Here is a 60,948-nt window from a genome sequence, read left to right on the forward strand (position 1 = left end):
ATCGGTGTTGTTGGTCAACCAAATCAGACACCCAATCTAACGTAAAGTCATGATTTCTTGAATTCCGACCAGCCAAATTCAAAATAAAAGCCGATATCCACTGACTGTCTCTTTAAAGAAAACACACTTGCTTGCCTTGTTTGTGCGAGATGAATCATTTTCAGTGTGTTGAACTGACTCCGACTCTTTCAGTTTTCAGTGTCTGGAATCAGGAAATAGACTCTGTTTGAGATTGACTCCCAGCAAATGCAGAAATGCGACTCGTTGACTTGACACTTATTATTATTATTATTATTATTATTATTATTATTATTATTATTATGTAAACACACACACAGTGGGGTCCAAAAGTCATTGAAAATGTGGGGTTTTTCTTCCATTGAGAATTAGAACTAAAACACAAGGTTTTAGTTTTTTTTTTAAATATTAAAAAAGAAAGTAAGTAAATGATCAATATCTTGGATATTTAATATTCAAGATTCTGCACTATTTCTAGGTCCCTATTTGAATGTGAGCAAATGCCTGATGTTGACCGTGCTAGGTCAGATTTTCCTCATGCCTAATCTCTTCTATTGAAGCATGTGTTCAGATGACACGACGGATTTGATCTAAAACGGATCATAAGATTTTGCACAAACTTGTGGAGTCATTCATGTAAATGTTTCAAAGATTCTACTTTTCACTCAAGTTGGTGTCAATAATATAATTTGTCATGAAAATAGTTGTATTAAATTAGAAAAGAATGCAAAATGGAAGCATTTTCACTGGTGCGCTCAGACTTTTGGACTACACTGTATATTAAAATGTATGTTAAGAAAATTAAAGAACAAAAGTGGGCCAAAAAGTAGTGTAACTACTTACAAGCTAAAAGCTAATCTGACCGATGATTTGTTGTTAAGACAGTTAAAAGGCTAATATTTTGCTATATTTGCCTGTTTTTGTTTTTTTGTTTTTTTTTGTTCTTTTTTTTTTAAACCAGGAGTGTACATCGTCCAGAGGGCTGCGTGTGTGATTATTGTATACCAGTTGCACTTGGTGGAATCTGATCTAAGCTGCTGTCATTGTGGGTAATGGTTTTGTGTTATTTTTGACTTTATCCTCCTCTCAGGTTGCAGAGAGAGCCGAGAACCTGGGCTCTGCGCTGCTGCACAAAGGTCACTCCAAAACCACGGACCAGTACATCGGCATCTTTGCTCAGAACAGAGCTGAGGTGAGACGCAACTCTGGGCATCTACCTGGGCTTTGCTCTTGTTACAATATGCAAAATATTGGTGGATGAAGTTAACAATCTAAATTTTCTTTGTGATAGTTTTTTTTTTTTTTTTTTTCTTCTCCTCTCCTTCAGTCTACTTTTTGGATTTGCCATTTCCACAATACTTTTTTTAATTTTTTAATTTTTTATTTCACACTTTTTTTATTTTTTATTTTTTATTTATTTTTTTTAGTTCTTTTCTTGTTATGATATGAGTGGGTGATGCGCACAAAAATATCATGGCACTTGTAAAAATCTTTTCACAATATACTGTATATTATAATATTTAGATTTTGATAACAGAGTGCCAGCGAAAACAGATAGTAGATTCAATTATATTACTATAGTTTCTATATTTATTAGTATAATATTTACTATCTATAGTTTATTAGTTTCTGTGTTTTATATTATAGATTCTATAGTTTATTAGTTTCCATAGTTTATATTATAGATTCTATAGTTTATTAGTTTCTGTAATTTATATTATAGATTCTCTAGTTTATTAGGTTCTATAGTTTATATTATAGATTATATAGTTTTAGGTTCTATAGTTTATATTATAGATTCTATAGTTTTAGTTTCTATAGTTTATATTATAGATTCTATAGTTTATATTAGTTTCTATAGTTTATATTATAGTTTCTATAGTTTATATTATAGATTCTGTAGTTTATTAGTTTCTATGGTTTAGTTTCTATGGTTTAGTTTCTGTAGTTTATATTATAGATTCTATAGTTTATATTAGTTTCTATAGTTTATAGTATAGATTCAGAAACTTGTATTGTAAGAAACAAATTATTTTAATACTGATATATATTTCTAAACCTTATGTTAAGATGATAAACTAATATCATCCAAATAAAACCGGGAATTGTAAAAACTGTCTATGCATGTCTAGTATATCACAGACTGGTAAGGAATAATAATAATAATAATAATAATAATAATAATAATGCTGTATATTTCTCCATAGTGGACCATCTCGGAGCTGGCTTGCTACACATACTCTCTGGTATCAGTGCCTCTGTATGACACTCTGGGGACTGAGGCCATCGATTACATCATCAACAAGAGTGGGTCCTTTTCTCATTCTCAGTTTAACTGCAGTATACATTTTGCACAAATGTTTGTTTCAAATTGATTTTTTTTTTAAAATCAGATGTCAACATCACTGCAAATCACTTTGTAATCATATTTGAAATTTGTGCGTTTGAGAAACCATCCCATTTTTAAAGGAATGCTTCTATGCGTGTTTCAGCCGGCATCTCCACGGTGGTGTGTGACCTCCCGGCGAAAGTTCATCTGCTGCTAGACTGCGTGGCTGGCAAACAACACTCACTGAAAACCCTGATCCTGATGGAGGAGTTTGACTCGGAGCTGGTGGCTCAAGCACAGAAATGCGGCATAGACATAATTAGCCTGAAAGATGCAGAGGCGAGTTGCTGATCTTGTAGTTTATGGAGTTGACATGCATTGTTAACAGTCTTTAGGTGTTCCTTGAAGATTTTGAGGGAATTTGCAGAGTGAAGGAAGCTGGGTAATCTATTTTATTTGACCGTAAATGCCAAAAAACATAACCCAGCCTTAATGCCTGTGCTCTGTAGCATGATAATCTCACAAGCTACATCTTTTGCGTTGATTGATAGACAGTCTGCTACATTCAGTCAATAAATGTGGACAAGACCTGCTTAGTTTATTAGAAAGCGCCCATTTCATTGAAAAAAAGACGGACCATGTTACTTTTTTCGGTAAATATGCAATGACCTTTTTATTAACCTGTCACTAACTTTTTCAAACAAAGCTCTTGAATTTTTTGTTTGTTTGTTTGTTTTAAATCCAGTGATTGTGTCTTGCTCTTAAACCTGTGTTGCAGTTCTCAAAAGTCCAGTGCACATAAGTGCTTATACACACAAGTTCACAAGCCAGTCAGATTGAAACCTTTTAAGATTCTGCAGCTGGTGGCCAGAAAAGTGTACAAAAGATGCCGATTAAAGTAGTGTATTGTTTTTACACCAAATCCAACTGATGCATTGCAACCGAAGCAGAATCTGAAACATTTCTACTGGAATATCAGTCACCACTAGTACAGTCATAGTGTTATATGTACATGTGCATTATGAGGTCAGTGTTTGTGAATGCATGTGTTTTGATACGAGTGTGTAGCTTCTGGAGAAAGCTGCACCGTTCTTCCTCTCTCTAATTTTGCACTCATGCATGTGATCGCATAAGTGGCTCTTAGTAGAGCTGTGGCTTTCTGTCTCTTCAGAGCCTCTGTTTGCATTTTATCTTAACCCCGGTTGAAGTCTGTCACTTTTGCTGGTTTCCTTCCTTTCTCACATACAGATATACACATCAAATTCCTCACATCTCTTAGTTACTATAAATGTTAATGACTGCTTGTCTTGTTTTTCCAGGCTCTTGGAAAAGCCCATCGGCAGCAGCCTGTAGTGAGTCTCATCATCTGCTCGTTTTTTTTTCTGATACCCATTGTTTTCTGCTTTTCAAATGCACATGGCCTGATGGCTAATTATTTCCTTTTTGCCCCCGCTTTACAGCCTCCTAAGTCTGATGAGCTGGCTGTTATTTGCTTTACTAGTGGAACCACAGGTATGTGCACATAGATCTGTGTTTGCTTTCCAGGGAGGTGTGTGTTTTATAGATTTGCTAATATTTGAGTCTGTGTACACATTTGGCTCATTTTACTCAGCTCTGAGGATGTTCTCTCTCGCTCTCTCACTCTCTCTCAGGAAACCCAAAAGGGGCAATGCTCACCCACAGAAACATCCTGTCCAACATTTCTGCGTTTACCATGATAACGGCGGTAAATGCAGTCACAAGACGTAGCCTCACACTCCTTACATATGGATTTCACATTCTTATAGCACACAGTTAATACATTTCCATTTATTATTTTGTTCGTCTTTTTCTTAAAAAAAAAAAATGTTATAGTAAGAACAGTGTGTGCCACAACTTGGTTGTAATTTAAATCACAGGTTTATGTAAATAAAAGGATAATAATATATTCAGAACAGAGGGCTTCTCAGTGACTAGCTGGTTTTTCGTCTTAAGAGAGGGGGGGGAAAAAAAAGAGGCTGATGAGGGAACCTATGAGGGCCAGACGTATGTGGACACCTGACCATCACATCCATATGTGGTTCTTCCCCAAACTGTAGCCACAAAGTTGGACGCACACAATTGTCTAGACTGTATTTCTATGCTTAGTGTTACAGTTTCCCTTCACTGGAACTAAAAGGCCTAAACCTGTTCCGGCATGACAAAGCCATGTGAAAGGTTTGCCAAAGTTGGAGTGGAAGAAATCGAGTGTCCTGCACAGAGACCTGACCTCAACCCCACTGAACACCTTTGGAATGAACTAGAACACAGACTGCACTCCAGACCTGTTCAACCAACACCAGGGCCTGATTTCACTAATGCTCTTGTAGATTAATGAGCACAAATCCCCACAGCCACGTGCCAAAACCCAGTGGAAAGACTTCCCGGAAGAGTGGAGGTTATTATAAGAGCAAAGGGGGAATACATCTGGAATGAGATGTTCAACAAGCACGGAGTGGTGTGATGATCAGGTGTCCACAAACTTTTGGACACATTTTACTATTCGAGCACACCCTTTTGTGTTTTAAACTACCATCACCAAACTAAGTATAACAGATTCATGCAGACACTGATTATTCTCTACAAATTTCTATGTTTAAATCTATTTTTAAGCACATGACCTTAAACTCTAATGCGAAATAATTTCTGCAGTTTGATTTTAATGAAAAAAACAAAACAAAAAAAACACTGTGCCTGGACAATATAATTGCCCTTTGGGTTTTTTTTTGTTTGTGTGTTAAGAGTACAAACTCACTTTAAAAAGCTATAATGAATGATTGTGTGTTTGTTGTGCAACAATGCATGGCCAAGGTTTTATCCTCCATTATCATGTCTCATACTGTTTTCTCTCTTTTATTCATTTCTTTCAGATCAGCTGTCCTTTGAGTCCCAGCGACTCGCACATCTCTTACCTGCCTCTTGCACACATGTTTGAGCGAGTAGTCCAGGTATGGACTACAACACTTCTGTGAATGTGTAGCCCTTGTAATAACATTTTTGGTAACTTGTCTCGATGTGCTGTAATCATTTGCATGGTTTTCTTGTGTGTTTTGTGTCTCTTAGGGCGTGATGCTGGTTCACGGCGGTCGCATCGGCTATTTCAGGGGAGATATCCGCTGTCTCATGAATGACCTAATGGCCCTGCAGCCCTCTGTCTTTCCGGTTGTGCCACGTCTGCTCAACCGAATGCTCGATAAGGTTAGCGAGAAATGAGTATCGTAAATGCTTTATGTATGAGGATCTCGCAGCAGTATGCCTAACCACACCTCGTAATAATGTATCCATTATTACTAACGATAAACCTTTTATAAGGTGTGCATCATGCTTACCTAATATGGGTCAATTAATAGTGTTTGACTATTTACAGTACCCTCCAAAACTATTGGAACAGCAAGGCCAATTCATGTGTTTTTGCTGTAGGCTGAAGACATTTGGGTTTGAGATCAAAAGATGAATATGAGAAGAGCGTTTAGAATTTCAGCTTTTATTTCCTGGTGTTTATATGTATCAAAGAAGACTGGGACATGTGACCGTCAGAATGTGCTTGATACCCAGGGGTGTCCTGTTAGGTTGATTTGTTTAAACAATAAATAGCTCTTAACATCTACTTTTGGTTTAAGCCTTCAGTTTCACCTTTGAGTACTGCATTTGTTGTTAAAAAGGATAAACCAACATGAAGACCAGAGAGCTGTCTATGGGAGAAAAGCAAACCATTTTGAAGCTGAGAAAAGAGGGAAAATCAATCAGAGGCATTGCTTAAACATTGGGCATAGCCAGTACAGCAATTTGAAATGTCCTGAAAAAGAAAAGGACCACTGGTGTACTGAGCACCAGACATTGAATGGGTCGGCCAAGGAAAGCAATATTCCAATGAATTGGCCTTGCTGTTCCAGTAGTTTCAGAGGGGATTGTATACCACAGTGGTGTTGAATTCTCAAATCAAATTGTTCAGAAGGTGTTGCAACATACGTGGTAACAGGAACTAACTTGTTTCACAGACATTCCACAAGATTAAATGTGTAACTACAAATAGACTGAAAGTATGATGTGTTTGTTTATTTAATAAAAAATGTTAATAAAAAATTAATAAAAAACTGTAATTGTTCGCAAATTGCTGCGGTATTAAAGGAATAAAACACATCTGAATGTGTCGTTATAGGAAAAGTAAAAAACTTAGTCTTAGTAAAAGTAACTCTGCTTTACATCAGGCCTCATCACACCACCTCACCATGATCATTTTCTTATAATAGCACACACCCTGTTGTGATTTATTCCTCGCATCAGAGTATATAGGAATGATTACATTATGTGTGTTTCAGATCTTTGCGCAGGCCAACTCTCCTCTGAAGAAGTGGATCTTAGGATATGCCTTCCGGAGGAAAGAGGCTGAGATGATGAGTGGCATTATGAGGAGAAACAGTCTGTGGGACAAAATCATTTTTAAGAAAGTCCAGGTATTAACTTCTGCCTCACTCAATTTGGGGAGATCTCGCCCCGTGTTTCAGTACTGCTTTTTAGTATTACTCTTCTTAACCTTTCACTATTTAGGATGTACTGAGTCCAGCTCTGGATCTGCTGCCACGAATTGGATCCCGATTTAGCTTGCTGCAGTTTCATTTTGAATATAATGAGTCTTTATTGGTCACATATACATTACTGCACAGTGAAATTCTTTTCTCTTCGCATATCCCAGCATCTTAGGAAGTGCACAGTGTACAGCCATGATCCAGTGCCCCAGAGCAGAGAGGGTTAAGGGCCTTGCTCAAGGGCCCAACAGTGGCAGCTTGGCAGTGCTGGGGCTTGAACCCCTGACCTTCTGATCAGTAACCCAGAGCCTTAGCCACCACTGCCCCACCACTGCCCCACCACTGCCCCACCACTGCCCCACCACTGCCCCACCACTGCCCCACCACTGCCCCACCACTGCCCCACCACTGCCCCACCACTGCCCCACCACTGCCCCACCACTGCCCCACCACTGCCCCACCACTGCCCCACCACTGCCCCACCACTGCCCCTCATATAAAATGACCAAGCTGCATAGTGAGATGTAGTACACTATAAACATGGCTCTGGCTGCATACAGTACACCTTCCATGCATTTTTGGTGTCCTGGAAATATTCCTGTTCACAAGCCATGCACTGCACACTGTATTTAGATGGAGTTTAGTATGCGTAGTGTGTCAGAGGTGTGGTGATGCTGAAGGTTGCTATTTCTGCTGCCCCCTGCAGGACAGTCTTGGAGGCAGAGTGCGCTTGATGCTGACTGGTGCTGCTCCTGTCTCTGCTCCTGTGCTGACTTACCTGCGTGCAGCTGTGGGATGCCAGGTCTGAAAAATGAACATGCACGCACAGATATGCCTATTAATTACTATAATTGAAACAGTTTCATACATGGTCACACCATTTAAATACCCTTTAAGCAATTCTGAAGTCTTATTTTCATCCCTGCTTTATGTGAAGATGAATTTCAGTTCATTAAAAATCTTATTAGAACAATGAATATTACTACTTCAGTGGATAATCTCGCCTGAGCAATGTAGATTTGTTCATAAGAACTGCTGCTAAAATCATAAAGATTACGTCCTGTGCACATCCCAGGACTCTTATTAACAGTGCGTTCATACTGACAGGGTCGGGAGGGTTACTTTAAAAATGTATTCCCTTACAGTTACAAATGACTTCATCAGTAACGTAATCCAAGTATCACAATATGAAAGTAATATAATCTGTTTATTTTTGGATTGTTTCAACGTCACATATGTAAATAAAGTCAAGAGAAAAGCAATATGATCGAAAATTCAATGTTTGGATTTGTTTTAAATAAATAAATAAAAGGTCACTGTCCCTGATGCAGGTGACATAACATCACAAAAGCATTTCAGAGAACAGTTTCATTTCTGCCAAATCGCACCAGGAGGTTGCGCATGTGAGCACGACTGGCAAGAGAGAACCAGAACTATAATCAAGCAGCTGTCTATATGATGTCAAAAGATTAATTTATTATGAAAATTTATTATGTAATCCTTATACTATTCTCATTTTTTTTTAACTAAATGCGCCGGTAATCTGATTACTTTGTTTTTTGAGGTCACTGTTACGGATTGCGGTTGCCAGTTTTTTGTATCCTGAATTACGTAACGCCGTTACATGTATTCCGTTACACCCCAAGCCTGCATCCTGAACATCACTTTCAAACCACTTGGTACTATTTGAATATGTAGTGTACATGTGCAGTACAGTAATGAGTTATACTCTGACTATCCAGTGTCGTTGCCACGGTCACCTCACTGGAGTGCTCATTAGGGATCTATATCAACGTCTGGATTTCTATAAAGCTGCTTTGTGATGGTTGTTAAAAGCATTATAGTAATTAAACTGAGTTTGAACTGAACGTTAGACCTCAGCTGCGCAAAATATGTAACGATGAAAGAGTTTGTCTTTCTTTAACAAATTAATTTCGGTGTCCAGCTTGCAACTTTGAGTTTAACCCTGTTTTCCTCTCCGTTCAGTTTTATGAAGGCTACGGCCAGACCGAGTGCACAGCTGGCTGCACAGTCACGTTATCGGGAGACTGGTCGGCAGGTAAGACACGCTTCCACACTATAAATTATGCCTTCGGATTTCTTCTATATCTGGCTCACGTTACTTCTGTTTTATTGACTCATAGGTCATGTTGGACCTCCTCTGCCTTGTAACATTGTGAAACTGGTGGATGTTGCCGAGATGAATTATCTGGCTGTGAATGGAGAAGGAGAGGTGTGTGATTGGGTGCTGCTTCTTATACAGATTGTTTTTTTGTTTCCACAATTGAGCATTGTGTGTGGGTGCTAGGTGTGCGTGAAGGGGCCCAATGTGTTTATGGGATATCTGAAAGACCCAGAGAAGACCAAGGAGGCCATCGACCAGGACGGCTGGCTCCACACAGGAGACATCGGCAGGTGGCTACCGGTGGGTTTTAAAAGCTTTAGTTGTGCTGTCGGTTTTATCTCTGTACCAATGCTATTGAGGAGCAGCAGCTAAACACAGAGTCAGAATAATCTAGAACAGGAACCCAACAGTGACTACGTTTACATGGACAGCAGTAATCTAATTATTGATCTTATTCTGAGTAAGACAATATTCTGATTAAGGTGTTTACATGAGTCGCTTTTAGAATACTCCTTTCATGTACCCGTTTTACGTGTTCTAGAACATAGTTCAATTAACAGCACACGTCATTACGTCGCCACGCCACGCCGTCCGACGTTCCCTCCAGAATTTCACGTATCGACATATAGTCTGTCTTCGTTATGGGACCATATACAGTTTTGGGTGTTTTTATTAAATTTTTAACAAACGATTCAAGTGCAGTTAATTATTTGTCATGCTGTACGTGCAAATAGACGACTGCTTGAAGCTGTGGGCTGCGTCCCAAACCGCGCACTTACCGTCTACATTGTAGCCGAGATGCATGTATTTCTCCTACTACAGGCCTATAGAAGGTTAGTACGCGGTTTGGGACGCAGCCGTGCTCTCTTTTTTGACGTAAAACGGTTGAGCACTGCCGTGTGTGTACGTGTCCTGTCGCAAAATGCGGTGAAAACTCCCACACGACGTTAATGGTGTGATTAAGGTGTAATACACGTCAGTAATGCGACTAAAACAGGAATATGTGTTAATTCGATTTGTGTTTACTTCGAGTATGACCTTAATCGGATTAAGGTAATTAAAAGTTGCTGTTTACGTGGTAGTTTCTTAATCAGAGTATCGTCTTAATCGGGGTAATAGTGGATTATTGTTCACGTAAACGTACTGATTGTCCTGACTAATCTTATAACAGACTTGTGGTAATAAAGTAATTCAAATGTTTATGATGATTGAAAAAATCGGGTAACTCCAGTTAACTGCAAGAAAGGGTTGGGTTTTTCCAACCATTTTAAGAATTAATGAGTAAGCAGTTACATTCAAGGGACACAATTCAGTGCAAACTGCATAAACCAGTTCTGGTGAACTTCCGGCCATGTGCATTTTTCAGAAACCTTTTGAGGAGCTAAAGAGTTTTTGTTGCATTTACACCACACTGGAGGAGGAACCATACTGTTTTTTGTAAAATAGCAATTAATTTCGGACATTGTGGATTTTCCTCTGTATCTAAAACACACCTGCATGACGCAATAATCCTGTATGATGTAGCTGACTTTACTCTCTTATTTCCAATTTTTGTGTGTCCCATTATCTTCTGACAGAATGGCACTCTGAAAATTGTGGACCGTAAGAAGCACATCTTTAAGCTGGCCCAAGGAGAGTACATTGCCCCGGAGAAGATCGAGAACATTTACATCCGGAGCGAACCTGTGGCTCAGGCTTTTGTCCATGGAGACAGCCTACAGGTGAGACAGGACGTCTTTCTTCTCCGTTTGCGTCTCTGCGAGCACTATGGCCGTGCAGCAACTTCAGAGATAATATAACCTGCATCTTGATATGTGAAATAAGACGGTTTTAGATGTATCGCATTATATATAATGCGATACATGAAATAGTCCCAGTACTTCTTATCTGGTGGTGAGAGAATGAGCGAGAAACACACAAGGTGCAAGTTGAAACTAACTTGATAAAATTTTAAGTACCTATATAAAATTGAGTGTTTTTCAATTGTACCTCTTCTTCAGGCCTGCCTAGTGGCAATCATTGTGCCTGACCCTGACTTCCTGCTTGGCTGGGCCAATAAAAGAGGATTTCACGGCTCGTATGAGGAACTCTGCAGCAGCAAGGTAATGAGATGTGACAAGCCATATAGATTTCCTAGGATACTACTTTCAGCTAGAAATAAAGAAATACTCCAGGTTTTGTTTGTTTATTTATTTAATCTTATTTAAGTGTGGATCCGTGGACACTTTTTGAACTAATATTGCCTACGATTCCTTGCACAAGGGAGGAGGAGTTTTGTGATTGTAAACCTGCCGATGTGTTCTCAGTAATTAAGTGTAAGAACTTAAATGTTGCACTAACCAAAGTTTTTATATTAATTATAGTAGTTATATAGTGACTGTGTGTAACTAGGCAACAGTGTTGTCTTATGTTACATGATGTGGTAGTATGTCTCAATAGAGTAGTTGCATATCCTTTTGCTACACACTCAAACGTATGTACTTTTTCTTCACAAACTTACTTACAGGAAGTGAAAAATGCCATATTGGAGGATATTGTTAAATTGGGCAAAGAAAGTGGACTGAAGTCTTTCGAACAGGTGAGTTTTATTGTAACCAAATATAGATAAGGGTTTAAATCATACTTCATGTGATGTCACTGCTTGTTAAGGATTAGGACCGATGACATGGTAGGTATTTCTGATATCTGATTACATCATCCTATCTATAGGTGAAGGATATCACTCTGCACACAGAGATGTTCTCGGTCCAGAACGGCCTCCTGACTCCAACACTTAAAGCCAAGCGTGCTGAACTCAGGAACCATTTCAGGCAACAGATCGATCAGCTCTACTCCAAGATCCACGTGTGAAAACGATACCAAAACGGATGTGTAGGAATGCCGACATATAATGCTAACTGTCCCCTCCTTATCCCCCCCCCCCCTTTCCCGCCAATAGTTTTACTTATACAGTAATTAGCTACATAGTGACCTTTGGGTGAAGTGTGACTTTAAAAAAGTTATCTTCCACACGGAACTGTGCCTTATCCACACAAAACATCTGCTGCCTTTCATATATGCATCGAAATGAAGAGCAAATCTCACTTTTTAGCCTTCAGGACTTTAAAACTCAGGGCTGACATTTCAGACGCCCTCTATATGCTGTAATAGATCCAGAGCGGGAAGATTTTAATACATGCTGATGGCAGTTTAAATAAGAAACCTGGCGTGACCTGGGGGTGGGCGGGTGACGGCGGGGGATAGCTTTACCTGTTTCAAAATAGTTGCCAAAGAAGCTGTTTGAGTGCTAGACTGTGCCAGTACAAAGGCTTACCTCCTGGCCTATAGAGGTTCAGTCTGATTTCAGAGACCGATTTCTGCTTAGCTGAGACGAATAACAGAATACAGGATAAATAGGTTTTTGGGCTCTGATAGAAAACCCTAAAGATGGACCTACCTGACTTTTATTTTATTTTTTTAGGTAGTGCAACTCACATATTCGAGAAACCCAGTCACGATGGCATCTTATAGCTACACATTAAATAGAACCAAGGTCCGTAATATATAATTGCGAAAGCATACAATTTAGGATTACTTTAGGCTTTAGCATCGCCTGTACCAACCTAAAATAAATACTTTTTATTCAGCACTTTGCTTAGTACACTTTGGCAGTGTGACTCTTAATTTGTATGTACATTTTTATTACGCTATTGTGTAATCTAGTACGATGAATGTTGAGAAAAGTAGACATTTCACATATTTAACTTCTTAAAAGAATACTCGTGTATTTCTCGCTTTTTATTTTATTTTATTTTATTTTTTTAACCAAACTATCTGTATCTACTGCACCTGTAGCACATATGCGATCATCACAGATGAGAACTTCGACAGATTTCCCAGTACAGCTAAGAATATAACAGAAAACCTCTTTAATGATTTGTAATGGAAGTCTAAGGGCAGTTGTTGAATTCCATCAATAAATGTATAACATGTGCCACTACGTAACGTGATTTACTCTGAAAAGTAGTACTTTCTCTGCAAGGACAATGTTTATGGATATAGAGCTTAATTTAGAGACTGATTAATTCAACTCAAATTCATGAACATGTTCAACTGCCCTTAGAATTTAAATTACATGAGAGGTTTGAGTAAACTTTACGTTTGTTCTTTTCTCAGTACAGGTGAAATTCAAATGGAAATTCTTGCCACTACATATGCTGTAGACAGAGATTAGGTTGAAAAGCCCTTGAGTATTCCTTTAATTCAAGCAGAAACAGGATCGTTCCAGACTGCAAAGGAGGAGGTACTCTGCACTTGACAGCATAGTGTTCCGTTCGTTCACTCAGGCCGGCTGCTGAGGTGATGAAGCCATTAAGCTTTCTTCTATATATTTGCAGTATGCATCTACATAGCCATGTGATCATGCAATATTTATATAAAGTGTGTCGTGATATGTTCTTTGCTGCTTGATTTCAAGAAGCATGCATTCCCTAGGCCATAGCAAAACATCCCTAATATATTCCCATCAATGTTGACTATTTATATGGTTTTATTTGTATTATTATTATTATTATTATTATTATTATTATTAACAACAACGTGTTGATATTGAAATTTTTTTTTTTTTTTTTTTTTTTGGTGTTTTATATGTGCCTGATATGAAATTAATCAAATTGCATTGAAATCTATTTCTAGGTTTCCTTGTAGTTTTAAACTTGTTTGCCTGGTTTGATTGATTTATTGGAATGTATGTAGTGATAAAGCTATTGTACCTGACCTGTACAGTAATGCCTTCCAACAACTTTATCTGTAAATCAGACATCAAAAATCCTTTGTGCTCATGTTCCTGGACTATAAAGAGTTTTGTTAAAAGCCTGAGCTTGTTAATTGAGCAACAATTGTGTGGGAATTGTGTGTGGGAATACATTTCACAATGTCCACATGAGCATGAATATTGCTTTGTCATGTATATTACTGCAAGCCATTAATGATGTGTGTATGTTTAGTTGTGTGAAATATGGACACCGTTGCATTTTGAATGTGAATAACTGTGGTAAAGTCTCACTGACTGACGGTAAAATTAAACAAAGCTAATCAAAAAAGAAGAGGTTTGATTTGTGAATCAATCTACATAGTTAATAGTAAATTGTCCTTGTGACAGTGACATATACAGTACTGTAAATCCTGAAGAGATGTAAGCGCCATGTAGAACAGTAGTATTAACACAGGGCGGCTGTGGCTCAGGTGGTAGAGCGGGTTGTCCACTAATCGTAGGGTTGGTGGTTCGATTTCCGGCCCACATGACTCCACATGCTGAAGTGTCCTTCAGCAAGACGCTGAATCCCAAGTTGCTCCCGATGGCAAGTTAGCACCTTGCATGGCAGCTCTGCTCCCATTGGTCTCTGAGTGTGTGTGAATGGGTGAATGAGAGACAGCGCTTTGGAACCACTAAAGTTAAAATGTGCTTCATAAATGGTAAACGGTCTGTACTTAAGACAGGATTGTATGGCCGTCTACTCCCTTAATAGAGTAATTCCCTAATTAACAGTTAATTTCACTGGAAAATCTGAGATAGTTTTGAACATGGTAAGCATTACTGCAACATAACTTCTGCCTAAGAGCCTATAACATTCCAGTATGCAAATGCCAGTCATGCAAACTGCTGCTTTTCCTTCTGTTATTCTGTACTCCAGTGTATCTGATTGTTAAACTGGATTTCTTTAAGTTGATCCTTATCACCATTTTCCCTGAGGAAGGCTGCAGTTTACCTAGTTAAAGGACTCAGGGATTGTACTTTGTTTTATTGTGCTTTGGTATCATGGTGGTGTAGTCACATCACAGCTTCAAGGTCCCTGGATCAATCCAGAGTCAGGTTATTGGAGTTTCACATGTTCTCCCTGTCTTTGATTCTGGGTTGTTTGGGTTCCTCCTACCTCCTGAAAACAGCAGGGGGATTGGCTACGATAAATTGCCCAAGGTGTTGATGTGTATTTACATTGTGCCCTGTAATGGACTGGTGTCCTATCCGGGGTATATTACCGCCTTGTTTCAAGTCTATATTCCTGTGATAGGTTCCGGCTGCACCCCTGACTTGATCAGGTAAGGATGAATGAATGAGTCTAAATTTATTGATTAAGGTTGAAAGCGTAGCTGTTATTATGGTCTTTTTCTGCTGCTTTTTGTGCAATCATGTTATGCAATATGGCCCATATTTAGTAATTAAAACAAAGTATGGTCTTTATAACAAGCCTTTTTATCAAAGGCTTCTTCATCTAATCGGAAAGTTAAGTTCTTTGATGAAAGTCCTGGATGCTCTGTTCACATAACCGCCTAGTGTTTCTGATCATGGCGATGTCTTTAGGCTCAAATACATGCAACTGACAAATGGGAAGAATCCATACATATGAATATATCTCTACTGTCTACTAGTTATACATTACTTAATGTGTTTCTCCTTGGGTGCAATACATAGCTGGTAGTAGAGGGTCTGGTTAAACTAACTGCTGATTGGTTGGCTGATACCACACACTCCACTGTGCATTGCCTCCTAACATTACACTATTTTCCACGATGTTTGTACTGGAGTTTTAAGTAGCTACTTAGCTAAGCATGGAATTTTACTGATAGAACATCAAGTTTATCTGTACATTTTATGTTTTTGTCCTCACTATATATTTTACAACACCTCATCACTATGGAAACTAATCACTGCCTCAAAACAGGAAATGAGGAAGGATATTAGACAACACTGTGCTCTTATAAGGGTCTTAGATGTCTTCATTTCATTATTACTCTTCCAACATATTAAACACAGACTGTGTTGGGCAATTAAATTGTTATGGATCTGATATTTCAGCCTGTATTGACTCAATGTGACTATACCTGTACGAACCTGGCAACATTGAAACAGTCTGAATATCATGTGATCTTTCATGGAGGGAACAGACAAATATTCACTCATCTTCAGTAACCACTTTTACCCTGGTCAAGGGTCTGGAGCCGTGGGAGTATTGGGTGTGAGGCGTGAAAACACCCTGGATGGGACGCCAATCCATTTCAGGGCAATTGTTCACACACAGAAGCATTTTAGCCTACCCAGCCCATGAATTTAGAGGAGGTGGAAACTGGAGAACCCAAAGGAACCCAATGCAAACACAGGGAGAACATGCCCGACTCCACACAGACAGTAATCCAAGCTCAAGGTTGAACCCAGGACCCTGGAAATGTGAGGCAACACTCTGCAGGCTCAAATTTTGCCTATTACCTGAAGACACTTAACATAGAAACAGATACTCACATATTCAATAGGAGAAAGAAAAATAAGACACCAGCCGTGAGTGAGAAGAAGCAAGGGTCCAGGTTTTATTGTTCCGTTCCACCACACGAGATCCACACTGTTGAGATTCTCAAAAGTGATCTCACATCTGGAGCTGAAGCTCCCTTATTTATACAGTTTTCTAAACCCAAACACCAATATGTTTAGAAAAAGCTTTCCCATAATACTATTACGTACACAACTCAACATTTTGAGATACCTTGTACTCACGGGGTCCGCTGTTCCCATAGACCGTTATCTTGCGGCTCTAGCCGTTCCCATCGTCAGTTATCTGCCGCCCTAGCACGGCTCAAATATATTATAAACGGCCCGTCTTGATTCTCTCTTAAAAATTAAGGCCTTCGTCTGTGTCACCCCTGACTTGTTTCTCGTGAGAAGAGGACTCTCCACACGCATTATGTAAGTTTCTTTCATATTTGTTCTGTATTTCTGTTTTATAATGCTTTTTCTTTCATATTTGTTCTACATTTCTATTTTATAATGCTTGCAAGTATTTTACCCCCTTCACTGTACTCTATACCTCATAATATCCTTATAATATCCTTATAATCCTTATACTCCTTTTATTATCCTTATAATATTCTTCATTCCTTTTGTGTGTGTGTGGGTGTCTGCACAAGTCTCTGTGTGTGTGTGTATGTGTGTGTGTCTGAATGCCTGACCTTGTCTGTGTGTGTGTATCTCTCTGCCTGCACTCCCCAGCTCCTAGATTTCTCTGTGAATAATAAATCATAATGTTAATCTTAAAGTGTGAGTCCAACTCATCAATATCACCACCCAATACAGTTCATTCTCTTCTATGTGTCCTAGGTGCCCGTCATTTTCCTTATCTCCTTTACTGGTGGGGCTGGCTTTGGATCTGAACACTCGCCATCAGCTCGCGCATCTCACTGCTAACATCACTATGCTACTCGATGTTCTTCGCACCCCCTCTGGAAATGCGGGGTTTCACCCCCACCTCTCAGATACAGAATCCTCCCCGCGAATGTGTGTATTGACGCCTTTACACAGACAGATCCTCTGCCTGACCCTTCCTCCAGCTACCAGACTGATGATGATGTGGCCTTCTCCGACCTGGGCTCTGATTACTCTCCCCCCTTCTCACCTGCCAGTCCTGAATACTCTCCCCCATACACCTCAGCTGGCTATCCCACATCCCCTGAACTCACCCCATTTTATCACCCGTTTTCTCCCTACCGCTCTCCCCCGCTCTCGGATTACCTACCCACCAGCCCAGTGAATTCTCAATAAAGTCAGCCCTATAAATTCCCAATAAAGTTACTTACTACTTATCCTTGGTCTCCCTCGTTTATTTCTTCTGTTTTTCATATACAACAACTCTGTCTCTCTCTCTCTCTCTCTTTCTCTCTCTACCTATCTATCTATCTACCTATCTATCTAGAAGGTGAATGTGAGCCTTCTAGGCCAGGACAAGAAGAGCAGACACTGGGAGGCCGATGTTGTGCAAAAAATGGTGTTATTTATTCAAAGTTAGGAGTGTGAGTGCAAATGAGAGGAGTGAGAGTGGGGAACTTGCTGTCGTGCTAGTGAGGGTCACGACGAGGGGGCTGGAGCTGCCACAAGGTGGGACCCAGGTGGCATAGAGGAGGCCATGGAGGGTCAGGAGAGGTGTAGCACACCTGGGGAGTTTCTTTTCCGCTGTCCTCATCATCTTCGGCGTCTGCGTCTGAAACAGGAGAGAGAGTGAGAAACAGGTTAGTAAACGTGTGTATGTAGCTCCGACTACATACACACATGCCCAGAGTGCAAACCTTCTTGAGAGGCCATCTGCGTCCCCCTGCTGGATCCTCAACCGTTGTTGGACTGGGAACGAAGTCCTGTATTGCAAGGAACCACCTGGTCATCCTGGCGTTCATGTCTTTAGCCCTGGCCATCCATGGCAGGAGGGCATGGTCAATGACCAGGGTGAAATGTTACCTCGCCAGGTAGCAGTGCAGTCCCTCGATGGCCCACTTGATGGTGAAGGCTTCTCGCTCCACAGCGGCATATGTAAGTTCGGCCAGGGTTTGCTTCCTGCTGTCGTACAGGACCGGGTGCTCTTCACCGTCGAATGTTTGAGACAGGACACCCCCTAGTCCTGTCTTGGATGCTTCCATATGTATGGTGAAGGATAGCGAGAAGTCAGAGTTCCAGAGGACAGAGAAGCAGGTGAGGGCCTGCTTGAGGGTCTGGAATGCCTGCTCTGCTTCCTCGGTCCATTGCACACAGTCCAGTTGACCCTTCTTGATGAGATCTAAGAGGAGGGAAGCTAAAGTGGAGAAGTTAGGGACAAAGTGATGATAGTATCCTACCAATCCCAAATAGACTGTTTCTTGGATATGGGCTGGGGGTAGACCAACCAATAGCCCTTTGTTAGGTCCATGGTGCTGATGAACCAGGCTCTCCCCAGACACTCGATCAGATCATGGCCCCGGTGAAGGGGGTAGCTGTCAAACTCCGATACCTGGTTGAGCCTCCGGAAGTCATTGAACAACTGGGCTCTGCCATCAGGCTTCAAAACCATCACAATGGGACTGGACCAAGGACTGGTTGACTCTTCGATGATTCTGTCCCCCAAAATCCGGCTAACTTCCTCCTCAGTATCCTAACAGTGAGCCTCTGGGACACAGTAGGGCTGCTGTCTGACCACCACACCCTGCGGCATCTCGATGTCGTTCTGGACCAGATGGGTCAGGCCAGTGTAGGCTGAAAAGACGTCAGTGAATTGGTCCATCAACTCTGTCAGCTGTTCTCGCTGCGTGGGTGTGAGGTCCTCTCCTCAGTGGAACAAGGTACACTCGTTGGGTTCTGAAAGGACAGCAGAAAAAGCAGACCGCACAGGTACAGGCTGGATCAATTTTTTTTTTTTTTTTGCAGGTTTGCATAGTATAATTGGGTGTCTGTGTGCTTACTGGGCTGCTGCAGGCAGTAGTTCACTGGGCCTACCCTCTCAAGAATGGTGTAATGCTCCTGCCAGCAGGCCAGGAATTTGTAGGAGGCCTTCGGTAGCAGCAGAAGCACCTGGTCGCCAGGTTGGAATTCCTGGGGCTGGGCTGGTTGATTGTAGGCCCACCATTGCTCTCTTTGGGACATCTCCATGTGCTCCTGGATGATGGAGGTGATGGTTGATATGCTCCTGCATTTCATGCACGTAGTCGACCAGGGACCGGAATGGAGAGGGATGATCCTCCCATGCTTAATGGGCAACATCTAGTAGTCCTTGGGGTCACTCCCCAGAGAGAAGTTCAACGGGGATGAACCTGCTTGGGGAATCTCCCAGACGGTATAGCAGACGTACAGATGTGGTCATTAAAAATGTGCATCAAAGTAAATGGGATCCTACGATTTAATGCGGGAATCATGTGCATGCTGTGGGCACAGGAAATACAAGAGGGGTAGTCATGTTTCATTTGAATAAGTAAATGGTAAAATGGCGCACTTATATAGCACTTTTATCCAAAGCGGACACTTCGGCATGTGGAGTCACGCGGGCCGGGAATCGAACCGCCAACCCTTCGATTAGTGGACAATCCGCTCTACCACCTGAGCCACAGCCGCCCTACCCCCGAATAAGCACGGCTTGTTAGTTATTGCTAGATACAGTAGTTCTGTCTGGATATATACTAGAAGCACATACATTCTTTTACCAAGCAAATGGTGTTGTTTCTTGTACTGAAGGCCATTATCTGCTTGTGCTTGGCCGGCAGATCTGTGCACCTCTCTCAGAACCATTTTGCAACAAGCAGCAGATCACATTAAACGTTGTCAAGCCTGAAAACAATGGAATGTGTGGTCGGTTGCATTTAAGAAAAAAATTATCTATATTAATATATGTGTAGTGGATTTGTCTACTGTAACAGTAACATGCAGGTTAAGTGTACCAGAGACCAGTGTTCGAGTCTCAGCTCAGTTTAATGTTTTTAAATGAGCATTTTTTTTTTCCTGGTTTTTGACCAGCAACAGCTGTCACAGGTCATCCATTAACTTAGGCATACCTTGGTCAGTTAAGATGTCTTTGAGGATCCCCACCTGGCTGAACATGAGCACAAGTTCTCTGGCGATTGTCCGGGAGGTGGCCTTTCAAAGGGAGACTGCCTCGGGGTACCTGGTGGCATAGTTGTGGATCACAAGGATATATTTGTGGCCCCGGGCAGACTTTGGGAGCAGCCCAACCAGATCCATGCCCACCCTCTTGAAGCAGACGCCAATAATGGGGAGAGGGGTGCGGGCGGTGGTCCTTGGGGCACTGTTTGTTGATACTGGGGGCACAGCTGGCAGAAGGCCCGAATGTCGGCATCCATGCCAGGGCAGAGGAACTGATCCCACAGCTTGTCCAAGGTGTTGTGGGCTCCGAGTTGGCCGTCAAGTAATTGGCCCCGGTGCCAAGGAGGTCATTGGACACCAGGAAGTAGTTGGCGGGGAGGTGCTGCTCAGGCTGCTGATCCACGCCGTTGATCAGATGCACCTAGCCCCAGTAGTGCCTCAGTTGGGCGTCCTCCTTCTGTTTGCACCCAAAGTTCCCTTCCCAAGAGACCTGGTGAAATACAGAGTAGACTGGATTAGATGTTATGAGTGTCTCACCTGACGGGGTTCGTCCTGCGGCGTCCCCTTCTTCCTGGGCCATGCAGTCCAGCTGGAACAGATCTTTGACGGCTGGCCTCTTTTTCTGGCAGTGGTGGTTGTGGCTCTCGTGGCTGGTGCAGTGGGGAACCCCAGTCAGTCTCGTCCGAGCAGTAGTGACACCAGGAGCTTGAGGATCAACCTGATGAGGAGCGGCCACGTTCCACCTGGTGAGGAGACCATGATGTCGGTGGCCAGGACCTCCCGGATGTCTCATATTAAGTCATATTAGAACGAGTGCATTACTATAAAGTACACCTGTGATTTGAGCACTATATATAGCACTAAAACACTATACGAATAGAATTGAATTGAATTGAATTAATGCATGATATTTGTGATATATCCTGTTTTTCATAGATCCAACATTTTCTTTTTCTCTACAGGACTTCCCAATTCTTTCAAACATTTTTAGGGGAAAATCCCTACATCTGCATGGTAAGTGGATTTGTTTTAGCAAGTAGCCTAGTAAACTTGTCTAAAATGTGTGCATGTTGAAGAGAATAACATCTGGAACAAATTCCATAGTTTTGCACTAAATTAACAGTTTCAATCTTCAATATTTTTCAGACAAAAGCAAAGTATGACTAAAAGAGAATTAAAGGCAAATATTGTATATGTGTATAATTTCCTCCTGTTGGAGGAGTGTTTCCTGCATCTTCCTAAGATCTCTGCTCGGACTTTCAACATGTTCCAGTGGTCTCTGGAGGCATATCAGACATGTAAAAAGCTGAAGAACGTGTGTCTGAAATACCTGCTAGATCTGGAGTACGGTGGGATCAGGGTCAAGACCTCTCAACAAAAATGTACTTTAAGCCTCTGTCAGGAGAATGCCTATTCCAATGATGTATGCAAGGCTGTTTGTGTATACGGACTTCTAATGAAGAATTTATTCACAGTACACCCACTGCTACATTAATACATCTCTGTGCTAATGGACTACTCAGTTTGCACAGTGTTGTTATCCTGGGATATTTTCACTGCTCCTACATTTCCAACTAGTAAAATTCTGAAGTATAGTAAAATAGCAAAGAGTTACTGGTACCACCCCAAAGCTTATTATTTTCCAAAAACAGCATGTTCTGAAGAGATTTAATGCTCTTATACCACAGAAATTTGTCACTTATTACAATTATTACAGAACAGCACATCATACAATACCAACCATTTATAGTTACATTTAATGATGTGGAATGTTCCTGAGACAAGTTAGTTCCCGTTAATTCTTATGTTGGCATTCTCGTACCAGCATCTTTTTCACTCTCTTGAAGTCACTAGACAAATAAAAAGTTCAGCTTGTTGTGTTAGAAATCAGAAAATATAACATCATCCATCCTGAAGACTCTGTGTTGGAAAACTTTAAAAAAAAAAAAAAAAAAAAAAAAAAAAAAAAAAAAAACCCCAAAAAAACATTATCTGAGTGCTGCTAGGCAAGTTTTAGTGAAAAACCGCACGCAGTGAAAACGTAAGTGAGGAGGAAGTAGATGTGACAAGTGGAGGAATGTCTCTATCAGACCTTCAGTTTATAAACAAGACCATCTCAGTTTGTCAAGTTTCTGTTTATAAGAGTAAATTTTATGCTTGTAAGAGTAGATTAAAATAACTTCTTAATTGTGTACATACTGTATGTAATGAAAGAGATGTACTTTTATTGCATTAAATTCAGCTCTGTTATGTCTGTGGCTGAATACCAAATAGTGTACACTACATGTAGTGACTACATAGGGTGCATAAGGCAGAGTAGAGTGCATGCACATTAGCACGTTTGCTTCACATCTCTGGGGTTGAGGGTTTAAAACCTGCCTCCGCCCAGTGTGTGCGGAGTTTACATGTTCTCCGCATGCTTCAGGGACTTTCTCCGGGTACTCTGGTTTCCTCCTCCAGTCCAAAGACATGATGTGTAGGTTGATTGGAATTTCCAAAATTGTCCATGGTATGGGAATGTGTGTCCGATTGTGCCCTCAATGGGTTGGCACCCTGTTCAGGCGGTCCCCCGCCTTTTGCCCTGGGATAGGCTTCAGCCTCCCTTCTAAATGGTTTCTCTACAGTTTGATGACTTAAATAATCTATTTCAAATTGTCATATTAATTTATATTGTACGTTGAATTGCTGGTCTTCTTGTTACCTTGCATTTACACTAGCAAGTGATTAGGTAGGTAGGTGTGGCCTGTCCACCTCTTTTTAAGTTTTATTAAGTAATGGCAGTAGCTAAAATGTATACACTGTACTGCATAATATACAGTACAGTATAAACATCACCACATTATGAACAATACATTGCAATATTATACTAATATGTCTGACAGATTGATTACTAATTGCTGAGTTTGTCTATCTCAGATCCAGAACTCAAATGGCATGAGGTCTGCATAACAGCTGCGTGAAGGGAGTATTACTGGTGTAATATCCGTACATAAAGCTGAATAAATCAGAAATTTGATCTAATTAGTATTAGTAATAGATTCTAACTATCCTGCGTTAGCACTGTGTCCCAAAACAGTAATTTACACAATTTCTCTTTCTGTCCTTCAAGGGCACTTGTCCTCTTAAGCAGCTCTTTGTTCTCGATTATCTAAAGATAGTAGTATCTTTTTTGCAACGTGAAAAGTAAGGTTTTAATATCTGTGTGTTTAACAGAGCCTGTCTTCAGTAACTCTGTAATGCATGCAGCTGTACACAAGGTGGCGATGATCAGTTGGATATTAAAAGCCCAACAGGCCACCATAAAGGCAAATACAGTGAAAACACTCCATTATTACATGCAGGTATTTCATAATGGATGGTTAAACTCACCTTTTAATGATCACTGGTGTTGAAATGAAATGAAATATTGCAAAGTCTCTTAAATACTCTGGGTTCATTAAATATTAAAAGCCCTGTCACGTAACACATTGCCTATTGATTGTGTATTATAAGGATACGAAATAATGAATACTAGTTATCCACTTTTTTTCCAGTCACCTGCACAGTACCACTTTTGACTAGTGCCACAGATTCAGAACATCTGTTTTGAACTTGAAGCAGAAAATAAATGCATACTTTAAAAAATAAAAATAAAATAAAAAATTGTGTAAACTCCTTTCTCAATGAACTGCCTTCTGGCAAATAATTTTGCATTTAAAAGGTAAATTTGGCCTGAAAAAGAGAACTGATATAGAGGAATGTAGAAGAACTTTTTTTCTTTCTTTTTTTTGTTTTTTAAAGGAAGAAATCTTATTAGACAATGGTTTATATTAGTGCTGATTGTTTTGGTTTAACACATAAACCTATATTTTTAAAAAACTGTAAAACATCCATGACAATAATGAATGTAAGATATACATCCTATGATGTTAGCACTAAAAAATTTTTTTGACAGTGTTGATAAAAATAGTGTATGTTTTTATCCTTGCAGAAACCATTTCTACCAGTTTGGAGAGATTCATGCTGGTACAGAGGCAGCTGTGTGCATTCATTCAGTTCACTACCCAACATGCAACTGAGCACGCTCCTGGGAAATCTTCATTATTACAAGCTCATCATTAATGGCTGTAGGCTCACTGTCATATGGGCCTACTATCAGGAAGCTAGGTGCACAGGTGTTAAAGAGGACTACAGTGAGATGGGGTCCAGCTTGGAGCACGTGTCTGAACTGCCTGCAGGTATGACTGTGTGAGGTGTGTGTGTGTTCATCACTGCATTATAGTTGAGCGACATTAAATTGTATGGATGCTCTTAAAGCCATGTAAAGCCAATACACTGACAAGGCTGCATTTTTACCTTCATGCAGTTGTAATATTTTGTGTGTTGAGGGCATGATTTTTTTTTTTTATCTTGGTGTAAATTTTTATAACTTGGTGTGGACTGAAAGGAAATAGAAAAATCTGAACATATATATAAAAAACTATGAGAGAAAAAATCTTTCCTTTTGATTAGAGGTTATGGTTAAGTGTAGGCATAGCATTATTTAGCTGTACACTTTAACTTGGACCCAAGCAGCTCTCTTCCTATGCTGAACCTAAGTCTACGCTCTCCTCCTAACCGCCCACCACCACTTTTAAAGCATATGCATGCACACACACACACACACACACACACACACACACATATATATATATATATATATATATATATATATATATATATATATATATATATATATATATATACACACAACCATAAATTCTCAATTACCATAACATTGTTTGGTGGTCTTCAGAGGCTTTATGAATTTTAAAGAAGTCTGGTTAATGTCTGATATTCAAAAACTGCTTGACTCGTTGCGTAACAAGTCCTTTAGTGACTAAAATGTCTGCAGTTGTGTGGTGTTCTGAGAAAAACCCATTACATGATGTAGTGGGTAAATTCTGACAAATCGCCAAAAAAAAAAAAGAAGAAATCTTATTTTGGCCCATAACATAATTCAACTTTAAGAACCTACAAATATATTTCACCAAAAGGATCTGGAAATGTTTTAATCTTACCTGGGCTATCTTTCTGTAAAGATCATATTGAATAAGGAGTCAATTTAATAGAATTATAGGTAAAAAAAATAAATAAATAATTCAGAATTCCTAAAGATGTCTAGAATCTTGCTACCTATGTGTTATTTCCTCCCACAGTAAATGTCAGGCCTTGATTAGGTTGTTGGCTAGATACGTGCCATAGTGAAATGGATATAGCGCCATTCATTTCATTTTGTAATCAGATACTGATGTCTATGATGTTCCTACTGCAGAGTTCTGTGCTTTAAGCTGTAGGGTGTAGTATGTATACATAGTTTAAGTAATGTAATTTAATGTTAAGAATTATTTAGGCACTCATTTTTTTATTTTTTTTTAATGAAGTACATTTTATTCTATCTTAATCCACCAATGTTTATGAAATTAGCTCCAAGTCGAGTCCCATGGTATGGATAAGTCAAGGAAGTCATGAAAACATGAAGACCAGAAGCATTTTAGAGAGGAAAATAAAAGGCAGTTCAGAAAAGTCCCTCACTGTAACAGAAACACAATTTTTTTTTTAATAAAACTACACTTTTATACACTGCTACACTTCATTTATATGCTGCTACGTGCTACAGAGACTAGAAGCTCCACCTCCCTGGGTAATTTGGTTGAAGGTGGAAATGGTGGTATGGCGTCTTATGGGATGATGCCTCAGTGTTTACAAACCTTGTTGATATGGTGGCTTCATATTGCTGTTTTTATATTTATGCCTGACTCTTCATACTCGCCCATGATATCAGGGAAAGTGCTGTGAAATTCATTCCATTATTATTGTGACTGAACTACATACATAGTTCTTACCCTTTTTGAAACATTTAGACATTATCAGTTTGGTTAAACAGTCCTGACCACCTCTGCCTAGTGTTAATGTCTGAGATTGAGGATGTGGAGATTCCTTTTGGAACGGGACACATCCTAGATCGCACCCACAAAGCGCTTGATTATTATCTACCGAGAAAACAGTACACTGTTGGAGGGGAGTTGGGCCTAAATACCACACTCCTGCTAGACTGAACATTGCTGGACTGATCAATATTGCACTCTGCACCAGTGCTGTTAAATTATGCATTTTCATTCAGATCTTTAATGTAAAATTATAATACAGAGACGCACCTTGCACTCCCGTCAAGGTGTCACAAGTTAACATGACCCTCCTGATTTCCTTGTACAGGTTCCTTGACAGGTTTTGACAATACCAGTTCTTTCCCCACCCACCCTTTCTACCATTTACTTCCAATAAACTGTGGGAATGGTAAAGAAAAACAGACAGAGAGACATGGCTAGCACAGTTACAATGGTGTTTAATAGGAGAACATTTTTCAGTAATCCCAGACCTGAGACGTAACAGTCAGGTTTGGATCCTAAAAACAAAAGATCAAGAGGTTCGTTTCTCACTCACCATATTACAGCGATGTTAAAGACATTAATGAGAAATCCAGTGTAGAAGTAATGGAGACAGCAGACAAAGTTCAAGAATGCAATGCAGTTATACGACACAGTTGTGCTAAGTTATGGTAGAGACTCTACTCGGCTATTACATGATCTGCGAGATGGCAAACATGCTGGTGTTGATGGTAATATTAAACTAAAAAGTTGAAGCTTTCGAACCTAATTTGTTTGAGCAGAGTGACTAAAGGATTAAAGTGCTGCTGCATCGCTCTCTTTGGGTAGAGATTAAACGAAATGAAAGCTAAATCCCACTGGAGTCACTATCAGCCGGCGGTCGAAGGCATTGTGGGTAATGTAGGAAACCATTAAATGAAGTAAAAATAGATCCACATGTAGATGAAAAAAGTTTAAACAAAAAAAAAAAACTCAATGTAATTAAAAATAAATCTTGGACACTGTTGAAAATCACATGTTAATTAATGATAAAAAAAAAATTATATTCCAGTCATTCAGGTGTATTGTTCTTTTAAGGACAAAATAACGCAACATTTTACTGAGAATCATTCTGGCAAGCTTTTGCATTAACACCATTTAAATAAATTAATTTAGTTAGTTTAACTGTTATATAACAAAGCATTTGTCTTAAGCTTTTAGACTACAATTACTGCCTACTACAATGGTTCAACCTTTCTCTCAAAGACCTACATTATCCCAGTTAGCATACCAGTTCTAGCTTTATGACTGGTTAGCTATGGTTAAAATCTGATATTCTTCTGCAGCAACCCCAAAGTTATTGTCTATGATCAAGAGGCACCAGAACAGTGAGTGCCACAGGCTCTCAGTCATAAGTAAATTTAGGCAGATGGGGCTTTGACCCCGATGGACTCAGAGTTCATTAGACTCGGGTAAGTAACCAGTGGCCCAGCCCCGAGGTGCTCTGTTGAAGTTGGGCCGTTTGACCAGCCTGTCCACTGTGGAGCCTGGCAAATCCTGGGACTCCACTACCTCAAAGTTGATGGTGGGAATAACTCTCTTACTGAGCATGGGACCCCCAAATGGCATTGCAACTCTGAGAAGGGAAACAACAGGGATAGATTTTTTTTTGTGATTAATTTTCTGTTTTATGTGTTTTACCATAACTTTCTGTTCAGCATACATACAGTGCCAGAATTTTCTTGGACCCTGGTAGTACCGATCCAAAGAGCACCGGTTTCTGCACATTTTAGTGTTTTCCCTGCTCTAACACACCCACTTTAACTTCTAAAAGCTGGTTATTTATGTTGAGAGCAGAGAAAATGCTAAAATGTGCAGGACAATTATCTATAACCAGGATTACCAGGGTTGGGAACCTGTGCTACAGGGAATACAGCAGTGATCTATCCTGGAATTACTAATTTCACCACCTACCACACAAGCACCTGGAACAGAGACACCTGGTGTGCTAATGTGGAGGCTCTGAAAAGCTTGAGATGGAGACCTACTCTTGACTCTTCTGTTTTTAACATGTCCTTGGTGTCCTATTTCCACTCTGTGAGACATTGATTCCAAAAAGACATCACGGAAAAGCCAATGACAGAGGGGCCAGCTTTAACACCACAGATATCTGGAGATCACAATCTGATAGCATTGGTATCTGGTGGGTCTATTTAGGGCAGATAATCACCATGGACAAGGTATCACTGAGCTGAAACCCCTAACTGACCCCTGTCACCACTTCTTTTCACACTATCTGCATTTGGCTTTTGTGGAGAATAAACCTTGGGCACTTACTGTCAGCCTCATCTGATGAAGTGGTTATTTTAAGACCTTCTTCTGAATGATTCTTTAGCCCTACAAGGAGGGTAGCAAAATTTGCCTTGCCTATGAGTCTGATGCCAGTGTGGCTTGTATTTCTCAGAAGCTTTGTCCTTCAGCTCGCAGTTGTCAGTTAAACCTAATTTTGGCTTTTTGATGGTTTCCGGAAGACAATCCTTAAGGGAATCCACCTGTTCTTGTTGAAGCATATCAAATGTACTAGTATAAATATAAACTAATTGACTGTCTGTTGGGTTTCCCTTCTAATGGACGTATGCAGTCCACAGATGTATGGGGATCTGGGAGTTTGGTCACATACCTGTTGAAGCATCTGTAGTTTGCAGGTTGAAGTTTCTCTGGCTGAGGCAGCTGTGGGTCTAGGGAGGACAGTAGATCTTCGTTGCCCCTCAGTGCCTCTCTCCATGGTGAACAGTAGGATTTGGGGATTATGGTAATGTTGAACTTTTCACGCGGAATTTCTTTCAAAGGGCCAGAGTAGCCTGTAAGTGGTGGAACCAGAGAAGCACAGATTAAAGTCATCATTTAAAAAGATTCCATTTGCCAAACTGTTTTAGTGAACGCTACATTCAGTGGTACTGCAGCACATAACCATAGTGTGATCCATTTCCAGTTGTGGATAGGCACAGCAGTAACATTCAGTGCTTTCAGGGAAACTGTAAACCTTCCATGTAATGTTGCATCCTGAAATCAGTTCATCACAGATCATCTTGAATCCAGAAAACGTCATAGACAATAAATTGTCCAGAGTTGTAGCTATATGGGTTTGACCAAAAATAACCCAAGAAAATGTTCAGGAGTAACACGACTTTTACCATAGATCATAGAAAATATCTCTGACAATTCAGTGCATATGATCTTGCAACACTATTGTTTAAAAGAATGCAAGTTTGCAGTACCAAGACTAATGCTGTGCTGACTGGAGCTAGGCTGTGGTAACGGATGAGCAACATTTAGCAACCAAGTAGCAACCTAAGGATCCCAATCTGTCCCTTGTAAAAAGTTTTCCCCTAGCAACCGCTTACGAACATTTAACTGATCCATTAAAAGATTTGATGAGCCTTTCATGCATGCTGTACTTGCTTAGCTCAAACATTCAGTGTGAGTCATTTGGACCCCTGGGACCTCATATGGTTCACCACTCAGAAAGAAGAGATGGTGACTTTTTTCCAGGGTCATAGAGGGAACACTAATTAGCTTATTTGCTTATATTTATCTTACAATTTGAGTCTGTGAGCTCATATAGAAGGAACACAAGCATACAGTATCTCTCAAAAGTGAGTACACCCCTCACATTTTTGTAAATATTTGATTATAACTTTTAACGTGACAACACTGAAGAAATGACACTTTGCTACAATGTAAAGTAGTGAGTGTACAGCTTGTGTAACAGTGTAAATTTGCTGTCCCCTCAAAATAACACAACACACAGCCATTAATGTCTAAACCGCTGGCAACAAAAATGAATACACCCCTAAGTGAAAATATCCAAATTGGGCCCTGTCAGGGCTCAGACCATACGCCGCACACTGCATCAAATTGGTCTGCATGGCTGTCGTCCCAGAAGGAAGCCTCTTCTAAAGATTATGCACAAGAAAGCCCGCAAACAGTTTGCTGAAGACAAGAAGACTAAGGACATGGATTACTAGAACCATGACCTGTGGTCTGATGAGAACAAGATAAACTTATTTGGTTAAGATGGTGTCAAGCGTGTGTGGTGGCAACCAGGTAAGGAGTACAAAGAAAAGTGTGTCTTGTCTAAAATCAAGCATGGTGGTGGGAGTATCATGGTCTGGGGCTGCATGAGTGCTGCCTGCACTGGGGAGCTACAGTTCATTGAGGGAACCATGAATGCCAACATGTACTGTGACATACTGAAGCAGATCATGATCCCCTCCCTTCGGAGACTGGGCTGCAGGGCAGTATTCCAGCATGATAACGACCCCAAACGCACCTCCCAGACAACCACTGCCTTGCTAAAGAAGCTGAGGATGAAGGTGATGGACTGGCCAAGCATGTCTCCAGACTTAAACCCTATTGAGCATCTGTGGGGCATCCTCAAATGGAAGGTGGAGGAGCACAAGGTCTCTAACATCCACCAGCTCTGTGATGTCATCATGGAGGAGTGGAAGAGGACTCCAGTGGCAACCTGTGAAGCTCTGGTGAACTCCATGCCCAAGAGGGTTAAGCCAGTGATGGAAAATAATAGTGGCCACAAAAATATTGACACTTTGGGCCCAATATGGACATTTTCACTTAGGGGTGTACTCACTTTTGTTGCCAGCGGTTTAGACATTAATGGCTGTGTGTTGAGTTATTTTGAGGGGACAGCAAATGTACACTGTTACACAAGCTGTACACTCACTACTTTACATTGTAGCAAAGTGTCATTTCTTCAGTGTTGTTACATTAAAAGATATAATCAAATATTTACAAAAATGTGAGGGGTGTACTCTCTTTTGTGAAATACTGTATGTGTTAAGTGAAAGTCATTTGGCTGTAAAGTAATATTGTAACCTAACTGATGTGTCGATACAATATGGTATAGTTAAGCTAGCTAGTGCACAGGATTTGCAGTAGCTATATTACAAATGTTTCCTTGAACCTTTCTTATTTTCATGGAGTTTTACAAATCTATTAATTAATTAGTATTTTTTTTTTTAAATCAACAGTACTATACAAAAAGTCACTGTTATTGTAGCAGCAGAATTGAAGAAAGCTGCATAAGCTGCTGTACTTAAAATCTATTTAAGAATCCTCAGAGGCATAAAAGCAGTGCTTCACCCAAAACTGCTAATATGGCCCCTAATGAGAAGAGGCCAAAAGGGAGCAGTTAGCATCATGTAAAAATATGCTCTCCGGCCCCCTATATTTGCCGTTATCCTTTGGGGGCGAAGTATTTATTTAATACTGATCCACTGCTCTACCTGGGGCAAGGACGCTGGGACTGCCTTTCTTGGAGACAGTTTCCATCAGAGTGGTAACCAGACTATGTTTACCAGCTATGGGGTATGCCATGTTCTCCTTCCCTCCTTGGGTCTGTGATGCTGACTGGACCTGGTGCTGGACGTGCTTCTGATCCAGACCATCCTAAGGAAAAAATGGCCATCATTAGATTATTTTCTCAAAAAGTTATGAATAGATCTATTTTTAATGCAAGTCATATGGCAAGTGATTAATGCAAGTTTTAAAAATACATACAATAAGAATGTATGGATTGTTTCATTAACATGTTGTGTGAGGTCTAACATTCAGCAGAGTCCTGCAAATGAGTTTAATTTGCAAGGTGCCTATTTGAGCTTTTTGTTGAATTATCATCGTTTCATGACCTCTAATAAGCGTGCAGAGGTTGGCTCTTGGTTATATTTATGTATTTAAGCCTCGATACCACTTAATACCATTCATGTTCCACTGTAACTCTGCCTGGGGGAACTACATTGTAAAATGTGAACTGGATGCAGCTAGTATTTCGCAGACTTATAGCACTTAAAATAGTCTTTACTTGGGCTCTCCTTTATCTTTGTTGGGTTTTAAAATGTCAAATTCTTTACACATTAAAAAGCCGTAACAGATTTTGTATTTAATTTTAATAATTGACTATCCAGAACCCTAATTTAACAAACCCCTACATGAAGCTCTCCTGAGCCAAGACATTTGCGGTTTTATTTTCCACAGCTAGCTGCATTGAACCTGCATGGTCAGAGGTATAATATGTGTAAATATATGTGTAAATATGCACAAAATTCTAAACAAATATTTGTTTTGATAAATTCCACATTTTGAATTGAATTTTTTTTTTTCTTCCAAAAAATTGTTTTATAAGATTAAAACTTTATTTACCTCTTCATTAGGTCAAAACTATTCACAAGGAGAACTACTACAATGAAACACAATCTGCATAACTTTGGGTTTTGAAACACCAATTTTAAATTTTTTATTTTTTTTTTAATAATAGCTAAACCAAACGGCATTCCAAATTAAGTCAAGATTTGCTTAATTCTTGTCAAATTGAAGTGTGAATGTTCTTTTTCTGATTCAGATGAGGATGTAGATTTTGCTATGAGAACTGCCAGTTAGACAGTTCTCTTTGCCATATATACCAAGCTTTCCTGCTCCCACGGTCAGCACATCACTATTTTAATTCTAGTCCATCACTGACACTGATATCTTTAAGCTCCTTTTCACCTGCCAAGCCATCACCTGTGGCCTGGACCCTTCCCATCACATCTCCTGCATTTCCACATCTCCATAGCCTTAATACTTCAACTCTCTGCTGATCATCCCACTGAAACTCATCGGTGTACTCACCTACATCATCATCAGTACATCATTCATCTCAGATTCCCTAACATTATTCAAACAGGTTTGGCTAACATGCAAGAAAACAACAGTCATCCTGTCAAAAGTAAGGAAGTCACTCCAGACATCCTCCTCATTCCAGACATTCAAAAACACTTCAATATCTTTAACCAAACGTTTATCTAACATATCACATCACCTGCTGGATTGCAAGATCCCCTTGAGACCAGTCACTTAACCCAGAATGCCTTGTTGAAACCTGTTGAAAACTTGAGATATGCAAAAGCTGCCAGAAAGCCAGCAAGTTCTTAAACTGCTACTGTAGATCTGGCTGCAGCCTTTGATATGGTGAACCATCAGATTCTCCAGCAAACCTCTTCAACCTCGTTATCACAGGAACTGCCAACCGTTGTCCCCTTTGTCTTCCACAGACCAACAGGACCACCTTCAAAATGAGACACTCTACTGAGACTGACTTGTTGACCCTGCAATCAGCAAGAGCAGCAAATCCCCAATTCTTATACTTCTTCTGAAGATCATTCAGAGGACTCCCAAGTCATATGAGGCAATAAAATGTGCACCCCAATAATCTGTTCCTAGCCCTTTCTTCTTCTCACCATTGCACCGCTTTGTTGGGAGCAGTCATCTGATGATACTCAGCACTACCTGCTCATCCCCCTAGAGGTCACGCCAGTCACAGCTTGCATTTCAGTTGCATATTTTATGAGTATATAAGCCTTCATAAAGCAGCTAGCTACAATTTAAGCTTTTGAAGACTGATCTTATTGTCACTCTGGAAAACCCTCCAATCCAACACATTTCTGTCACACATACTACCATAAAGGTCCACCAGGAGTCTTGGGGTAACTATTAATGACTAACTTTCCCTTTTAGAGGATCTTATTGTCACTCTGGAAAACCCTCCAATGCAACACATTTCTGTCACACATACTACCTAAAGGTCCACCAGGAGTCTTGGGGTAACTATTAATGACTAACTTTCCCTTTTAGAGTACATTTGATTTTCTGATCATCCAGGTTTACTCTGCATGTTATCAGGGAGGTCAGGAATATGCATCTGCAAATGATGGTTAAATGTAGTTGAACTGCTTTCCTGATTAATTGATAAAGTAAAATCCACCATCTTCTAGAGCAAATCCCAAATTGCTTCCTATTCACTTTGTGTGCACCCTACATGCATAGGTTGACATTTGAGATTCAGTCATGGATGCACAGCTCCTGGTGGTTGTTTGCTTTTGTGTTTAAACATATTGGAAAGCATTGCACTTAAACCTCTCTGTATTTTCATTAAGGTTTAGAGTAGATGTGGCTGTGTTTAAGTGTGTGGGCAGACATTAAGTAAAAGAATATGCTCATTTGTATATTCACTAAAGTATTATCACACATCTTCCATTAAAAAAATTGGACTGAGTCTTGTGCTTATAGTTCATATAAGAGAAATTCAGCATGTTAGCATTAAATACAGTACGCCTGGTTTCATTTCAACCCGAAGTAATCTCCAGAGTATTTCTACTTTCACAGCGTTGTGTGATGGGAAAGTGGCACACACAGTTTCACTGGGTTCAGGCTTGTTGCTGAGCTGTGGTAAGCTGCACTGTTCAGTGGAAAAGCCCTACTTAATTGTGTCATTCATCAGGGCTTATATTCCACCTTGGAACTGTGAGTGAGTGATGCATGATGATTCCACCTCTGTGTGGTACAATGTATAAAGCTAAACCATTCTTTTATTTAACTATTTAGGCGATACTGGAATGAACTACCTCTAAATCTCACACAAATGCTAATCCCAATGGATAAGAACCATTTCAGTGTGCTGATACATTTTAGCTGCAAAGTGTTTGATTCCAAAGCCTTTAACCATGAAGTCAGTGTGGTCAAGTTTATTTCTTACATATATGATGGCATGCGCATCTGGTGTGTTCTCTACTGTGAATCTGTCCGCTCTTTTCTGCCTCTCTTGGAACATCCTGGAACCTCTGTTGGATGTCAGGTTCAGCTCATCGATCATTACATCCTTTGGTGTGCTGATCTTCTTCCCTAGATTCAGGCCCTCTGAAATGCACACAATGCACACACTGACAAAGATTCTCTCTATGATGGTTGGACATTTTTTGTATGTTCATTTTTTCTTGTCTATAGTGCAAATTCTTTGCTCCTCCCAGCTATTTTGAAGACAGTTTTGAAGACCTGTGGGTCAAAACAGCAGTTTACCCTGATCCTGAATAACACTAAAACCATATCATTGCTATGCTGATGACACCCAGATCTATTTGTCCTTCCAGCCTGATGATCCATTTGTCTCTGCAGAAATCTCTGCTTGCTTGTCGGACATCTCAAACTGGATGAGGGAACACCACCTTAAGTTCAACTTGGCAAAATCTGAGCTTCTTGTCATCCCAGCCTGCCCCGCAATCAACCACAACCTTACTGTACAGCTCAGCTCAACCACACTCAAGCCATCCAGGACGGCCAGGAACCTTAGGTTGACTTTTGATGACAGCTTGACCTTTACAGACCACATCTCAACAACTGCACGATCCTGTAGGTTCATTCTGTACAACATCAAGAAAATCAGACCCTACCTCACCGAACAGCCTACACAGATACTAGTCCAGGCTCTTCTCAAAACTGGATTACTGCAACACACTACTCTTGGGCCTCCCAGCCTGCTCCATCAAACCCCTTCAGATGATTCAGAATGCAGCAGAACGCCTCATGTTCAACCAGCCCAAAAGAACCATTGTCACACCCCTCTTCATCTCCCTCCACTGGCTTCCTGTAGCTGCCCACATCAAATTAAAGGCCTTGATGCTCACATACAAGATCTTGTCTGGAACAGCACCCTCCTACCTCAACTCTCTCCTGAAGGCTTACATTCCCTCACGCAATCTGTGATCAATCAACGACTGGAATTTAGTATTACCTACTCAGCGTGGCTCAAGGTCCCTTTCCAGAACCTTCACACTAATTGTCCCTCAGTGGTGGAATGAACTTTCAACCTCAGTCCTGACCGCAGAATCTCTCACCATCTTCAAAAAACAGCTAAAGACCCACCTCTTCCATGAACACCTAACTAACCCATAAAATGCCAACCCCACATTATTTAAAAAAATAAATAAAATTAAATAAAATAAAAAAATACTCTGGCTCTTACACCTCTACTCTGCACACTTTGCTTTTCTAAAACTCAATTAAAGTTCTTGTATAGTAGCACTACTTGTATTGTTCTCCGCTTGATATATCGCGTTGCTTGTATTTCCTCATTTGTAAGTCTCTTTGGATAAAAGCGTCCGCTAAATGAATAAATGTAAATGTAAAACCATTTAAATTGCCCTATTTTGTGGCGCAAAACTACTTATTATCACTCTGTTGCACAGACACTGTAATAAAAATAGACTGATGGATGAAGAAACTGCCAGGGGGGAAAATTACTTCACAGTGACGTTTGAATTTTTTGCAGCTTCTTAAGAACTTGCGTCAAGGGGAGCGTGGATATATTTCCCACTTTGGAGTCAGGTTTAGCTGAGCTCGAAGGGCTGTGCAGTGCCAAAAATGGCACAAAGCTGAGGTCACTGGAAAATAGCGCAAAACAAACAGACAAATGTGTGGAGTGTTTCCTTGGCAGCGCTGGTTGTACGGCAGATCCGTCTCCGTTTACGGGGTGTCATGGCACTGGAAGTTGTCTGCTCACGTGATCTTAAAGTATGAGTTTGATCTTGCCTGCCACTGTCAATCAAAGAGATTACTACGAGTAGTGCAAAAGCTGAAGTCATTGTCACAAAGGGGAAAAAAGAAAATGTCTATCCTTTAATGTATTTCTGTCTGACTCTTTGTTTTCTATGTGTCTACAGTATGTGTCTCACCTCCTCGAGCTTCTCTACTCAGTGCCCGTGCCTGTTGTTCCCACTGTTTGCTCATGTTGTTTTTTGCAGTCTGCATCCTCTCCCCTCTGTACAAACACACACAAAAGCTTGTAATCCTCTTTGCATTTTGATGCCAGTAGATACAGGATAGAGTAATTGGTTCTAATGCATGCACCCGTTTCAAAGTTCTTTCATGGTCTGCACAATTTGTAATGTTTATAATGATCTCTAAATATCTTGTGATTTCCAAGACTGTCATACTAGTACATAAGTGGACCATGCTCTCATTATTCCATTCTGTCCTTACATCCATTTTCTGTACTGCTTATCCTGCACAGGGTTTGCAGGGAGCCTGGAGCCTATCCCAGGGGACCCGGGGCACAAGGCGGTGGACACCTTGGATTCCATTCTATATTATTTGTAATATTCACATTCCATCAGGTTAAACATGTCACTACTTTTGGTCTCCAGTATGAACTTTCAAATTAGTGACGAGCAGATGCTTGCAGTGGCTTCTCACCATACTCCTCTCAAATGGCTGCAGATGAGGAACCCTCCACACCCACACACAGACACACTCAATACACACAGTCTTACACCGTCAATATGAGATTGTAGCTTCAGCTTACCTTGTATGAGTGTAGGGTTTAGGGGAAGGCTGGGCACTGAGATGTTGCTCGAGGTCTGTGTGGATCTTGTGCTCAAGAGGGCTTGTATAGACTCAGACAGGCCAACTTCTGCACTTACATCACCATGGTAATTTTAGCCAAGGCCGCGAGAGGCTATATGGGGTGAGGATTTTTAGCTTGACCCACCCTTGTATCCACCATAATAAAAACCTGATCCCTGCTTTACGTGTGTATGTGTGTGTGTGTGTGTGTGTGTGTGTGTGTGTGTGTGTGTGTGTGTGTGTGCATACCCATTAGGCTGTCCAAAGCTGTGTGCATTTGTGTGTGTGTGTGGACTCTTGAGTCTGTCCAGTCACAGCTTGACCTGAATTTGATCTAGATGTACCTGTGTGTCAGTTAAAAGTTCTCATTTGTGTGTGTGAATTTATCTATCTAACTGTGGATGCAAGAGAAAGTATGCAAGGCAATGACCACTTTGCAGGGACATGCCTAGGAACTCCAGAGGATTCCCCAGTGGGTTCCTCAAAGATTGTTTTGATGTTTAGATACAATGGTTATAGCTGTCTAATGACGTTCTACCTTTTTTGTAAGACCCCATTGGAAAACTAGATGAAAACTTTTTTTTTTCTCCAGTTGTGGGCTTCTACACTCTTAAATATATGGGTTGTTCAAATGTGCTTTGGGTGGGTTAGGGTTCCAGCTCTCTAAGTGGGTTCTGTGACCTTTAATAAAAAGGAAAACCTCTTTTATCTGGTTTTACATAGAACATTTAAGAGTTTATTCAGAAGGACAAAAAATACATTTATTGCTTTTGGCAGACACCCTTATCCAGAGTGACTTACATTTATACAACTGAGCATTAAGGGCCTTGTGGATACCCTGCAATCAGCAAGAGCAGCAAATCCCCATTTGGAAAGAAATACCACATGGTATTTCTTTCCTTAAAACTCTATGGATTGCTCAACAAACTGTTGTGACAAATCACAACAAGTAAAGACTTACACCGCTCTGGGATCCTGTCAGGTAAATGTTGTCTACAAATTCTGTATTTAACAATGAAATTATATTACGAAATTATATATGTATATAAAAGAGGAATACTGATGCAATGAAGGGATGTACTTGGTCTGAAACAATGTTTGGCAAGTGGTGTGTGTAAAAGTAACCTACACGTGAATGCTAAGGTTTCCCAGCAGAACACTGCCCAGAGCATCCCACTGCCTCAGCCGGCTTGTCTTGTTCCCATAGTGCATCCTGGTGCCATCTTTTCCCCAGGTCCCGTAAGTAACGCACACGCACCCGGCCATCCATATGATGTACAAGAAAACATCTTTTACATCGCTCCTCATGCATGAATGCGCCTTGAGTGCTCAATACCCTGTTGCTAGTTCACTGGTTGTCCTTCTTTGGACCATTTTTGATAGGCACTAATCATTGGATACACCCAATAAGACCTGCCATTTTGGAGATGGCCCGACCCAGTCATCTCGCCATAACATTTGGCCCTTGTCAAAGTCGTTTTAAACCGTACCCATTGCCCTTTTTTTTCCTTGTCCATTTTTCCTGCCTCCAACACACCAACTTCGAGAACTGATTGTTCACTTGCTGCCTAATGTATCCCACCACTTGACAGGTGCTATTGTAACGATATAATCAATGTTATTCACTTCACCTCTCAGTGGTTTTGATGTTATGGCTGGTGTATGTATGCATGTATGTAGTACTGCAGCATTACAGCTCAGAGGTCAGAGTTAGCTCAGAAAAAGTTCAGCTGCATTTGAATACAAATACATTTGAGCTTTTTTATTTTTTATTTTCTATTTATTTATTTATTTACTGTATATGTACTGGAAAAGTGAACAAATAAACATGTTTGATAAATTATTCATTTAAAAAAATAATGTGATTAATAGGTCACCTATTTTTTTTTTTTTTTTTGGTTTTGTTGCAGAAAACCACTGAATCCAAAATGGGCCATTTTGACCTACTTTATGCATTTGTGTCTGTGTTTTGGTTAATGCATTCTAACATTAAAGAATCATTGGAGTCTGGCTGTCTATAGGGGCTCTATTTGGGAACTTTTCTCAAAGAGGAAACATTATGCTCTAAGGTTCTACATAGAACCTTGAATGATCACAGAGGCAAATTCAAGAACCCTTTAAGGAGCTAGAGGGAACCTTTTTCTCTAGATGTGGGTTTTTACAAATAAGGGCTGTTCATAGTTTCTTTGAATGGTTAAGGGTTATAGCTCTCTAATGGGATTCTATTCTGAAGGTTTTCTGAAAAGGGAAACTTTATGTTATAGAGTATGCCATAGAAGCTTTTATGCTTCTTTTACAGAGTTATTTGGGAACTTTTCTAAAGGTCCCTCTGTTATAGGATTCTACATTGTACCTTAATGGGTTTCCTCAGAGGCACAAACCAAAGAACCCTTTGGGAGCTAGATGGGACGTTTTCTCCAGCCATGGGCTTCTACTCTCTTAGGCATAAGGGTTTTTCACAGGTTTTTTAATTTATTTTATTTATTTATTTATTTATTTTGGCTGGTTAAGGGTTGTAGCTCTCTAAATAGGTTCTATTTGGGAACTGTTCTGAAATAAAAAGGCTAGGTTGTAGGGTTCTACACTGTCAAGGGTTTCCTCAGAGGGACAAATCGTGATACCTTTAGAAAATTAGATGGCACTTTATTCAGTTTTATTATTATTATTATTATTTCTTGGCAAAGATTTGATTGACATGGAGTGCAAACTCACACCATGTTGCTTTGTATCAAGTGTAAAAATGTACATGAAATGAATGTAGGCTATAACATTACCATTACACATTTGCACTGGCGTCTATAACTAAAACTCTATATTGCTTGGTGGTTTCTCAGTAGCCAACTCTACCCATATCTCTCAGACTCATCAGTGAACAAGCACTTGAGCGGAAAAACATGTGTGATTGAGAGCTGACCTGCACCAAGCTGCACCTGGCAGACATCCCGTCATGTCAGCACCAGTTGACATCCGAACAATGACTAAGCTCTCCCGCTCAAGAGTGCACATAAGTGGGCCAGCTTTAAAAAAATGAGTCCCATCCCACCTGACAGATTCTCAACAGCACTGTTGTGTTAGAAGGAGCCTGGGTAACTTGAGACAAGCATTCAGGCCAGTTTATACTGTACGCAAGAAGATTGTTAATTTAATATTAAGGTTTTGTCCATTATGTGTTAAATTAATATAGTTGGAAGGACAAGGAAAGGTTCCTTGCTCAGGACAAACTATGTTTCTTCTGATGGACCTCCTTTGAGCATCGCTAACATTTCTCCACAGGTGCTTGAGATTTCTTAGCAAGCTTTTCTTCATCCGAGTGTCTGAAGAAAGTGTGAGCAAGGCTTTACAGCTGTGAGTGTGAGTAATTTTTCCACTCTAAAAATGGGTATGCTTATTTGTATCATCTAACCGAGGACCCAAGGTTCTGAATTTGTATAATGTGTATTTCATACGCAGTCGGCATGTACGGCCTGCTGTGTGAGAGTCTGCACGACTTCATCAAGGAGTCGTATGGAGATGATGTGTGGAAGCTGGTGAGGGAGAGGGCAGATGTCAGACTCCACTCCTTTGTCACACATCAGGTGAGAGATTGCATCTTAAAAATCCGTATACATATACACTATAATATTACAGAAATAGTGACTGAATGGCTAAAATGGTTAAAAACATATCACCACATTACAACATAGTCCATTACATCAATACCAACAATGACATTTTACCAAAGCAAGGTCTTTGTTTACTACTTGAGAGGTAAAATTAGGATTTAATGACCACATGTACAAACATGGGTAGGACTAATCTGTGATGGATAACTAATCATCTCTCAAGAACCCATGTGGTGCTGCGTTATTTTTATTTATTTATTTTTTTGTTTGTTTGTTTTTCTTTTTAAATATATGAATTTCCATAGGTCTCAATAAAACTAGCACAGTGACAAAAGAATAGGAATTAAACTTATATCATTTATATTTGTTTTTGTGTTCTGAGAGATTATAATGGCTATATTTCATTGCAAATCCATGATAAAGAGTGACATCACAGTCCATGCATTAAACTCTTCTCAGCTTAAGAACCAAACCAAAAATCTAGCCACATTTTGTATCATTTGTTTTTAGTTATTTGTGTAGTACAGACGTAGTTTGTTCTTTCTTAGACTTTTTTTTTATTATTATTATCATATCACTCTTGGCCACTCACTTCCACATAATTATATTCTTTTAATATTTCGAAAACCAAACGAACACAAACAGTGCTCTGTAACCACCAGAGGTAAAGCTGTAACTTTAAGATTTCGGACATAGGAAAGTCTACAAAATGGAGGGCTTTGTCGTTTCTCTGTATCATGAGATACAAGATGTAATTTTTGTCTTATTAACTTTGAGAGAGACTGGTGATGGACCAACTGTGTATATGTAAACACATAAAAAGTATGACATTTTGTTCTTTAATAAAATGAAAAAAAAAAAAATGTAATTGTGTGAAATGAAACACTTTAGGATGTACTGTTTGTAAAAATGAAACTGCTTCCTGTCGGATCTCATACAAAACACTCCTTTGTTGATTGTTTCCCTGTAACAGCATACCTCTAAGTGTTTTATTCCTTACTTGATGTTGTTCATGTTAACTAATATGTTAAATGATGCCAGTTGATGGAAGCCCATGCAAAGTGTTATCATTAAAACCATCTGTGTGTAGGTCTACAGTGAAAGTGTAATCCCACGCATAGCCAAAGCAGCAAGTGGTGTCACGGGCACTCCCTATAATGAGCTGATGAACTCCTGGGGCGTTTACTTTCTGGGCTTTGTTGGGAAGTATGGTTATGACCGTATTCTCAAGGTAAGTATTGGTCATTTATTGGCAGCGATTCCTGTGGCTTCACTTTGTGTACATTGTATGTTAATTGTGCTTCATGCAAATGTGTGTGTGTGCCAGGTGTTGGGTCGTCATGTGCGTGACTTTGTTAATGGTCTGGATAACCTGCATGAGTATCTGCGCTTCAGTTATCCTAAAGTGCAACCACCCACCTTCTTCTGCCAGGAGGAGTCTGCTACCGGCGTCACACTGCACTACAGGTGGGAGAGAAGCGTTCGCGAGGACTCGTCAAAGGTTAAAGCAGCAATCAAAAATCAGGAGTAACTCTGAGTATGGTTAATTTATATCCTGTGTAGGTTTCAGCAGTGACATCTATGCTGTTTTTAGACAATTGAGCTTGTACTGCTGGAAGAGGAATGAGAGCTAGGCTTGCTTCAGTGTCTTACTGTAAATGAAGGCAATACAGTAAATTCATTGTAATACCAAGTCAGATTTTTAGATTTGTATAATTCTGAAGACATAATCTTGGAACTTGGTACTTTTTTGCAGTGGTTCTCAAAGTGGGGTCTGTAAAGCCTAGTCTGTGATTGTTTATTTTGATACAGGGATAAACATCACAATGCACAATTATCAGATCTATAGAATTTATTATTGAGTTTTTATATTACATTATTTACCTGTTTGGGAAATTCACCTACCAGGGAAATTCACTTATAACTGGTCAAGTTTTCCTGTATGCAAAGGTGAAATCGTGGTAATAATTAAAAGGTTTGATGTAAAATTCTAACCAACACATATCTGAGTGTAAAAAAATAAATTAATTAAATAAACATAAATTAAAACATAAATAAATTAATAAAATAAAATAAAGTAAAAAGCTGCCCAAGTTTAATTCATGATAATTTTCGGGTCAATGATTTGTTGTTCAGAAAATTAAAAGCTGAATATTTTGCCATTTTGGGCTTGGCCCATGTTTTTTTTTTTTGGGCAGGAGTGTATAAATTAAAAAAAAAAAAAAAAAAAACCTCTCATATGTTTCTTTTTTGTTGTTTTTCCATCATTTAAGATGCATTTTGGGTCTAAACTTAATAAACCATTTTGAATTATCCAGATGTGTACCAGCAATTATAGGATAGCCAGCAACTACAAGAGGGCCGAATTAAAAAATCTTCTTAGTGCTGGATGTACTGCTAATGAGTCACATATTACTATGTGTTTTTACAAAATAGCAAGAGGATGAGGGTTTAAAAAAAAAAAAAAAAAAAAAAAAAAAAAAAACCTGCTGGATTTTTGACTTAAAAAAAAAAAAAAAAAGAATTATATGAAAACACAATAAAGTTCCAGAGTACATACAGTATATTAACTAGAGGAAATATTAACTGTAGAATGCTAGCCTACTTGTACTTCCAGGTCAACTCTTTTCACTCAGTATTTTAATTCATGAATGTTTGAGTTCTAGGCTCCGTGTGCTGAAACAAATCGAAGTCAATTTTTTTTTTACATGAAAAATAATAATTTCCTAATAGTTTTGCCAAGGAAAACAAAAATAAAATAAAAAGCTATTTTTCTTTATTTAAATTTGTTTATAATAATAAACGATAATAAACAAACAAAACAATCATACTAGACCTATTTAATTGCAGTAATTTGGGAAGCAAATTAATTCCAGTTTCATAATACAGTATATTCATGTACTGTACAAGCTTATCTGACAGAAAATTGACCAAATAAGGAAAAAAACTAAAAGCATTGATAATGTTAGTGCTGTAGTGAATGTTAAGTGCGTGTGTGTGTGTGTTTTGCTTGACGGGCTGCAGGAGCAAGCGTAAAGGGTACCTGCACTATGCTATGGGTCAGCTGAGGCAGATGGGGAAACAGTTCTACGACACAGACATCCACGTGGAGGTTCTTTCTGAGCAGCTGGTGGGAGATTATTCTCATGTCACTATGAGGTAGGAGCTCATCCACATTCACTACATCATCCAGCAGCATGCTGGAGCTCCTGCACTCCTCTTGACCTTTTCTTTACATTTGTTTTCAGATTGAACTTTGATAACTCTGCGTATCGCTACATTCAGAAAGAGGATGAAGAGGAGCAGGAGATTCTGCCAATCACGAGTGACTTTTTCTTTGAGGTGTTTCCCTTCAACATTGTGTTCAGACAGGTAGGACTTCTCTCCTCTCCTCTTCCCTCCTCTCCTCTCCCCTCCCCTCCCCTCACCTCCTCTCCCCTCCTCTCCTTTTCCCACCTCTCCCCTCCTCTCCTCTTCTTTCCTCTCCTCTTCCCTCCTCTCCTCTCCCCTCCTCTCCTCTCCTCTTTCAACCTCTCCTCTCCTCTTCTTTCCTCTCCTTTTCCCACCTCTCCCCTCCTCTCCTCTCCTCTTCTTTCCTCTCTTCTTCCCTCCTCTCCTCTCCCCTCCCCTCCTCTTCTTTCCTCTCCTTTTCCCACCTCTCCCCTCCTCTCCTCTCCTCTCCTCTTCTTTCCTCTCCTCTTCCCTCCTCTCCTCTTTCAACCTCTCCTCTCCTCTTCTTTCCTCTCCTTTTCCCACCTCACCTCTCCTCTCCCCTCCCCTCCTCTCCTCTTCTTTCCTCTCCTTTTCCCACCTCTCCCCTCCCCTCCTCTCCTCTCCTCTCCCCTCCTCTTCCCTCCTCTTCCCACCTCTCCTCTCCTCTTCTCGCCTCTCCTCTCTGCTCCACTTCTTACCACCTCTTCTCTGCTCTCCTCTCTGCTCCACTTCTCTTTCTTCTCTCCTCTCCTCTTCTCCTCTTCTCTCCTCTTCTCTTTTCTCTTCTGTTCTCTTCTACGTCTCTTCATTTCTACTCCTCTCCTCTCTTCCTTCTATTTCTCTTCTAAATCTCCTCATTTACTCTCTTCTCTTCATTTCTACTTATTGTCTTTTCTCTTCTTGTCCCTTCTCTTGGTCTCTAGTTTTTCTTTTCTTCTCAACTGTTCTCATGTTGTTTTCCTGTCACTTCTCTTTATCTTTTCTTCTTATTGTATCTTTTTCTCTTCTCTTTTACTCATTGTCTTTTCTTCTCTCTTATAGTTCCTTCTCTTTTCTCTACTTTACTTTTGTCTTTTCTTCTCATCTCTTCTCAATTTGTCTTCCCATATCTTCCCTTTATTTTTTCTTATTACTGTCTCTTCTCTTCTCTTCTCTTCTCTTCTCTTCTCTTCTCTTCTCTTCTCTTCTCTTCTCTTCTCTTCTCTTCTCTTCTCTTCTCTTCTCTTCTCTTCTCTTTACACAACGATGTTTATTGTCATCAATAGGACATGGTGGTGCACAATGTTGGCTCTGGTTTGGCCACTGTCTTTCCTGATCTGGATGGGAAGAAGATTAACGATGCTTTCCTACTGGCACGCCCCCTGGTGGAGTTCACCTGGAACATGGTGTATAAATCGTCTCTAGCTATCATAATAGTGCTGCTGATTAGACATGAACCTCCCATAGTCAGCCCTAACCTCCTCTAACCTATAGCAGAAAGTTTAAACCTCTGGCACAACCTTTACACACTGTTCACTATACAGAGAAATTTACAGAAGATGAGCCTGATGTCTAGTTCTTCTCTCCAGATCATTTCCCATCCCAACAACCTGTTTGAAATCATGTCTAAGGAGCCTGTCAAGAGGGAACGAAACCTTCATAATAGAGTCCAGAGTAAGGAAGGTCCTATTTAACCACTGCACATGATTCATTAAAGTTTTACAGCTGAGATTTTAAAAAGAGCAGCATCAGTGCTGAATCCATCGTTTTGTCTGTTCATCACAGACTCTGATTACGAGAATGCTAATCGCTCTGCTGATGTAGATGTGGAGCTCATGGCCTTCCAGTCCATTATTGGAGATGACTACAAAGGTCAGACATCTCTCTCTCACTCACTCACACACACACACACACACACACACACACACCTAATTATAACATTCGTGAAAAAATAAATCTCTATTGTGCAGATTGTTTTCTTAGCATGAACACATCATAATTTATCTCTCTTGAAATCTTTTGCGTGATTAAATTGGAAGTAAGAAAGTGCTCATTTTAAATGTTTACGATTGTAATCTTTTATTTCACCCCACTGATTCATTACTCTAATGTTTCTTTGATTGTATTTATGTTAGTGGGCAAAAACAGAAAAAGAAATTGCTTAAAGAAGCCACTCTTTGGTGTTGTCTTTGTCTTTGGTTCTGCTTTGCAATGGCAGTGTTTGAATGATGTGCTGTGTGTGTGTGTGTGTGTGTGTGTGTGTGTGTGTGTGTGTGTTTTGTTAGATGGAAATAGTGCCAACGCCATGGAGAGCTGGGGCGATGGCAGCCGCTGCCTCAAACTGAAAGGTCAGATGAGATACATGCCTGAGTGGGAATCCATCATCTTCCTGGGAACACCTGTGTAAGATGCGGACACACACGCGCACACACGCACGCGCACACACACACATAAAGGTGATAAATTAAAGGAAAGTAAGGTGCTGGGTTCAAGAATGGGTTCATTCTAAAAACTTTAATGTCTAATTTATTTTCTACTAATCTACTACAGATTGTTATATGCAGTATAGAAGAGTGCACTGGATAGATTCCTGAACTGAAATGTATTTCAGAAGATTGCATTTAAACATTTCACTCTGACTGCACAGTCATTTTTAAGAGTCAGTATCTGATTCCAAACTGAATTGATTAGGCCTATGTCTGTTTCACCCTGGCATGGAGCAATCCACAAACTAGAGCAAAGCATGACATTTACTATCTGAAATGTCATGCTTTAAGCAGACATTTAGACATCTTTAAGCAGACTGATGGTTAAACTGGATCCTTATCCTACATGATCTTTGCAGAGAGATTAAGCAAATAATAATAATAATAATAATAATAATAATAATAATAATAATAATAAAAACTTTTCCACATTGATTTTGTGAAATCTATTGGGGTTGGGGGTATATTTTAATATACTGGCTAATGTCATGACTCACAAAAACAACTGAAGCATAATTTCATTTATTAGTCTCCTGAGTCATAATTCAGTCTTTATTATTTACGTAGGATGAGACGCACTGCAACACCGACTACGTTTACATGCACATCAAATTCTGTTTGAGATCTATATTCGGGTTGCAGCCATATTCCGAATACAATGTTTATATGCGTACAGGCATCGGAACATTCCTGTATACATGGTCGTTGTAAGTATGCCTGAGTTGCCATTCCTAAATACCTAGCCTACAGCTGTTAGCACCCACAATTCCTTTCAGACTGAGCATGCACATATATCTCCTTTCAGTGGATTTTCTGGATAAGGTGTTTACATACAACGCATTTCCGGTTAAAACAGGCACATTCCAGGGGTGGGAATCACAATTGGGGAATCACAATTTGTCTTAATCCTAATCGGGCAATCGGATCACGGAGTTTACATGACACTACTAATTAGAATATTGCTAAATTCAGATTCATACAGTATCAGAATATTCATGTGCATATAAACGAAGCCATTTTCTCCTCTAAGCTGATTGAGGAATTAATGCATGAGTCTAATTTGATGCGTGTACATGTTTGTGTTTGTGCATGTGTGTGTCTTTTCTCTGTAGAATGGAGAGTCTGAGTGCTATGTTTAAGACTGGACTTTACATTAATGACCTGAGCATGCACGACTCCAGTAGAGACCTGGTGTTGGCAGGAACCCAGCAATCTGAAGAGCTAAAACGGGCTCTCATACAGGTACCTGAAAGTGTGTGTGAGGGCTTGTACTGTACATGTTGCCAGAGGAACAACCGTGTATTGTACTCCCAAGTCATACACTACAAACTCACACTACTATATGTGCTGTGCAGATTGAAGTGTTTGTCTTCTCCTTTTGTTCATGTATATGTGTATGCACATGTTCTATGACTCCCAACTCATTAGCAAAATTTTGGAATGAGGTTTTCTTAATTCCGTCAGTTATGCGTCAGAGTTATTGTTGGACATCCCAGTCTTTGTTTGTTAAATGATAATGCTGACCCTAATGCGAATGCTAATGCTAATGCAACATATGATCTTTCACACTGCACTAACTGCTGCCAAGAAGGTAATATTTAAAGTTTGATACAAACCGGCAGACAAAACGTGGCTCTTAGAACTCAATAATATTGCACTGCTAGAACGCTCGACAGCGAGAATTAATAAAGCTAAACCCAGAACAATTAAGGCATGGCCTCATTTTATTGAGAAACTCTCGAATATAATATATCAATAGAGCAGCTGAGAATATTTAAAGTCACCCAAAAGAGGCAGTAGTTGGTATCTTAGATGTGTGTTTATAACTTGCGCCTCCTTCCTCCCACCCCCACCATTTATTTATTTGTTTGTTTGTTTGTTTGTTTGTTTTCTCCTCTTTTTTTTGTAATTATACAAACCCTGGTTTGTACATAGTTCTGTTGTGTCATGTACAATGACCATGTTCTGCAATAATAATAATAAAAAAAACAATAATTAAAAAAATAAAATTATTGTTCTCTGCAAAATATATTGACATATATTGGATGTTCTTCTGGATTTGATAAATTTATAGAGAATATTTTAATTTATCATCTCATTTCTGCTTGTCCACTCTTTCATCAAGCTTATTAAGAGTCTATCTAAAAATCTATCTGCAAACATATGCATTAAGATAAGATAATACTTTATTAATCCCCAGATGGAGAAATTAGGGTGTCACAGCAGTAGCCAAAAAGACAAAAAGAAAAGAAAGAGTTAAGAGATAGTAAGGAGAACAATACAGGGATATATAATATCATATAATATATAAGAGGATATACAGGATGTATAAATATGTATAGACATAAGCGCAAAGTCTATATACATTTTATATATATATATATATATATATATATATATATACACACACACATATGTATGTGTACATACTGTATGTACTTGAGGCATGTTTAAGTGCAACAAGTGTTTACATGCACATTGTTCAGTGCTATTGTTGATTTGACATCAGTATATATATATATATATATATATATATATATATATATATATATATATATATATATATATATATATATATATATATATATATTTATAAGAGTCTGATAAACGGTCAGCGGTGCATTGGGTTCATGTTTGCGCTCTCCTCTTTTTCCCTTACAGGAGCAGAAGAAATCGAGCAAGCTGGAGGAGAGCATGAAGATGTTGGATTATGAGATGAAGAAGACAGACGACTTGCTGTACAGGATGATTCCCAAACCTGTGGCTAAGAGGCTGCGCAAGGGAGAGCCTGCAGTGAACACGTGCGAGGTCAGAAGACACTCTTACCTCCCCAATGTCTCTGTGCTGTCTCACAGCCAAGTCAAGAAGATTTACCTTTATTTATATAAAACACATTTAGAGAGTGTTGGTTAAAAATACAGTACAGAATAACACAACGAATCAGAGAACCAACATAGAAAAGTCATTTGTAGGGGATGACATTATAAAATAAAAAAGTATAAGCTTTAACACAGACAAAAATTATTATATACTTGGTCAATCCTGGGGAGGGTAACAATGGTCTTGAATTTCCTCCATTATTACACAATCTGTCTGACTGTGGATTGGTGGAGTCCAAACTCTTTAGAGGTGGTTTTTTACAACTCTTTTTCTGAGGTCCTCAGGAATCTCTTTGATTCATGCCATGATACACTTCCGCAAACACGTGTTGTGAAGATCAGACTTTGCTAGATCCCTGTTCTTTAAATAAAACTGGGCGCTCACTCACTCACTCACACCTGATCGTCATCCCATTGATTGAAAACACCTGACTCTAATTTCACCTTCAAATTAACTGCTAATCCTAGAGGTTCACACACTTTTTCCACTCACAGATATGTAATATTGTAAAAATTTTCCTCAGTAAATAAATGACCAAGTATAATATTTTAGTCTCATTTGTTTAATTGGAGTCACTTAGTCTACTTTTAGGACTTGTGTGAAAATGATGATGTTTTAGGTCATATTTAGGCAAAAATATAGAAAATTCTAAAGGGTTCACAAACTTTCAAGCACCACTGTAACTGTGTAACATGCAATTAGATACGGCACGATGCAAGTGTGTAATCTCAGCGTGGTATTTATTAGAGGCAATGCAAAAGAAATCCCCAAACTTACACATACACGGTAAAACAGGCTCGGAACTAAACGATAGAAGAATGCAAATAGCAAGAATGAACTATTCGACTTTGCATTGAGGCAATGCAACGGTAAAAAGGTATACACAGAAGTAAAGGCTTCATTCAAATGAGGTCACAGACCAATGACAGGACAGGGGTGGAGATAACATTAGAATAAAAACACAGGAAAAGCAAAACATAAGCAAAAGCACATGGAGTGAACTCGAAAGTAAAATGAAATGAGAGCAGTGTTTGTTGTGCAAGCTGAGAGGAGGAATTCATACTGTTCTGTTACTGTATTCTCAAACTTCATACTGTTCTGTTACTGTATTTTTTTTCAGGCTTTTTCAGTTAAGAGATTTCTAAATTTCCAAAATTAGTTTCTGCTATTTTCTTCTGTTTGAGACTACATTTAGTACAGACACCAACGTACCAATCAGAATTAGCCATCTGCTTATATTAGCTACCCTCTCACTCCAATTACAGTAACTAAAGTGCCCTACTCACTTGGCCTCTTTGGCTCTGAGCAAAACTGCATCTAGTTCGAATTTTCTCCATAATATAGGCACTGTTTTAGTGTAGTAGTTTATGTGTGGTAATGGTGAGTAGTTCGTCTTTGTTGTTGTTGTTGTTGTTGTTTTTAATTGTTGTTTTTGTTTTTGTTTTATGCTGCTAGCACTAGGACTAAATCGATTACATTGCTGGAAACATTTTTAGTACCTTTTAGCTAATCATATTGTATTCACTGTTATATATTTCTGTCATGGATATCATGTTTATTTAATGACAGATCTTTAGATCGTGATCATTTTAGTATTAAAAGCTAACTTAATTCTATATTTAAAAGATAATGCTTTTAAATATATATTGTTTTAGTAAATATTGTCTAATATTGCTTTTTAGAATTCAAAACGGGGGCAATTTTCACAAGGTTTTAGGGTAACACACAGCTACATATAGTCCATATAGTGGTGGTAGGAACCACCAGTGAGATAGATCCAAGAGAGAGCATGTACAATAAATACATTAAATTGGACCCAAAGACAGAACCTTGATTGCAGCTGTTGATGGAAAAGAAATAACTGAACTACATAACCAAATGGCAGGGTAAGAAATTCATCAGGCATGCAAGAAAGACTATCTTATATTTTACAGATTATACTTCTGTCCAAAAGTTTGTGGTCACTTGGCCATCACAGCCATATATGTTTCTTAAACATCCCATTCCAGATGTATTCCAGATGCTGTTATAATAACCTCCACTCTTCTGCAAAGTCTTTCCACTAGATTTTGGAGCGTGGCTGCGAAGATTTGTGATCATTCAGTTTCTAGAGCATTAGTGAGATCAGGTGAGGAGACCTGAGGGGCAGTTGGTGTTCCAGTTCATCCCAAAGGTGTTCAATGTGGTTGAGGTCAGGGCTCTGTTCAGGACACTCGAGTTCTTCCACTCCAAACGTGCCAAACCATATCTTCATGGAGCTCGCTTTGTGCATATTTGAAGTTCTATAACGTCTTGATCTTAATTAAGCTCAGTGTTGTATGTGAATGTGTATCCAAGGTGTTCCCAGATGTGACCATCCTGTTTAGCGATGTGGTGGGCTTCACACGCATCTGCAGCCACATCACTCCCATGCAGGTGGTGTCTATGCTCAACACCATGTACACACTGTTCGACACACTGAGCGAAAAACACAGAGTCTTCAAGGTGAGTTATTTAAAGTGGCATTCACGTGTCTACGTGCACAGTATGTGTGTGTGTGTGTGTGTGTGTGGGCTTATATTAGTTCACTAATGATAAACCCATGAGCTTCTGTGTGTGTGTGTGTGTGTGTGTGTGTGTGTGTGTGTGTGTGTGTGTGTTCCAGGTTGAAACTATAGGAGATGCCTATATGGTTGTAGCAGGAGCTCCAGAGAAGACTAAGTACCACGCACATAACATCTGTGACATGGCCTTGGACATGGTGCGCTCCATTGACCATCTCAAAGACCCGTCTAACGGAAACAACATTCAGATCCGAGTGGGTGTGTGGTCTCCTGATCTTTTTTTGTGGTTTTAAATGTCAAGTTGAATCATATTCACAAGAACTGGAGCCAGCATGAATATCCGTCACACAGCATTACAGTGTGATTTTCAGGCAACAGAAGTTCAGTTTCCATTACAGTAAAGCTCATCGAGTTATTTTGACAGTGAGGCATTCAAATGGTTCCACTGATGTCAGACAAAAAGCGATATATATTTACATTTCAGGGGTAAATTCATGATTCGTAAATGATACCTTTATTACCGAGCACACTGGACATACCCAGTCTCAGTGGCTGTGGTTCAGGTGGTTGAGCGGATTGGCCACTAATCGTAGGGTTGGCAGTTCGATTCCTGGCCCATATGACACCACAGGCCGAAGTGTCCTTGGGAAAGACACTGAACCCCAAGTTGCTCCTGATGACAAGTTAGCGCCTTGCATGGTAGCTCTGCTACCATTGGTGTGTGAGTGTGTGTGTGAATGGGTGAATGAGACACAGTGTAAAACACTTTGGAACCACTAAGGTTAAAAAAGCGCTACATATGTGCAGACCATTTACAGTGTTTTGGTTGCCTTGAAACCTAAGTAACTAGGTTAAACATTTAGTAGACAAAATAATGGAATAGCATATGGTCAGCTAGTTAAATGCTAAATGCTAGTTAATACAGATTAAGGAGTATTAAAAGTTTTTAACGTAGCAAATCAAATTTCCAACCTTGACAAAAAGTCACCAAATAGTTGACGAACATTTCAGCTCTGAGCTCATCTAAAACAAAAACAAAAGCATTATTCAAGACTGCATTTTGTAAACTGGAGAGTTACTGTACAACCCCAATTCCAAAAAACGCTGGGACACTGGGTACAATGTAAATAAAAACAGATTGCAATGATTTGCAAATCTCATAAACCCATATGTTATTCACAATAGAGCATAGAAATCATATTAAATGTTTAAACTGAGGAAATTTTGAATTTGTTGGCCGCAACGCATCTCAAAAATGTTGGGACGTGCCAACAAAAAGCTGTAAATGTAAGTGTTACTGAAAAGAAACAGCTGGAGGTTGATTGGCAACAGGTCAGTAATATGATTTGGTATAAAAAGAGTATCTTAGAGATTCTTTCAGAAGTAAAGATGGGATGGAATATAAAAATATATATACTGGGTGATTATAATATAACCAAATTGACTTTCAATTAAAGTTTCCTCTTGCCTTCCAATCCCTTAAAGTCCCCATGACGCCAAAATGGAAGTTTTGTGGATTTTATTATGAATATGTCAGCCTTAAGGTTATCTATAAACCAGTGTGCTCCAAAACAATGACAAACTTCACATTTGGACTATATATGCATTGAAAATTTCCAGTCTCTCTCTACCACCGATACAGATAAACAACTTTGATGACCTCATTCTGTACTTCAGCTTCTCATCAAATTTTTCTGTCCAATCAAATGCTCTCTAAAATCTAAAGAGTCCCGCCCCCAACATTATAACTATCACCTTACCTAAACGCTATTGGCTATTTATAAAAGGGGGAGGAGTTACTCGATATGTCCAACCCTGACTTCCTGTTTCAGTGGAAATTACATCAACACATCAAATGATGCTATGCATTTCAAGGCACTTTACAGGGACTTTAAACCAACTCTGCACTTGGATCCATTCTCCTGCCTCCCAGGTTACATTTTATCGGTGCTGCAAGGTTTCACCAAATGACCAATCATGCACCTGAGATACATGTAGTATCTACATGTAGAGTAACAGAGCGTGCTATGTCTAAGCACACACCCGTTTTATCTTGAGTATTACCTCTCACTAATAATGTTATTCCTATACCTAACCCTAACCTAATCTCTCATAATTAAACACACACAAAGCCACAACTAAATATCGAGCAAGATGTTTAAAACTACGAATAATGCAATGATACACTTTGACAAATCGAAATGACTTATGATAGCAAAGCATGTAATACCTATAACTCTAGGCAACATCAGTCATCAATCACCTCAACAGGTAACATTACATTAAAAGAGAACAATCCGATATAGACATATACAGTAGAGAGACATGCAGAGACAGTATTAAGCTTTAAGCTTTAAAGTTCAGACAGTGCACTTTAACCACTGTAACCACCACCATGTAATGTATTTGACCTCTGACCTTTAACTCATCGATTCTTCTTTCAGGCATCCACTCTGGAATGGTTGTCGCTGGCGTCGTAGGTCACAAAATGCCTCGCTACGGTCTTCATGGTGATACAGTTCACACGGCGTCTGCCATGGAAAGCAATGGAAAGGTGCACAGAGACATATAGAGGGTGTGAGGGTGTATGTGTGTTACGGTGTGATACAGTTATTGATACACAAGCTATGGATAGAAGTTATATAATAAAGATGTTTGTAGGAAATGTCTCAAATAGAACTTGTAGTAAATGAAAATAATATCACACGCTGTGGTATCTCACATCTTTGAACGTCTTTCTTGCAGCAAGCAATTATTATTGGATTAACTGATTAATTGATTGATTAATTTGTTGGATTATTGTGTGTGTGTGTGTGTGTGTGTGTGTGTGTGTATTATAGGAGATGCACATCCAGCTCAGTAGTGCCACATATGAGCACCTGAAAGGCAGTCACTTTATCTTCGAGAGACGTGGAACAATAACAATTAAGGTGAAGCTAGAAATGCATACCTAACTTACTAACATATCCCAGGTAACATAAATAACTTTACATATAAATGTATACCATATAACTGAAGCGCAAGCAGTTGTCATACACTGTTAGACAAAAATCTAGGAAATATTCATGACTATTTGTTGGTGGTATTGGAAACAATATACATCTAACTGGCCACCTACATTTGTCTTGCCTGGTCTGTGAGTGTTTGTCTGTAGGATTAACTCATTCACTGTCCCATCAGGATCTGAGAAAGGCCAGTTAATAAGTCTTTAAATATGAAATTAAATTATTGGTACCGATTTATTTTTACAGTACGGTGTGTGCACAGTATTTTCTGCAGTATATGCATAGTATAAGTTGCTCTGAATAAGGGTGTCTGCTAAATGTAAAACAATTTACTCTGTAAATATAAATATGAGTACGTGTGGTGTCACGTATTTAACGTAACGGAGGTTAGGACGGATGCAAGTGCAGATAAGAGCTTTTAATAAAGAGAGGCAGGCAGACAAATCCAAATTATCAGACAATAGCGTGATCAAAAACAGGCAATGGGTCAGGCGATCAGCAAACAGGCATAAACGAGGCAAGGCGAGAATCGAGAATGAGAAACCAGAAACAAGATCAAAGAACATGAAACAAAACGAGGAACAGGGTTCAAACATCTGGTACGGTGATAACACTCAATACTTCGTAAAGTCATTGTGTTCAAACAGTCTCTTTATACTGTGGGTGTGAGTGCTGTGAATTCGATGCAGGTGTGCGTGATTAGAATAAATGTGTGTTTGTGGGAATTGCAGTCCATGGTGGCCATGTTTTCAGGCCGCAGTGCAGGATGGGAAATGTAGTCACTGGTTTGCTGTGATGACTTGTGGTAGAAAGAACATAATAAAATGTATGAAAACTCTAACAGTTGGGAGATCATTAGTAAAACATCAGGAACAGGTCAGCACATAATGTAATAAAGTAGTGTTAAGATATCAGAAAATACATGTGTATGTGACAGAACAAAGTAAGGAAGGAACCAAATAATCCTGAATATCCAGTATGCAAGGACTGCAGCAGCAATTACAGTTTGCAATCAAAATAATTCAACCCCCCATTGCAAATCAGGTTTATTGTCAAAATTTACAGACTTTCAGCTGTTTGCAATGAACAAATCAAACAAAAGCAACTGAAATAGTGGTTTCCCCAAATTAAACTGAAAATGCAACTTATAATGATTTCTACAGTTTCAAAATTATTCAACCCCCTGAATAGAATCCATCATAACAGCACGAATATGCAAAACAGCTGTTGTCTCAAGCACACCTGATACAACTAATCAAGGGCTTCATTAGTTGCATCAGGTGTGCTTGAGATAGAACACATGAAATACCTGGACAGGGCAGAAAAAGGAAGCTATAAATGGCGGCAACCAGATTTCTGTGACGGCAGGTTGTGAAAAAAAAAAAAAAAAACCCCTCGAGTGACATTTGGATGTCATCTAATTAAAGACAAATTCCATCTTGTTATTATATCTCATTAACGACCAACGGAAAGATGCTATTGGCTCTGTTTTACAGCACAAAGTCCACCCTGTGAGTGTGTATGGATGTACAAATGAAAGCATTTTCTCTAGTTTCTCTATGTTCCTTTCCTCTGAGGCTGTGTGCAGATTGCTTCGTATTGTCTTAATAATAATAATAATAATAATTCCATCCATTTATGTAGCACTTTGCTCGGCACTCAAAGCACTTTACATTGTATTTATCTTTAAAATTGTTTAATTCTCAGTTACTGAAAAAGCCCCTCTCTTGACATTCAAGTCTGCAGCCATTTTTAGCACATGGCATTTCCTAATCCCAAAAGCGCACTCTTACATGCTTTAACAATCTCACTTATCCTGCAGGGAAATGTAGAGATTGAGACATATTGGCTGAAGGGGAAGCGGGATAAAGACGGGAACGCGCAGGCCGCCTGCCCTCAGTTTGAGGCTCAAACCATCAGCAAGGCTGCCATCTCCGCTGCCGAGCCCCCTATTGACGAAGAGGAACTGGTATAGCTATATACATATATGATATAATGTGTTATATTAAATACATAGTATACTCTCTATTTAATATTAACATATTTAATATGCATTAATATGTGAGCCAACATCTGAATTGCAGCATTATTTATTTATTTATTTATTTATTTATTTTTAATTTCGTCGTATGGATAAAATGGCCAAAAATCTAACAAAAGATTTTAATACTACATTTTAACCAGCTGTACTGCTACTGTAACACTATAGAATTTACTTCTATTAATGTTTTCACTTTAGCTTATCCTTAAATATTGGGGTTTTTTGCAATAAGTTTTTTTGTAAAGCACACTTTGTCCCATTTTAACCCTTTACAACCTCCAATCTAATGTGCTTCCCTCTGTGCTGCCCTCTGAATAGACAGACGGTGGTATGAGAGTTTGTTCATGGTGATTCACTCTTTTCTATTCCACTTTATTTTTTTCTTCTGGTCTGTCATGTGATGAGTATCGACTCTTTCTCCAGGTGTTCCCGTCAGTAACAGGTGAGGACGAAGAGGATGTGAAGTCGATCCGCTCTCACCGAATTAAAATGGAAACATCTGGCAACTCTCTGGAGGAGTCTATGGAAGAGGGCCGTGTAGAGGAGCTGTCTGTCAGCAAGGTTGGGCTTGGTTCTTGGTTTCACAACAATCCAAAATAATCCACTTTAAACCATTTGTTAAGAGCAAATAATGATGTGATGTGCTATTTCATGACTATTTCATGTATCCTCAAGACAAGAACATGAAATGTCAATGAACAACATTCATGAATTATGTGTTGCACAAAACTACCACTGTTCATTCATGCTTATCTTCCATATCATGACCCTCTGCCCTCTCCTAGCTTTTTTACCCGATGGTAATTTAATATAGTTTTTTTTTTCTTTCCATCTTGCCCGACTGACTGTCTTTCTCACCTTCAAACGCTTCTCTCTCTTTCTTGGCTTTTCTTTTGACTGTCAACAAAAATCAGAGTGCAATAAAGAAACTTGAGGCTTGAGAATCTACATAAATCTGCATGAATGACCGCTAAAACACTTTACAAACATTACATATCTCTCCATGTAACTATTCACCAAGTTTCTATTTGTAATAAACATGTAGGCTAACATAACTTTGCATATAATACTTAGCAAGCTATGATAAATTAAGAAAGTAAAAAAAGATGAATAAAGGGCGTACAGAAATGCATTGAACTTGGATCATTTCAGGTACGTGCATGCAGATTTATCTATATCAAAGCTTCTACTATCGCATCTGTTAAAGTAACTGTTTCTGTTAAAATGTTGGCTCCGTTAAGATTCTGTTAACATACCTGAGGTGGTCTGATTGGTCCTGAGAAGACGCGCTCTGATAGAGAAGCGTTTCCATTGGCTGCAGTCAACATTGAGCAACCACACGCAGAATATCCTCACTATGTGTGGAACTTGCATTTATGTAGGGAACTCGCTTTCGTAGGCTTTCGAGTGGATAAAAGATGCTCGTTATTTCCTGAAAAACTGTGGCCAGTTTGAACTGGAGCACCATCCTCCCTTGAAATCAGTCCCCCCCCCCACAAACACACACACACACACGTCCCCGCCAAATTTCCAGCCCTGGTTATAACTAAGATAGCTACAAAAAAAAATCATGCTGTTGAAAATGTGGGTGTGTCCTACAACAAGGTATCAACTAAATAACAAATAAATGAATAAATGAACGCATTAAGACTGTGTCTGGACACAACCCTGTCAGTATCTAACTATCAGACACACTACTTTTGAAGTTTCGAAATAATTGGTCAGCTATTAAAATATTCACTTGGGGAAAAAGCTTATGTGATGGAGCTATAAGGGCAGACATCAATTACTCATAGCTATGTAGATATTCATCTCTCTCTCTCTTTCTATCTGCCCGTCTATCTGTCTCAGTCTCATTATAAAGATGCCTTGCAGGATGGTGGTCTCCAGGACCCTCACATTGAGATGGACTCTCCAGACTTTGATGGCCGAGACTCCATCATGCAGTCTCCGGAAGGTTCCTGTGACTCTCGCTGCTCGGAGAAAAGCACCATGTGTTCCATATCCTGAAACAGACACTAACTCATTCTAACACTGATTTTGGCCTGCATTTATATCAATTTAGTTTAGTGTGTTACTTTCTCAGTAAAGGCACTTAGAATAGATTTATTGGAGTTGCTGTATTCTGGAGTTCATGATTTGTAATATACAGTAAATTAATGTAGTAAGTAAATTAAACACATTAATGTAGCACAATTTTTTTTTCCCTTTGTTTTCCACACAACAACTTTGATTGTCTTAATGTTACACTTTTATGTATAAGAGCTGTAGGATTTTCTTTAGACTATCTGGGATTTTTTTTTTTTTTTTTTTACTGTTAATAAATTGTTAATTCAAAATGAACTATAACTTAAATCAGAGTTACTCTTACTTATGTTGGTGTGTATGAATTGAGCAAAAAGCAGTAGTATACAGTATATGATGATAACAGAAAATGTCAATGAGAAAATGAAGATGGGACTTGATCGAGATGAAATGACTAAATTTAATTCTTAATGACAAAACATTTTTGACATGTCACACATCTTTGCATTATTGTTGTTTTTGTGCTTCCTTGTTGGTTTGTTAATGAAACATTTACCTGAACTTGATACCCTTAGCGGTCAGAGTCTTCAGCTTAACAAGTAGGCTACTCGGACAGTCTAGCTAGCTAATCCATTCATCGATCCATCCATCTTCTATACCGCTTATCCTACTGGGTCGTGGGGAACCTGGAGCCTATCCCAGGGAGCATGGTGTACAAGGCGGGGTACACCCTGGACAGGGTGCCAATTCATCGCAGGGCACAATCACACACCCATTCATACACTACGGACCTAGCTAGCTAATGTAAATGTAAATTACAGTTTACGTAAGAAAAGCAAAAAACATGTAACAGACGCCTGCAACTAAGAAATAAACCAGATTCATTGCATGGTGGTGAATGGCAGTTTTCCTTTGCTATATTTGACATTATAGCAGTCCCTCCAGGATTTCACAATGTTGCGAACACAGAAATTAATACAAAATGAAGCAAACTCTACAATATTCAGAGGAGCTTGCAATATTTCAAAACTACTGCATATTTTCTGCAGATTTGGGCCAAGACGAATCATGTGACATCATCATAACGCACATTCAGCCAAAGCCCTCTTCGATTCACGTGCGACGAATATGAGTAGAGCTAAAAGGTCTCATTTACCAACAAACATCACTGCAAAAATGATTTCGTGCAACTGCAATTTCAACCAGTGAAAGTAATTTTTGCAAAAAAGCACACAAGTTGCATCACAAATTTTTTTAAATTTAATTTTAAAGAATTTTGGACAATTTCACAAATCCGTGTAGTTTTCTGCAAAAAAAAAAAAAAAGCGCACACAAAAAAAGTGCCACAGCAATATCAAGCATTTGTGGCTGCAACAATCACAAAAACAAAACCTCCTGTACGGAGTGTTATATGATTATTACAGATCGAAATGAACATTACAAGCTACATATTTAAAAGCTTATCTGCAATATAATAAATAACAGTGAGCCAGTGTCTGGTACAGAATGCCTGTGATCAGTGATTAGAAGAAAATTCACATTATATTATTACAAATATGGCAGAATTCAGGGTTCCCACGGGTCATGGAATTTCTGGAATGTCATGGAAATTTAATTCTATTCCAGTCATAGAATTTTATCATTTTGGGGTTGAAGTCAGGGAATATCAGGGAATTTTGTTT

The 60,948-nt window shown here is 39.3% G+C and overlaps 3 protein-coding genes across 7 annotated transcripts in view; 2 read left to right on the forward strand and 1 right to left on the reverse strand.

Moving 5' to 3' along the window:
- Window positions 1-14,100, forward strand: part of acsl1b (acyl-CoA synthetase long chain family member 1b) — a 27,326-nt gene extending 13,226 nt beyond the window's left edge. For all 4 annotated transcript variants that reach the window (XM_017485345.3, XM_047159915.2, XM_017485349.3 and 1 more), the window contains exons 5-21: window positions 1,109-1,210; window positions 2,226-2,325; window positions 2,511-2,686; window positions 3,667-3,699; window positions 3,808-3,859; window positions 4,000-4,073; window positions 5,236-5,313; window positions 5,429-5,563; window positions 6,685-6,819; window positions 7,598-7,693; window positions 8,878-8,950; window positions 9,036-9,124; window positions 9,200-9,316; window positions 10,594-10,737; window positions 11,017-11,118; window positions 11,523-11,594; window positions 11,726-14,100. In XM_017485345.3, the coding sequence (XP_017340834.1) occupies window positions 1,109-1,210; window positions 2,226-2,325; window positions 2,511-2,686; window positions 3,667-3,699; window positions 3,808-3,859; window positions 4,000-4,073; window positions 5,236-5,313; window positions 5,429-5,563; window positions 6,685-6,819; window positions 7,598-7,693; window positions 8,878-8,950; window positions 9,036-9,124; window positions 9,200-9,316; window positions 10,594-10,737; window positions 11,017-11,118; window positions 11,523-11,594; window positions 11,726-11,866 (1,719 nt within the window). In that variant the 3' untranslated portion in view covers window positions 11,867-14,100. The remainder of the gene's footprint in view (window positions 1-1,108; window positions 1,211-2,225; window positions 2,326-2,510; window positions 2,687-3,666; window positions 3,700-3,807; window positions 3,860-3,999; window positions 4,074-5,235; window positions 5,314-5,428; window positions 5,564-6,684; window positions 6,820-7,597; window positions 7,694-8,877; window positions 8,951-9,035; window positions 9,125-9,199; window positions 9,317-10,593; window positions 10,738-11,016; window positions 11,119-11,522; window positions 11,595-11,725) is intronic.
- Window positions 14,101-26,719: 12,619 nt separating this feature from the next.
- On the reverse strand, window positions 26,720-37,606 carry myoz3a (myozenin 3a). 2 transcript variants are annotated; one of them, XM_017484588.3, is made up of 6 exons: window positions 37,452-37,606; window positions 36,823-36,908; window positions 34,851-35,011; window positions 31,639-31,729; window positions 28,941-29,121; window positions 26,720-27,896 (listed from the first exon to the last, which is right to left on the reverse strand). In XM_017484588.3, the coding sequence occupies exons 2-6, from the start codon at window positions 36,896-36,898 to the stop codon at window positions 27,713-27,715; spliced, it is 693 nt and encodes a 230-aa protein (XP_017340077.2). In that variant the 5' UTR covers window positions 36,899-36,908; window positions 37,452-37,606; the 3' UTR covers window positions 26,720-27,712. The 2 variants fall into 2 exon arrangements, with proteins under 2 accessions (XP_017340077.2, XP_017340075.2); XM_017484586.3 differs by having other exon boundaries at window positions 31,567-31,729.
- A 3,341-nt stretch (window positions 37,607-40,947) lies between these two features.
- LOC108274535 (soluble guanylate cyclase 88E) lies at window positions 40,948-60,342 on the forward strand. The gene is made up of 18 exons (XM_047159999.2): window positions 40,948-41,067; window positions 42,185-42,325; window positions 42,422-42,561; window positions 44,119-44,253; window positions 44,343-44,466; window positions 45,573-45,692; window positions 45,876-45,960; window positions 46,072-46,158; window positions 46,572-46,689; window positions 47,885-48,014; window positions 49,434-49,580; window positions 51,990-52,136; window positions 52,297-52,453; window positions 54,640-54,749; window positions 55,036-55,125; window positions 57,023-57,169; window positions 57,665-57,802; window positions 59,117-60,342. Exons 1-18 carry the CDS (start codon window positions 40,948-40,950, stop codon window positions 59,249-59,251), a joined length of 2,271 nt encoding a protein of 756 aa, XP_047015955.1. The 3' UTR covers window positions 59,252-60,342.
- The last annotated feature ends 606 nt before the right edge of the window (window positions 60,343-60,948 follow it).

This window comes from Ictalurus punctatus, chromosome 14, assembly GCF_001660625.3.
Source record: "Ictalurus punctatus breed USDA103 chromosome 14, Coco_2.0, whole genome shotgun sequence".
NCBI classification, from domain to species: domain Eukaryota; kingdom Metazoa; phylum Chordata; class Actinopteri; order Siluriformes; family Ictaluridae; genus Ictalurus; species Ictalurus punctatus.

Excerpts from the sequence above, each read along its gene's own strand:
- myoz3a (XM_017484586.3), bottom strand. The coding sequence starts at position 36,898 with ATGCAGACTGCAAAAAACAACATGAGCAAACAGTGGGAACAACAGGCA. Across the intron at positions 35,012-36,822 it reads GAGTAGAGAAGCTCGAGGAG|AGGGCCTGAATCTAGGGAAG; the intron begins GTGAGACACATA and ends TGTGCATTTCAG. Across the intron at positions 29,122-31,566 it reads TCCCAGCGTCCTTGCCCCAG|GCTACTCTGGCCCTTTGAAA; the intron begins GTAGAGCAGTGG and ends CACCACTTACAG.
- LOC108274535 (XM_047159999.2), top strand. The coding sequence starts at position 40,948 with ATGTACGGCCTGCTGTGTGAGAGTCTGCACGACTTCATCAAGGAGTCG. Across the intron at positions 42,326-42,421 it reads GTTATGACCGTATTCTCAAG|GTGTTGGGTCGTCATGTGCG; the intron begins GTAAGTATTGGT and ends TGTGTGTGCCAG. Across the intron at positions 46,159-46,571 it reads TATTGGAGATGACTACAAAG|ATGGAAATAGTGCCAACGCC; the intron begins GTCAGACATCTC and ends GTGTTTTGTTAG.